Source organism: Chiloscyllium plagiosum, chromosome 13 (genome assembly GCF_004010195.1).
Source record: "Chiloscyllium plagiosum isolate BGI_BamShark_2017 chromosome 13, ASM401019v2, whole genome shotgun sequence".
Lineage (NCBI taxonomy): Eukaryota > Metazoa > Chordata > Chondrichthyes > Orectolobiformes > Hemiscylliidae > Chiloscyllium > Chiloscyllium plagiosum.
In genome coordinates, this window is record NC_057722.1 from 39,294,608 (window position 1) to 39,366,106 (window position 71,499).

Here is a 71,499-nt window from a genome sequence, read left to right on the forward strand (position 1 = left end):
ATCCGCAAATTAACTAACCCATCCTTTTACGCCCTCATCCAGGCCATTTATAAAAATTACAAACAGCAGTGGCCCCAAAACAGATCCTTGCAGTACACTACAAGTAACCGAACTCCAGGATGAACATTTCCCATCAACCATCACCCTCTGTCTTCTTATGGCTAGCCAATTTCTGATCCAAACCACTATATCACCCATAATCCCATGTCTCTGTATTTTCTGCAATAGCCTACCATGGGGAACCTTATCAAACACCTTACTGAAATCCATATAAACCACATCAAGCGCTTTGCCCTCATCAACCTGTGTGGTCACCTTCTCAAAGAACTCAATAATGTCTGTGAGGCACATCCTACCCTTCACAAAACCATGTTGACTGCCCCTAATCAAATTACTCCCTTCCAGATGATTGTAAATCCTATCTCTTACAATCATTTCCAACACTTTATCCACAATTGAAGTTAAAAACCACACAACACCAGGTTATAGTCCAACAGGTTTAATTGGAAGCACACTAGCTTTCGGAGTTCGGAGCGATGCTCCTTCATCAGGTGATAGTCACCCAACGCTCCGAAAGCTAGTGTGCTTCCAATTAAACCTGTTGGACTATAACCTGGTGTTGTGTGATTTTTAACTTTGTGCACACCAGTCCAACACCGGCATCTCCAAATCATGTCCACAATTGAAGTAAGGCTCACTGGTCTATAATTATCAGGGTTGTCTCTAATCTCTTTCATGAACAAGGAGACATTTGCTATCTTCTGGTCTTCTGGCACTATTCCTGTAGACAATAACAACATAAAGATCAAAGCCAAAGGCTCTGCAATCTCTCCCTAGCTTCCCAGAGAATCCTAGGATAAATACCATCTGGCCCAGGAGACTTATCTATTTTCATATTTTCCAGAATTGCTAACACCTCCTCCTTATGAATCTTAATCCTGTCTCATCTAACAGTGTGTATTTCAGTATTCTTCTCAACAGCATTGTATTTTTCCAGTGTGAATACTGAAGGAAAAAATATTCATTTAGCACCTCTCCTATCTCCTTGGACTCCACGCATAGCTTCCCACAACTGTCCTTGACTGGCCCTAATCTTATTCTAGTCATTCTTTTATTCCTGATATACAATTAGAAAAGTTTAGGGATTACGTTGATCCTACCTGCCAAAGACTTCTCATGTCTCCTCTTAGCTCTTTCTTTAGGCTCTTCTTAGCTCTCTCTTTAGGTCCTTCCTGGCTAGCTTGTAACTCTCACACACCCTAACTGAGCCTTCATGTCTCATCTTTACATAAGCCTCCTTCTTCCTCTTAATAAGAGATTCAACTTCTTTAGTAAACTACAGTTCCCTTGCTCAACTACTTCCTCCCTGCTTGACTGATACATACGTATCAAGGACATACAGTCGCTGTTCCTTGAACAAGCTTCACATTTCAATTGTGTTCATCCCCTGCAGTTTCCTTCCCCCATCCTATACATTCTAAAACTTGCCTAATCGCATCATAATTGCCTTCCTCCCCCAACTATAAGTCTTGCCCTGCGGTATGGACCTATCCCTTTCCATCGCTAAAGTTAAAATCTTGATTCTTCTGCTAGGAGGAACTGAACTCCTGATACTGCTGAACTGAAGTCAAACCGAAACGAATGGCCTCTGCTTTTTCTCTGTATGTCATGGAACTCAGCAATATAAACATTCCCATCAATTCCACCACCAAAATCCTGCTAGGCCATTCGTTAGATACATTATTCTTTGGAAATGATATATTTAGGTCACTGTTTCAAAGTTACATTCTCTGAACTGAAACCAAATCCTTCAGTCTCTAAGTTAAAAGCTGAAATTATAATCGTATATATTATATACATTTATCTCAATGCTTCACTGGAGGTTGCCCATTATTATCTATGTTTGCCTAATTTCTTGGTTAAGACTGTGCTCAACATTACTACCACCAATTAAAGGCAATTACCATCAATGTTTGCTGCTCCTTGCTATTTCTTAATTCCATACATCTTGATTTTTTGACCTAAGATACCTTCTGACTAATGAGCTCATCTCATTCCTTATTATGAGTGCTACCTAATTTATTTTTCTTTTTGCCTATCCCTCCTAAATGCTGCATATCCTTGGATATCCAGCTTTCAATCTTGGCCACCCTCTATCTAATTCTCTATAATAGCACTTAAATGAAATCCATTTATCTCAATATGTGCAAATCAACCTTTTTGTGAATGCTATGTGCATTCAAATAAAGAGCACTTAATTCAACTCTTATAACATCATTCTCTATTCTGATTCTATTTGCTGCTTGCCTATACTTTGTCTGTCTTTTGTGCTTGCTTTCTAGTTTTCTACTTTTGCCATTTTCACTTTGCTTGATTCAGGGCTCCCTCTTGTATTCCCATCCTCCTGACAATCTGGTTTAAATGCACCCCCCTGGCAAATGTTCCAACAGGGATTTTAGTTTCAACCTTTTTAAAATGGCAGGTGAAAGTGAGGACTGCAGATGCTGGAGATTAGAGTGGTGCTGGAAACGCACTGCAGGTCAGGCAGCATCCAAAGAGCAGGAAAATCGACGTTTCGGGCATGAGCCCTTCATCAGGAATAAGGTTGGGCGCCTCCAGGATGGAAAGGTAAATGGGAAGAGGTGGGGCTGGGGAGAAGGTAGCTAAGAGTGCAGTAGGTGGATGGAGGTAGGGGTAAAGTGATAGGTCGGAGAGGAAGGTGGAGCAGGTAGGTGGAAGGGAGGATTGGCAGGTGGGACAGGTCATGAGGACAGTGCTGAGCTGGAAGGTAGGAACTGGGGTAAGGTGGGGGAGAGGGGAAATGAGGAAACTGGTGAAGTCCACATTGATACCCTGGAGTTGAAATGTTCCGAGGCAGAAGATGAGGTGTTCTACCTCCAAGTGTCGGGTGGTGAGGGAATGGCGATGGAGGAGGCCCAGGACCTGCATGTCCTTGGTAGAGTGGGGGGGGAGTTGAAATGTTGAGCCACAGGGCGGTGGGGTTGATTGGTGCAGGTGTCCCGGAGATGTTCCCTAAAGTGCTCTGCGAGAAGGTGTCCAGTCTCCCCTGTATAAAGGAGACTATATTGGGAGCAACAGATCCAATAAATGACATTTGTGGAAGTGCAGGTGAAACTTTGATGGATGTGGAAGGCTCCTTTGGGGCCTTGGATGGAGGTGAGGGAGGAAGTGTGAGTGCAGGATTTGCAATTCCTGCGGTGGCAGGGGAAGGTGCCAGGAGGGGAGGGTGGGTTGTTGGGGTTTGTGGATCTGACCAGATAGTCATAGAGGGAATGGTCTTTGCGGAAAGCGGAAAGGGGTAGGGAGGGAAATATATCCCTGGTGGTGGGGTCCGTTTGGAGGTGACGGAAATGTCAGCGGATGATGCGGTTTATTCGGAGGTTGGTGTGGTGGAAGGTGAGGACCAGGGGAGTTCTGTCCTAGTTGAGGTTGGAGGGGTGGGGTTTGAGGGCGGAGGTGCGGGATGTGGATGAGATGCATTAGAGGGCATCTTCAACCACGTTGTTATCTCTGGTTTGTTGCCCATACCACATGTTAATGAAGCGAGGAACAGGGAGAGAATGGAGCTGAGTACATGGCTGCAGGGATGGTGCAGGAGAGAGAATTTTGGATTTTCGATAATTGCAGCTCCTTCTGGAAAGGTGGGACCTCTACAAACAGAATGGTCTTCACCTGAACCAGAGGAGTACCAATATCCTGGCATGGGGGGGGGACAATATTTGCTGATGCTCTGCGGCGGTGGGGGGGTGGGGGATATGGTTTAAACTAATGCTTCAGGGGGATGGGAACCAGAATTGTAGTTCCAGTGTACAGGAGGTTGAGAGTAGTGAGGTCAGGGATAGGTTTACAAAGTTGCAAGAGGACACCGCCAATCAGAATTTCGGTTTGAAATGTATGTATTTCAATGCCAGGAGCATCGGAATAAGATGGGTGAACTTGCAGCATGGGTTGGTGCCTGGCATTTCAATGTTGTGGCCATTTCAGAGGCATGGCTAGAGGAGGGACAGGAATGGTTGTTGCAGATTCGGGATTTTAGATATTTCAGAGAGAACAGAGATGATGATAAAAGGTGGAGGTGGGGGTGATGGCGTTTATTATCACAGCAGCTGAGAGAATGTTTGAGGACTCATCCACTGAGATAATTTGGGCTGAGGTTAAAAACAGGTAAGAAGAGGTCACCCGATTGGGGGTTTTCTATAGGCCTCCGAATTGTTCCAGGAATGTAGAGGAAAGGATAGCAAAGATGATTCTCAATAGCAGTGAGAGTAACAGGGTAGTTGTTATGGGGGACTTTAACTTCCTGAATATTGACTGGGAATACTATAGTTCAAGTAGTTTAGATGGGTCAGTTTTTGTTCAACGTGTGCAGGAGGATATGTAGACACAGTATGTAGACAGGCCAACAAGGGGAGATGCCATATTGGATTTGATACTGGGTGTTAGATTGGAGGTAGGTGAACACTTTGGCCATAGTGACCATAATTCAGTTATGTTTACGTTAGCAATGGGCAGGAATAGGTATACACCGCAGAGAATAGTGAGAATAGTGTTAGTGAGAATACGGAGATACAGGCTATAAGATTAGATGGGATTAAGGTTGACAAAGAGGTTTTAGCAATTTTGGAAGATCTGAAAATAGATAAGACTCCTGGACCAGATGGGATTTATCCTCAAATTCTCTGGGAAGCCAGGGAGGAAATTGCAGTACATTTGGCTTTGATCTTTATGTCATCATTGTCGACAGAGTAGTGCAGAAGACAGGAGGATAGCAAATGTTGTTCCCTTGTTTAAGAAGGGGTGTCGGGATAATCCTCGTAATTATAGGCCAGTGAGCCTTACTTTGGTTGTGGGTAAGATGTTGCAAAAGTTTATAAGAGATAGGATTTATAATCATCTGGAAAGGTATAATTTGATTAGGGGTAGTCAACACGGTTTTGTGAAGGGTCCACCCAGATCATCTACTGCATCCGCTGCAGCCGGTGTGGCCTCCTCTATATTGGGGAGACAGGCCGCCTACTTGCGGAGCGATGTCCGTGTTGATTCGGTCGCCTGAGATAGAAACAGAAAGGTCTAGGAAGGGGAGGGAGGAGTCCGAGACTGTTGACCTCTCCGCCTCCATCCTACTCCGACCTATCACCCTCACCTTGACCTCTTTCCACCTATCACATTTCCAACGCCCCTCCTCCAAGTCCCTCCTCCCTACCTTTTATCTTCTCCTGCTGAACACTCTCTGCTCATTCCTGAAGAAGGGCCTGTGCCCGAAACGTCAAATCTCCTGTTCCCTGGATGCTGCCTGACCTGCTGTGCTGTTCCAGCAATAAAGTTTCAACTTTGATCTCCAGCATCTGCAGACCTCACTTTCTCCTCGAAGGGTAGGTTGCGCCTCACTCACCTTATTGAGTTCTTCAAGAGGGCGACAAAACAGGTAGATGAAGGTAAAGCAGTTGATGTGGTGTATATGGACTTCAGTAAGGCGTTTGATGAAGTTCCACACAGTAGGCTATTGCACAAAATACAGAGTTTCAAGATTGAAGATGATTTAGCAGATTTTGGATCAGAAATTGGCTGTCTGAAAGAAGACAGAGGGTGGTGGTTGATGGGAAATGCTCATCCTGGAGCTCAGTTACCAGTTGTGTGCCACAAACTGCTGTTTGTCAGTTTTATGAATGATCTAGTTGTGGGCATAGAAGGCTGGGTTAGTAAATTTGCGGATGACACGAAGGTAGGCAGAGTTATGGATAGGGCCGAAGGATGTTGTGGGTCACACAGGGACATAGATAAGATGCAGAGCTGGGCTGAGAAGTGGCAAATGGAGTTCAATGTGGAAAACTGTGAGGTAGTTCACTTCGGAAGAAATAACAGGAATGCAGACTACTGGGCTAATGGTAAAATTCTTGGAAGTGTAGATGATCAGAGAGATCTCGTTGTCCTGGTGCATAAATCCCTGAAAGTTACCACCCAGATTGATAGGGTTGTTAAGAAGGCATATGGTGTGTTGGCATTTATTGGTAGGGGAATTGCATTTTGGAGCCATAAGGTCATGCTTCAGCTGTACAAGACACTGGTAAGGCTGCACCTGAGTATTGCGTGCAGCTCTGGTCACTATTATAGGAAAGATATGAAAGCTTTGGAAAGGGTTCAGAGGAGATTTACCTGGATGTTGCCTGGTATGGAAGGAAGGTCTTACGAGGAAAGGCTGAGGGAACTGAGGCTGTTTTCATTGGAGAGAAGGTTGACAGGTGACTTAATCGAGACATATAAGGCAATCAGAGGGTTAGATAGGGTGGACAGTGAGAACCTTTTTCCTCAGATGGTAAAGGCTAATATGAGGGGACACAGCTTTAAATTGAGGGCTGATAGATTTAGACATACAGTCGAGTTGGTTTCTTCACTCAGAGAGTAGTAGGGGCATGGAACAGCCTGCCTGCAACAGTAGTAGACTCGCCGATGTTAAGGGCATTTAAATGGGTATTGGACATACATTAGGATAATAATGGAACAGCGTAGGCATCAGAATATTTTCACAGGTCGGCTCAACATCAATGGCCGAAGGGCCTGTACTGCGCTATTATGTTCTATGTTCCTATAAATTGAACCTTTAAAAATAATCTTAAAAAATTCAACTTTTACACAAATGTATATGGTATTAATAAACATTACAAGCATTGGTAAATTGAGCTAATGCTAAATACGCTTTACTAGCTGTAATTAATTAGGTTTCTCTTTACTGATGCAAAGAAAAAATTACATGATTGGTGTTTTACAAGGTAAATGAGCTAGATATTTACCAAATAATTACCTAACCAGTTCCTTGAGATCTCACTCTTATTTTTCTCTGATCACAGTTGGTTCCATGGCGAGACAGCTGTTTGAAGTACAGTTGGGTCACTCACCTCTTTTTTTAAACGCTGAGTGAGTTTTCTGACTCTTCTCAAATAGCTTAGATATTGAGCAAATCTCATTGTGGTGTTTTTAGTAAACAAAGACAATAGCATAAAATTGTTTGGCGGGAAATTAATGAACAGGATTCACTGCTCTTCTCTTTGTCGAATGGTGCCATGGGAGTCTTCCCTGAGAGGGAAGATGGGGTCTTAAGTTTCATCCAAATGACACCACTCCCTCAGTGCTGCATTATATTCTCATGTCTCTGGAGTTGCACTTAAACCCACAATGTTTTAACTCAAAGGAAAAAGTGCTATTACTCTACCATGGTTAACACTAGCAACATAATTTAAATATCAAATTCAAGATCTCATTGCCCCTTTAAATATAATACTAGAAATATGGTGGATGCACAAAGTATGGAAATAATAACAGTTAAAAACAGCTACTATCAACTGAAAGGTCTCCACTATTTTGAGCTATCTCATAGCTTCGACCACAACTTTTTGTAAGTTCTCCCTGTTTTAAAATAATGCATTATTCAACAACAGACACACAAAGATCTGGAAAACAGAAGAAAAATACTTAAAATTTAACCTAACTGCTTTTCTCCCAGAAATACCAGAAAATGGCATAACTTCCATTTCATCTGTTTCCATAAAGAATATGTTACAAAAGTAAAAATGTGTTTGAGTTTCCTTAACACTAAGCACAGACCATTTTGTCCTTTATGAATAATTATTCGCTGCGAAACACAATCAATTTCTATGGTTCATCAACTGCTTCTTTCTGGTTGGTATACTGTAGTTTGTATATTTTATTTGCCGAAAAAATAGGTTAATTTTATTGTTGAGTAATCAAAACATATTTTCTGGTCAAAATTTTTGTCAGCATTTTTGTTGACATGTTCCAAGGATTGTCAGGGGAATTTAACAGAATACTGAGTTAACAAAACAAATAGTTTATAAAAGCCATTTTGGCAGCAGTAACTCCAAAGAAGAATGCATCTATTCAGCAGAGAATCTGTGCTAATTTATTATTCATGTGAGACAATGTCGTCATCGAAGACCTTACTTGGCAAGAATATTCTTTGTCTGCTGTTGCTGCTCATGACAACTATCCTGGAATGTAACCAAGAGCTCACAGTGTACAGCTGTCGAGTAACTTCCTGACTGTGTGCAGGATACAGACTCTCCCATTGTTTGCTAAATTTAATGACTAAGTTTTTACATTTCAGATTGGACTTTTGTCTTACAGTTGCAGTATCATTTGGAAACACTAAACACAAAACTAAGCAAAGGGAAGGATATAAAAGATTGTTTTACATGTCGTTTATTGAAATGGTTTTCTTTGCAACAGAGCATAATAACATCATAAAATGGCCTGATATATCCTTTGGAGAATAACAAGAAACATTGGGATGTTTTAAACATCAAATTAAATCAATTTGCAGTAATATTACTTCAACCGAAATGAGTATCATTGCGGAAAATGCATACTGAAGTATACCAGAATAATTATGAAAGTAGCTGGAAGACATAGATTTTGAGGAAGCTTCTAAATGTGGAAGGAGATAGAACAAGGAAAATAGTTTAGGGAAGGAGTTCCAAGGATAATGCAGTAATGGCGGAAGACTTGGCCACTGATGATGGAGATGGGAGGAGAAGAATCTCAAGAGTTGAGTATCTCAAAGGAAAGTAGGACTTGGTAAAAATTAAGGTGGGGAAATTCCATGGCGAGACCTTCATTAAAATAAATTTAAAGCACTGGGATTCAAGGGAAGCAATGGAGATGGCCAGTGTAAGATACTGAACAGACAAAATCAAATGAAAGCATGTAAACACCAGTGATTTTGACAAATTCTGCAAGAGAACTCCAGGCTTGGGCTGACAAGTGGCAAGTAACATGTGAACCCACAAATGCCAATATGAGATAATCTAACCACTGCCTCTTGACATTCAATCATGTCACTGAATTCTCACCATCAACATCCTTGGCGTTACCATAGATCTAAAACTTAGCTCGAATTGCCACATAAAACCCAGTGGCTACAAGAGCAAGTCAGAGGTGAGCAATACTGCAACTGGTAACTCACCTCCTGGTCCCCAGAGTCTGCCATCTACAAGATACAAGTCAGGAGTATGATGGAATAGTCCTCATTTGCCTGGATGGTTGAAGCTCCAACAACACTCATAACACTTGACACCACCCAGGACAAAGCAGCCCACTTGATTGGCACTTCATCCACAAACATACACTCCCTCCATGACTGTTTCTCAGCAGCTGTTTCTCTCCCTTTGCAAGCCTGACAAAATGAAACAGGACAACAAAAGAACTCTCTCTTATCCTGAGTGCAAGAACCTCATCAACATTGAAAGGAATCAGACTAACAGGATCTCAACCAATCTGCAAAACTAAGAATCTTGATATTGTCTGTTCAATTACCAATGTCCATACTGCTACTGCAACTGCAGCAATGTTCGACTATCCAATCTTCATGAAAAATTCAGAGACTGATCTGTGTATGATTGTTGAGTACACGGTGGCGAAGTGGCTGGTGAGCCCAGAGTGAAACCCTGCCAGCAGCATTGATGAGGCAGCTACAGAGGGGGAGTATGGGACCTGGGTTTGGCTGCTACATCAATGGAGGCAACATTGGTGAGGTAAGCCCAGTGGCTAAAGTTGGCACCGGGGGAACAGCGACTTCGATGTTGGTGGGGTCTGATGATGGCAGAAGGATTATGGACTCTCTTTAGTTTTTTTTATTAATTCTTAAACTATTCAAAATGAAGCTAGATTATGGTCACAGTGGAAACTTTGCACTGTATTGTTTTCCTGTAAAATACATGCGACAATAAAATTATTCATTCATTCAAATAAAACCATTCATTAATTTCATATTTTAGGACTTGGTCCCTATTTCAAACCTATACGTATGTGTGTTGTGTTACTAATTCTTCTCACATTTAGTCATTAATGAATTGACCTTTTATTCAGTCAAAAACACTGGTTAAATTGTCTCCTTTTAAAACATAATTTAATTTGATCTGGGAGAAAGATATCCACATGGATCCATTTTTAAATTAACCTTGTGACCAATAAAGGTGTTGGGTGAATATAAAAAGCAGAGCCTGTTCATCCCTCCTCTTCGGGCATTTCAATGAGATGGGGTATCCCATCTGGAACTACAACAAATTAAGGAACCTCTCCCAAGGTCTGGATATACAAAGATAAACAGGTCTTCCAACTGAAATAGGAGTGAAGTCATCAAATTCAAACCAGACTAGTTGATCCTGATTGGTATAGGCTTTGCCATGTGGAATACTGCAGGAGATGTCTGTTCCTCACACTTTAAAAAATATTTTTAATGGATCTGCTCGGATATAACCTGTTAGGATACATCTCTGGAGCAGATAGGACTGGAACCTGAGGTTGGGACACCTGTATTGTCCTACAAGTGCCCCTCCTAAGTTTTACTGTAAGGTGCAATTTATGGCCACACTCTTTGAATTTACAAAGGGCAGGACAACTCTGAACTCTACCAATTCAGAGTTCACTCATCAACCAATCAACAGCCTCTTCACATGCATTGCAAATTGTTGTTCCCATTCGTGATTTGGTCTTCTTGTAACCCTGACATGATGAGTGCAAGATGAAAATGTCCAATGGCACGCTTTTTTTGTAGTGATACTCAAGTTCTATACTACCAAGTGGCTAACTATTTGAGCATTCTTTACACAATTTCTCATATCATTAAAACATGAATTAAATTGAAGTGCAACAATGATACTTGGGGTTGTTCTGTTTACAAAAGAGAAGATTATGAGTCAATAGAGAGAAACTGTTCCTAATGATGTAAAGGTCAAGAAATCCAGGAACCCAAATTAAAATAATTGCTTCTAATTCATTTGTTACTGTGAAGAGAAACATGTTTTTTACAGTGAATAAATAAGATCTGGAGTACAGGGCCTGTTAGTATGCTTGATTCACATTCAGTCATGACTTTCAGAAGTGAATTATATAATTACCTGAAGACAAAACATTGGAGGCATTTAGGGGAAAGAGTGAGATATTGACATCCTTAAGTTGTTCAATCACAGAGCTGGCACAAATATAATGGGCCAAAATATTGTAATTATTCTGAGTCCGTGAATTCTTTGTAAGCAGTAGCAATTAAAATGTAAACCTGAAAATACGTAGAGTCATAGAGATGTACAGCATGGAAACAAACCCTTCGGTCCAACTCTTCCATGCCGACCAGATATCCCAACTCAATCTAGTCCCACCTGCCAACACCTGGCTCATATCCCTCCAAACCCTTCCTATTCATATACCCATCCAGATGTCTTTTAAATGTTGCAATTGTACTACCCTCCACCACTTCCTCTGGCAGCTCATTCCATACACGTACCACCCTCTGCGTGAAAAAATTGCCCCTCAGGTCTCTTTTATATCTTTCCCCCTCTCAGCTTAAACCTATGCCCTCTAGTTCTGGACTCCCCCACCCCAGGGAAAAGACTTTGTCTATTTATCCTATCCATTCTCCTCATGATTTAATAAACCTCTATAAGGTCACCCCTCAGCCTCTAACGCTCCAGGGAAAACAGCCCTAGCTTATTCAACCTGGCCCTATAGCTCAAATCCATAATTTGGATTATTTAAAACCAAACTATTGTAGATGCTGGATATCTGAAATAAAAGTAGAAAGTGCTGGAAAACTCAGCAGTCTGTCAGTATATGTGTAGAATGAAACAGAATTAACATTTAAGTCCAATATTGCTTTTCTTCATTCTGACTCATTCCAAAGTGTCACATTGTGTTTGATATATTAACTGTTTCTCCACAGATGCTGCGGGACCTGCTGAGTTTTGCCAGTGTTTTCTGTTTCTATTTAGTTTAGATCAATTTTCAGTTAATAGTATAAAAAAAACAAGACTCTGCCAGTGTAATATTTTGAAGATGGGTTGTCGTTCTGAAACAATCCGCAATAATATTCATGATTCGGAGATGCCGGTGTTGGACTGGGGTGTACAAAGTTAAAAATCACACAACACCAGGTTATAGTCCAACAGGTTTAATTGGAAGCACACTAGCTTTCAGAGTGACGCTCCTTCATCACCTGAAGCTAGTGTGCTTCCAATTAAACCTGTTGGACTATAACCTGGTGTTGTGTGATTTTTAATGCAATAATATTGGTTTAGTTATAAATGATATTGTTGTCTAACACTGCCATCCAATGGTGATCCCATGAATTGCAATTGTTCCTGTGAAGTTCGATTCGGAGATGCCGGTATTGGACTGGGCTGTACAAAGTTAAAAATCACACAACACCAACCCCCTGATGAAGGAGCAGTGCTCCGAAAGCTAGTGCTTCCAAATAAACCTGTTGGACTATAATCTGGCGTTGCATTATTTTTAACTTTGTAAAGTTTGAGTTGGTTTGCTGTTCAACTTTTCACACTTGTATAAAAGGTAAAGTCAAAAGAAATGGAAACAATTCTGATGTAGAATATTTTCTGTGTTTAACATTTCTAGTGCAATAATTTGCAGGAGCAGCTCACTGGATTTCAAAGCTAGTTTAATTATAAACTGATTTATTTTGACTGCATAAGAAATCCTAAGCCAAGCATCTGAGTTTGAAAAAGTTACCATCACTGACTGTGCAATAATTGCAAGCAATTTCAGCATTGTCAGGTCCTAGCAAATCAACTTACATTTTTGCATACAGATTATCTACTTGTAAAGAATGAGTTCTATTTTTCCTACTCATTTAGTAATATCATGATTAGAAATTAAACTTCTTGAGGAAATGGCATTCAGTTGCTCATAAAAATCATAATACATGCACTTATTTAGGGCTGGGATTGATGCAGAACAAAAATAAAAATTATAACTTTTTCAGAAATCATTAGATGACAATGACACCACAGAATCGTACCAACACGTGAAAATCAGAGTTGTTTGTGTACCACTTTACAAACATACCATAAAGAAACAAAAAGCACCTGTCTATTAGTACCTGACATGTTTAGTCAACTCTAAAATAAACCTTTTTCTTCCCTAAACACAGCAACCCTAATTTTAACTCTGGCCCCTGACAGGTGGGAGCTGAAGTGAACACCACATTATCCTGAGCTCACCAGCACTAGGGCCTAGCAATTTTAACTCCCAGGCATCATTTGCATTCCTCAATCAGCTATCTGTATAAAAACTTAAAGAAACAGCAGATTAGTGGTCTCAGATGAAATGATGGGCAGCAGGAATGGCTTATATTTTGGGAAAGTGCAGACAGGGATACATATGGAGATCTTGCGTTAGTTGTGGGAAGATCAGGCAGGATAGGTCTTTCAATTCACACTTCCTGTGACCCAACCTCTTTATCCTGCTGGGTTTATCAATTAGGAATCCGCACAACTTGCTCACTCAAGCTATCTGATAAAGTAAGTCAAGCCGCAAGGACATACTGTAATCCGAATCATTCTACATTCTTAAAGCAGATCAGCGCTAGTTTGCAGCAAGAGTCCTCCCCCTTATTATCAGAGTAACATTTTAAGGTGGAAGATTGCAGAAATCGAAAAGAATATCAGTGAATAATGTTCTGCCAGGTGGTCAAACGTAAGAGTAGCCCTAGCTTTCCAACATTACTGAACCATTACCAAATTATATTTTTGCATGGATTTGTATTGTTGAACTATTTACCATTCATTCTTAGTGTACATTGTTCTAAAATTGTGGATTTCTTCTCATTCATTCCCTTGTATTGCAATCTAATAGTTAATACCTTCTTTCAGAGTGCTTTGTTGGAAGGCACACATAAGGAAGCAGATCCCAAAGCCATCCCAGCCAGAACAGGGATTGAACTGAATGCTATCAGTACCAATGTGATTCACATGGCCACTCAGCCAACTCAGCTGATTGGCACACCAGTTTTTTGCTGTGGCAACGTGTACTTTTACTTGTACATTGTAGCCTGGAATATGGATGGTGATAGTGGAGGTTCCAATTTTCTTGTTTCTATCACAAGCCTGATCAGAAAACTCTTCCCTCTCTTGCCAACTGCTATTTGCACATGTTGGAAAAATTGTAAGTTGCTACTCATCCTGTTTGGCTGCATTATGAATGTTTTCTTTACTGTCAAGTCCAAGCTGGGATTTGAACCCAGACCTTTTAGTTCGGAGTCAGGTATACTGTCATGTGATCTTCAACACTTAATAGAAGAGACTAAAAATGCATCCCCTTTTCTTTGTGGTGTTGCAATAGTAATCTGATTGGACCAATTCCTTTGGAAGTGGGCAACACCTGACCTTAGTCTACCACCTCATTATTAAGATTTTAACATGGGGCCAAATTGCTTTTTTTCTGTACTCAACAGGGAGTGAATGGCATTGTGCTGAGAATAGTCAGCCTACTCTTCTTAAAGCCAGTTGCTACTGCTTAAAGAAAAGTTGTATTGAAGAATATTGCAGGATTTTTCAAAATGGGAACCGAGACTGTGTGGATTGACATGAGAGAAGAATTCATGGTTCCAGTAGAGGCTAGGAGGCTTTCTCAGCCCAGCCTCAGGTGGAAGAGGAGGTAGGTAGGTCTGAGAAATCAACTCAAAGCCTTAATAAATTTAATTACCTCATGGAGGATGACAGGTTCAGTGAATACATCTTTACCAGACAACTATCAACAATACCATGAACTTGTCATGCTGTTCAATGCCCTACACTCTCACCATTTATCCAGCAGCATTCTATGGCATTCAGAGCTCAGGCCTAACATCCAGAAGCTCCACCTCAACCACACATACCATCAGACTCTCACTCATTCCTCAGTGCGTCCACATACCAACAGCTATTCAGCGCATTACTCGAATGTAACACTGCAAAATCACTGACATTCCTTCACTCCTCTTGCAGAACAAGACGCTGTATAATAGAAGTGAGTGGAGTGCAACTGACAAGATACAAGGACACAGCATCTTCTAAGTCCTACTTTATGCTCCATCTCAACTCAAGCTACTCTGTTAAGCTACAGCAGTTTCAGGGAGGAACAGAAAACAATAACATTTGCAGTAATCAGTTTAGATACTGCATAAACCTAAGCTGCTATTATCAGGTTGGTTCAGCACATGTGCATCCAGGTAAGAGTGGGCTGCAAGTGAAGTCGGGGAAAAGGATTATGAATTCAACAAAGAATGAAATTGTAGATGAGTTTGACTGCAAAGGACTCTTCAATGGGAGTACATACAGGAGACCATCAATGTGTTTGCACACTGTGATACTGGGTAAATTATCTGATCTGCTAGGTAAAGACCAGTCACTGTCAAGAACAGAGGAATTGGCTCCAAGATGGGAGGGCATGTACAGAGCTTGCCCTCTCCACAGCTTTTGCTTCATCTCTGTATGCTGACATACAGGTACTGACATTACTCCCCTCGTACCTTTTCTAATCACCGAGTGGATAAGCCAACTAATCCTTTGTTTTCACTGTGAAGATTCAGCAGTACTTGCAAATCCAAGAACTGACCATAACAGCTCCAATATATTCTAGAGTACATCCACAGTGCCAAATACAAAAGTTTGCATAAATTATTTTATCTCCACGATATATGCTTGGTCCTTTTCCTAAAAAAAAAGGTAGCATGTGATTCATCATGCAGCTGAGTGCTTGCTTCTTGCAGAACTGTGAAAGTTTAGCTGTATTACTCTGGGACACACAGAGCCATTAGTCACTTCCAGCAAAGCATGCACCAGAAACTATGAAAGAGGACTATCTTGATGTCACACAAGCTAATCAGCTGATGAAAGACCAGGATACCCAATTTGGATCATTTAGACAATTTCAGTATAATGAATTTAATGTTTCTGAGACTTAAGGTTCCAAGTTATGAGCTCATGAATCTAAACTTATCTTGAAAAACATTGATAGATGATATGGTTAAGGTCTTTTAAATGACAAGAGCAGTAGATGACCTTATTATCTGTCTTGGATGAGTACAGAACTGGAAGATAAAAGATGAACATAAAATTGTGCCAAGTTTATCAGAGTTCTTCTTTTTCTCAAGTTTTAGGTGAAACAAAGTAAGTTGAAGCAGTGCCAATGATTCCCTTAAAAATAATTTGAATACAGGTTGGATATAGATTTAAAACTGTAGGCTGGAGTGAAGAAGTTTCGATTGAATTGACCATATACTCCATCAAATGAGATTGTTCCTGTGTAGACAGGGTTAAGGAAAGTATGTATTGTCTGTAGTAGTTCTTTACACAGACAGTGGTGGATGCGTAGAATGCACTGCCAGCAGTGGTAGTAGAGTCAGATACATTAGGGACATTTAAGCGACTCTTGGATAGGCACATGGAAAATCATACAGTGAAGGGTATGTAGGTTAGTCTGATCTTGGAGTAGGATAAAAGGTCGGTACAACATCGAGGACAGAAGGGCCTGTACTGTGCTGTACTATTCTATGTCCTAATATAATTAGGCTGAATACATAAATGCATGAATGCCTAAAGATTCTGGACTTACACATATTTTCTTAGAGAAGGATACGCTTATGCAGTAATTTGAGGAAAAATAGTGAATGACCACTTAGGTTTAAGTTTTGCTTTAGTTACACAGATTGTTTTGGCATTCATACATTAGGACAAAATAGAACCACAAATAAATGCTACTAAAAGAACAAGAAATTATTTTATTCCATAAATGTAAGTTTTATAGAAGAATAATGTAAAATTGTCAAATAAAAGAAATTCAAAGGTACTTTCAGCAATCCATCCTTTCAAAAGAAAAATACTGTAAATGCTGGAAATTGAAAATTAAAACAGGAAATGCTGTCAACATTCTGAAGATCAGTTGTATGTGTAGAGAAAGACTAACAGTATTTATTTCAGATCAATGACCTTGTATCAGAACTGGAAAAACAGGTTTTAGCTAAGAAAGTAAAAGCACAAAGGGAGAGTAGGGGAATGACATCTCTAAAACATGAAAGGCAAGAGATTAAATGATAATAGGGATGATGATGCAAGGCAAAAGAAAAATGATAACGGAACAAGAAACAAAAGATGGGTCAGAATGAGATGTGAATGGCAAACAGAATTATTTTGTCATCCAAAAGGAAACAAAATAGGGCAGAAGTAGTACTTCTAAGGAGAGGCTGGACTTTTTCCTTGTGGCTTGAGAGGCTGGGGAATGACCAGATAGAGGTTTATAAAATTCTGAGGGGGGTAGATTGGGTGAATAGCCAAGGTCTTTTCCCCAGAGTTGGGGAATCCAAAACTAGAGGGCATAGATTTAAGGTGAGAGGGAAAGATTTAAAAGGGACCTGAGGGGCAACTCAGGTTGGCGTATATATAGAATGAGCTTACCAGAGAAAGTGGTGGAGGAGGGTACAATTACAGCATTTAAAAGACTTTGTACAGGTACATTGATAGAAAAGGTTTAGACAGATATGGGCCAAATGCAGGCAAATGGGACTCAGTTCAGTCAGAAAATCTGGTCAGCATTGATGAGTTGGGCCAAAGGGCCTGTTTCTGTACTGTATGAGTCAACGTAATTGTTGACTTCAATGTTAAAACCAGAACACCGTAAAATGCCTTAATTGTAAGTGTATTTGCTGTTCCTCAAGCTTACATTGAATTCACTCAAACAGTAAGGAGCAACAGTCAGTGTATGGTGGAGCAGAGAATTAAAATGGCAGGTGACAAGAAGCTTGTGAACAAATGTGTTCTGCAATGCAGTCATGCAATCTGCATTGTGAACAGTGGAGGCATGGGCCGTGGAGAGGATGGAACAGGAAGAGATGTTTTCTGCACATGCACGGACACGAGTCATTACAAAAAGTCTGTTGGAGATGATTTAGGAATTGTTCAATATTTTAAATCTTTAAATATTTCTAATTTTGATGAAAGGTTTCATCTACAGTTGTTGTTTGGTCTTCTATTTCCTGCATTTTCTGTTTTATTTTATTCTTCTAAATTAAATTTCTTATTTCTGTGATGTATGTGGTAATAAACTAAGAAAAAATATTTTTGTGAAATATATATATCTTATAAATCAAACTGTCATCAAAATGTCACTGTATAAATTTATTTTTAGGTCCTTTCTGTGTGGCATTTTGTAACTGTTCTTTTAGATTAGATTAGATTACTTACAGTGTGGAAACAGGCCCTTCGGCCCAACAAGTCCACACCGACCCGCCGAAGCGTATACCACCCAGACCCATACTCCTACATTTACCCCTTCACCTAACACTACGGGCAATTTTAGCATGACCAATTCACCTAACCTGCACATTTTTGGATTGTGGGAGGAAACCGGAGCACCCGGAGGAAACCCACGCAGACACGGGGAAAATGTGCAAACTCCACACAGAGAGTCGCCTGAGAATGGAATTGAACCCGGGTCTCTGGCGCTGTGAGGCTGCAGTGCTAACCACTGTGCCACCGTGCCGCCCACAAATTATTAGTGAGGCAGAATATTAAAAATAAGACCAGAAGTGAATCCATGTTTGAAATGGAAATGTTAGCCTGCGGACTGTATCCACAGTCAACCCACAGTCCAAATAAATACACTATTGCAGTGGACACAGATTGATTTATAAATGTAATTTCTTTTTCGTATCAATATCATTATGTAAGCCTCAAAGGCACAATTTGACTGTCTTTTAAAACTTAAGGCATTAAAACAGATTAATTTTAATGTAGAGAAAAAGATGACAATGATTGGAAAATTTAGTAAAATTTAACCAGTGAAAAAAAAATGCCGTGGGATGGAGACTTAAATCTTTTAACCTTTTTTTTGTAAAAAAAAATACAGCGACAATAAATGACAAAAAAGTGAACTATAATTTGAGAAAGAACATTCATGCATAAATGTTGGTTCTATTAAAAGGTGGACATTGTTTTTTTCTTGAAGCCTTGGTAACTGGTGAAAGGGGCGAGAAGGTCAGAATACAAAAAAGTTGCTTTTAATTAATGAAAATATTCATTTTTCATCAATAAAATGTAAACTTTGCAGCATATCTCACACAATTGACATTTTCACTCATTATTATTTTATCTTAGCTTTACTAGGTTTATTTTCCATAATGTAATTCACAAACTTACCTTTCCCAAACTCTGGCACAAACTCAATCAGTCATCTATCTTAGGTTTGGAAAGAATTTTATCCACTAATTGCTGATATTAAACTGACTGGCTCACTAAAGGATAGCATATATACCTTTTCCTTAATTTTGGCCTTCACTATTTATTTTTAAAGTTAGCCTTCAGTGGACTTTGTCAGATTTGGTATAGTGAAATCAGTCTTAAAAGAAACATGTTATTATTAGGATCCTTTTAAATAAGACTAGGTAGTTTCAAGGTTCACAAGAATAACCACAATATTCCTTAATTTTTCTGATGGTGACTGTTTAGTAGTGCATGCATGCTAATAATGCAGCTGGTGGCTAAATTACTGAGTCCAATTGTGAAAAAACTCAATTATATACATTTTATATGCTAATATAATAACATAAATTCTGGAATGCTTCAACTTTGTTAATTTATCAACATCATATCATCAAGCTTATCAACCCTTCAAAGTTTGCATCACTCCACAATAGTGTCATTAACACATTTCAAACAAAATTTTCAACAATGAATTAAAGAAAACAGAACAACAGGTATTAACGTATTATTGCACTTTTCACATCTACCTTTTCCATAGGAAAACCAATGGTGAAACTCTCTATACAAAGATCATTCAACAATACATGAATGATTCAGTGTTGAATTTATTTGTATACCACCTTTTGAATCAATTGCAGAGGATCATTATAAGCTGCAAATCAAAAGGAAATCAAATATTAAAGAGACTGCTTAAAATTACATTAAAATTCCAAGAAAGCTGAACATTTTGTTAGAAAATATTCCATGAGCAAAACAAATGTTACATCACTTAAATGCTACCAAACCATCTGTAGAAGCAGCATGTGACCAGTTTCACAGACATCCCTTTAAGGGATAAATCGTAGCAACAGATGGAGGTTTTCTAGACACAAATTAGCATTAAACATTAAATTAAAATGTTAAGAGAATACAAAGTACATTTTGACAATTAACAACAAACCTCTGTACAATTAAAAAATGGATTCAATGATTCTTTTTCTTAATGATCAAGTCTTTACATTTTCTACACAGAAATTGTGAATGTGTCATCAACAATTATAACCATCTCATAAAGTTTCAAGATGCACTTATTTCCAAGGCTTCATGCATAGCCAAGATTTTCCATCTCATTGCGGTATCGTTGCTCTGACACCTTGCTCTTATGCAGTTTGCTTTCAAGATGAAGCCGAAATTCTTGTTCCTCACTTGCACCAATATTACACATTGAACAGTAGAACTGTCCACTTGGTGTCACACACATTGCTAGGTCACGTGGAATCCGCTGACGGGAGCGTGGATTAGAGTAAGGACCTACATAATGATAGGATAACATAAATTGATCTTCAATAATTTGGAGAAACATGTGACAAAGTGCCTCCAACAACTTATGTTCTAGAATTAAAGAGTTTAAGATTTTTTAATTTGTTCTATTTCTATTAACAGTTGTGAAAAAACTAGCTAATTGTTACATAACCCCTTTTATAAGTTTTTTTATGGAAGTATGATGCAGTTATCAAAACTGAACACAATATGTGTTCACGTTGGGCCTTTGTGACATATCTGCTATTATGCTCAAATTTGAATCTATGTCGCTGCAAAAATTCATATTATTTACCATTTTTTATATCTTTTTTTTAAAATACATAAAATTTTAAAGTTAGCTTTGATAGATATATAATTTATCGCCAGTCTTCCAAATTATATTCACAAACAAAAACTGCTGAAAAGCAAACTTAACATTTTGGGTCCAGTGACCCATCTTTAAAACTGGAATTGCATTGACAATTCATGAAATCCATTGTTGTGTCTTTTGCTTCTATTGCTTCCCCACTTTAATGTCATTAACAAATTTAACAAGTTTGCAGGTCCAGATCTTGAAACAGATTTAGGTGGTATGAAGCCCACTAGCATAATAAAGTTTCTATTTGCATCAAATAACAGCATATTTTGAATCATTGCAGATCTTCAAGTGAGAAGTTCCAATCCTTTCAAACAATTATGCATCTTTTCCATGAGATACCTTGCAATATATCAAAATATCTCATCACAAACTTGTAATGAAGGTCAAATTCCAAGCCTCGTGCTAATAGTAAACAACTAGAAATTATATTTACTTGCATGAGACTTCCTTATTTAATAAAAAGACCACTATCTTTAAATAATGTCCTAATCCTGTCAAACTGGCATCAATGGTATAGATCTGTCAACATTACAGAAGTTATTCCAATGTAGCAATTTTGACACAAACTGACTGGTTTCAGTATAAATTATGGCTTGACACGTGGAATAAAAAGCCACTCCATGACATGGATTGAAGTAAGTACAACGACAAATCGAAGGGACAAAATTCATAAGACCCAATGATAGGAAAAATATTTTTTGAAGGAGAAAAATAAATAAGCTTGTAAAGAAGCAATAAAAGGTACATATAGAACATAGAACATTACAGCACAGTACAGGCCCTTCGGCCCTCGATGTTGCGCTGACCTGTGAAACAAATCTGAAGCCCATCTAACTTATATTATTCATTTTTGTCCATATGCCTATCCAATGACCATTTAAATGCCCTTAAAGTTGGCGAGTCTATTACTGTTGCAAGCAGTGCGTTCCACGCCCATACTACTCTCTGACTAAAGAAACTACCTCTAACATCTGTCCTATATCTATCACCCCTCAATTTAAAGCTATGTCCCCTTGTGCTAGCCATCGCCATTTGAGGAAAAAGGTATGCTAATAACAGTTAAATGCAGAGGGGCCTCATATGGAACATAAACATAGGCATAAACAGTTAGTCCAAATGGTCTGCTCAATTTGTATAATCAAGCAATTCTAATTATAATCCGATGTTAGGTAACTTTATCAGGAGTGTAATATAAATTCCTCTCCTTCCTAAGAATTGGCAGAATTTAATACATTTCTTCTCTGAAAGAGGGTAGTGAACCTGAAATTCCAGAGTGATGTCACGGCTGGGTTGTTATGTATATTCAAGGCTGAGACAGATTTTTAATCAGCAAGGGAATCAAGGGTTGTAGAGAAAAAGCAGGAAAGTGGATTTGAGAATTATCAGATTAGTCATGACCTACTTCTGTTCCTACATCTTATGACTTCATAATCAGCATGTATTGAAGACTAGCCTTAATCATAAAATTCTACAGTGTGGAAGCAGGCCATTCAGCCCACACTGAGCCTCCAAACAGCATTTCACTCAGACCCACCCCCCTACCCTATTCCTGTAGCCATGCATTTCCCATGGCCAATCCACTTAACCTAACCATCATTGGACTGTGGGAAGAAACCAGAGTACCCAGAGGGGACCCACACAGACACAGGGAAAACGTGCAAGCTCCATGCAGACAGTCCCCCAAGCGTAGAGTCAAACCCAGATCTCTGGCACTGTGAGGTAGCAGTGCTAACCATTGAGCCACCGTGCCACTACAATGATAGGAAGATATAAAGGTAATATTCAATGACACATGCTGAGTTGGCTAATTTTACCTCAGATAGCAGTAAGTTACTAGAATTTATTTATCAGACCTCATTTTTGAACTGAAGAGGGAATGTAGAAAAAAACCTCAATTCCTTCTCGACAGTTAAGAATTGACTTTTTCTTTTAAAAATTACTTGACTGTAGGTGAGAACAGGATTGGACTCCCCATTCCTATTATCAGAGACCTACAGACATCTTTTGTCCAGGATCGCATGAAAAATATCTACTCATGTGAAGTCCTAGAGTATTGGAAATCAATGTAGCAATCATTAAGTGAGCAAGAGAAAAGGTAAGTTAATTGGGCATGGAAAATAGGGGGATTCAAAAGAAGTGTGTTTTACAAATGTAATTTTATTGTTCCCTAATTTCTTTAGAAAATGGAAAGTTTCACAATCAATTTTTTCTCTCTCAATTCTTGGTCTATACCCAAATTGGTGATAGGAACTTTGCATAAAATGGAATTCAAGCAGTAATTTATTGTTCACAATTGCAATTAATATTAAAAGAAACCAAAATTTTCATGATGCTGCCTTCAAAAGTATCAAATTAAAATCTATAGCTTTGTCAACTGAATTATGCAAGTATTAGGTATCTGCCACATCCTTATGGTAGCACTTTCATCTCAAAATCAGAATGTAAAGGATTTAAGTCATACTCCAGGGATTTGAGTACATAATCTAGGCTAACACTTCAGTGCAGCTTTAAGGGGATACTGTGAGAAGTGCTATCTTTCAGATGAAACATTAAACCTAATTCCTATCTACCTTCTCAAGTGGATGCAAAAGATATTTGAACAAAAAGGGAGTTCTTGGATTGTACTGAACATGACTAAAATTATTTATCTTGTTGCTGTATGTTTCTATATTGCAAATATTTAACATGTTTGGAAATAGAAAGTAGTAGATACCTAGTGTATTTTGAACTCCATGTAGATTGCGACGATTTGGCACAATTTTAAATTCATTCCCTTCTTTCCTTGGTCTTCTCTTTGTGAGCTCTGTTGCCTCTCTGCAAAATTAAGATAATTGTTAGTCAAATATTTAACAAGTGCACAATTTGTTTAAATAGTTCATAGCAATCCTCTTTTTATTTTATTCTGATTAGAATATTTAGCAAGTGCAAAGCTTTGACCTTTGTTCTGTTATTAACAAGAACAGTTTACAATGTGCGTAATTGACAGCACAATTTTCAATTAAATATTCCTTCAAATGAATTTGCAAATAAAAGTGCTCAATACAAGTGGTATCTCACCAGAATTTAATACGGATAAACTGGAAGAATGCTAAATTTGAGAGTTTCTGCATACCATTTATGATTACAGAAAATACATAATGGCATGCATGCTCTGAATAGCACCACTTTAAAATAAGCCTAGTAATCCATTCCAACCAGAACCAAGTTGATGACAGGAAGAATCATCACCAACATACATATCTTCAGGCTTTTTCACCAAACACAAGCCTGACAGAAAGATTGTTGTTATGTTTTACTGTCTTCTTTATCCCAAGCAATTATCTTAGTACAAATTGGAAGATTCCGGGTTTGTGAGTGTATATTTACAGGCCTTTGACCACAGATAAATTGTGATCCTGTTCTTATCCATATTCTGCAGAGCGTGATTAAAACTGGGTCTCTTGACTAATTCTCCCCACACTGGACAGTGTCCAGCTTGAGATCACTTAAAGAAAATTACGATCAAACCTTATGATTGAGGTAACCAGTGAATAAGATCTCTAAGTGATCAGAAGGATTACTGTATTTTTCTGATAAATGTTCTGGGCTTTAAAATGATGCAGTAGGTTACAAATACATGTTTGTCCAAAAACCTTCTCTTCATCATTTTAGCTGAGGTGTTAACCTATGTTAAGCTGGTGTTACTACTCCAGGTACTAAAGCAAAAGAATCTAGATTAACACTCCAGTGAAAAGCTACACTGTTAAATGTGCCATCTTTCAGATATTAATTTAAATCGAAGTCCCCTATACCTTTTCAGTGGATGATTTGGAGATGCCGGTGTTGGACTGGGGTGTACAAAGTTAAAAATCACACAACACCAGGTTATAGTCCAACCGGTTTAATTGGAAGCTAGTGCTTCCAATTAAACCTGTTGGACTATAACCTGGTGTTGTGTGATTTTTAACTTTTCAGTGGATGTAACATATTCCTTGTCACTATTTTGAAAACTAGCAAAAGAATTAGTATTGATATCCTAGACCATATTATCCCTCAAAAAACACTATGGAAACAAAATATCTGACCATTATCATCTTGTTGTTTATGGAAGCTTGCTGAGCACAAATTAACCGCAGATTCTCCTACTTTACAACATTCAGGAGCACTTCATTGACTGCAAAGCCCATTGGAACAGCCTAGGTTTTAAAAATACAAATAATTTCAAATATTTCTTTCTTGCTTAGATATGAGAGGTTAAGAGGAGATTATTTTAAAATAAATCAAAGCTAAGTGGCTAATTTAACACCATAAAATGTAATTGAATAAAGTACTGGCAGGTGAATCATTTCCTATCAGATTATTCCAGCCGTATTACATTCTACATTTAAAAACAATTTCTCATTGGGTTGATCACATTGATAAATCTTTGGTCAAATTTGCATTTATGTTGTTCTGATTATCTCACAATTAGCAAGATCATTTGTTTTTCGGGAATGCTGATTAAAGGTGAATTGCTGGGCAAGTAATTTGGAGCATTGGCTTCAGGCCTTTTTTATGGTCAGGTGAATAGAAGGAAACTCGGTTTCATGTTCTATCTGAAAGATGATGCTTCCAAAAGATGCAACATTCCTTTTTTGCTGTGATGAAGTGTTGTTTATGTGTTCAGATCCTCAAAAGGGGCTTCAACCCACAAATGTTTGACTCAAGAGTTAGAATGCTATCATTAAGCCAAGCTGAGACCATAAATTTTATTTAAGCTGTTGGGTAATTCATAAAATGATAAGGTATTTAATCACATGGTCACAAAGTTTTTTCTGCTAGAACATGTATAAAAGTACAACCTCAAAAAAAGATAACAAATAACTTCTTTCAATGTGCAGCAGAGAATTTATCAAGCAGTTAATCAGCAAAATTTACATTCTATTGCAATACCTTTGTCTCATTTCCCATCATCAGTCATGTGTGCTTGTTGTTCAGGTTAAAATGTACTCAAACTACTTTCCTATATTCAAGAAGTCCAAAATATGGGCAATTCACCATTGACATGTCTGGTGTGATTTCAGCTTATTAATTCTGTATCAATTTGTAACATAATTGTTCTTAATTGCCATTTTCAAAAGAATAAAGGATTGATTTCATGTATTCATCAATGCAGAAATGGCAGTTCAATGTTGGAGACTACGAAGCACACTAAAGCCCATGGGGAGGAGAGCATCTCTAGGAAGCTGACTTATTGCAGTTGCACACAGAATAACACAGCTATGTCCATTGATTACCAATCAGAGTAATTGACATTTTGAAGACATCATTTTACACTTTAGACAATTGCAAAGTTTTCATTTGCTACTTGAATTTACTACAAATCATGAAAAAGAAATCATCATTTTCTAACAAGATGATCAATGAGTTTAACTTAAATGCTACTATTGGAATAGTTTTTGAAATGTAAGCCTTCATAAGAATTAATATGGATACTTCACTCATAATATATGATAATCATTGTCAGTTTTAGCAAGCAAACTAACCAAATACCCTTTTTATTGTTTTATATCTTCAAGATGCTGAAAATAGATATAAAGTAAGATTAGTTACCTTTGATATGGTCCTCCTTATTCTTCAAATGTAGTTTATCCACCATGTACCTTAGGATATGCCTTTTTTTTCTGGGAGAGGGTAAAAATCAATAGACCAGTGCCCCTTGGAGGGGTTTTACGCTTATTGAAATCATAAAGCCGACTAATTTTCCTCAGTACTCTAAAACAAAACGGTATGCCTACAGACCAATCCTCAATACTGTAAGATTGAACTGAAGGCATCACTGCTCAGAGAGGAAAACGAAAACAGTATTAAACAATAAATATACTTGAGATCGAGTTAGAAGTAGTATCGGAGGTATGTTGAAAGGTATGTTGAAAATAAAATACATTTCAAGAATGAGGAAGATTATTCAGGAGGTGTGGTCTTAATTTCTTCCTTACTCGTTTTTCCTTCACAGACCTTAGATCCTCAGCCTAACCACTTACAGCTGCTTGATCAGTGATCTCCCCTCCATGATAATGTCAGCAATGGGGCTGTTTGCTGTTGTTCCTACTTTTTTTTTCAACTCCTTTCACAATGGCTCTGTAAATGAAGCAACCCATGTCAACTACAGTATGATCCTGGATATATCCAGGCTTGACCTGACAAATGCAGGTAATATATATCACATAAATACTGGAAATGACCACCTTCAAAAAACAAATGTCAGCCATTAACCACGGCATACAGTAGCAACTACTCAATTGCCAAATTTCTACATAATCAATATCTTGAGGATTACCATTACTCAAAAAAGCTAAATGGATTGATCAGATCAATTCAGTGGTAACAAGAGAAGGGCAGAAGTGGGTATACTGCTTTGAATGATTAATTTCATGATGCATCTAAACCTCGTAACTACCTCAAATGAGGATTGGGATAGAATGTCCACAATTTGCCTGGATGATTGAAGTAACAGCAACAGGAAATAAACTCAACGATTCAGAAGAAAACAGCCTATTTGATCAACTCCTCTGCCATTGATATTCATCACTGGATCACAGTGGTTGCGGTATGTTCTACCATAACTCACAAAGCTTACTTCAACAGCATTTCCTAACCCTGAAAACTTTACCATCAAACAAATTCCCCTCCAAAGCACACAGTATCTTGACTTGTGCATATATCAATGTAACAGCTGAGGGAAAAAGAGCAAGGATAGGTCATTTAGAGTCACAGAGATGTACAGCATGGAAAGAGACACTTTGGTCCAAACCATCCATGCTGACCAGATATCCCAACCCAATCTAGTCCCACCTGCCATCACACGGTCCATATCCCTCCAAATCCTTTCTATTCATATATCAATCGAGATGCCTTTTAAATGTTGCAATCGTACTAACCTCAAATACTTCCTCTGGCAGCTCATTCCACAGATGTACCACTTTCTGCATGAAAACGTTGCCCCTCAGATCTCATTTATATCTTTCCCCTCTTACCGTAAATCCTTGTAAATCTTTTCTGAACCCTTTCAACTTTCACAACATCCTTCCGATAGGAAGACCAGAATTACACACAATATTCCAAAAGTGACTGAACCAATGGCTTGTACAGCCTCAACATGACCTCCTAACTCCTGTAGTTGAAAAATGTTGTGCTGGAAAAACACAGCAGGCCAGGCAGCATCCGAGGAGCAGGAGAATCGATGTTTCGGGCACAAGCCCTTCTTCAGGAATGAGGAAGAAGGGCTTGGAGAAGGGCTTGTGTCCGAAACGTCGATTCTCCTGCTCCTCAGATGCTGCCTGGCCTGCTGTGTTTTTCCAGCACCACATTTTTCAACTCTGGTACTCTAGCATCTGTAGCCCTCACTTTCTCCTAACTCCTGTACTCAATACTCTGACCAATAAAGGAAAGCACACCAAATGCCTTTTTCACTATCCTATCTACCTGTGACTCCACTTTCAAGGAGCTATGAGGGATGTTACCATTATGTGTATAAGTCCTACTAAGCTCTGCTTTCCCAAAATGCAGCATCTCACATTTATCTAAATTAAACTCCATTTGCCGCTACTCAGCCCATTGGCCCATCTGATCAAGATCCCGTTGTAATCTGAGGTAACCTTCTTCGCTGTCAACTACACCTCCAATTTTGATGTCATCTGCAAACTTACTAACTTTACGTCTTATGCTCACATCCAAATCATTTATATAAATGACAAAAAGTAATGGGCTCAGCACCAATCCTTGTGGCTCTCCACTGGTCACAGGCCTCCACTCTGAAAAACAACCCTCCACCACCACCCTCTGTCTTCTACCTTTGAGCCAGTTCTGAATCCAAATGGCTAGTTCTACCTGTATTCCATGAGATCTAACTTTGCTAACCAGTGTCCCATGGGGAGCCTTGTCGGACACCTTACTGAAGTCCACATAAATCACAACCAACGCTCTGCCCTCATCAATTCTCTTTGTTACTTCTTCAAAAAACTCAATCAAGTTTGTGAGACATAATTTCCCATGCACTAAGCCATGTTGACTACCCTTAATTAGTCCTTGCCTTTCCAAATACATGTACATCCTGTCCCTCAGGATTCTCTCCAAGAACCTGCCCACCACCAACATCAGACTCACTGGTCTATAGTTCCCTGGCTTGTTCTTACCACCCTTTGTAAACAGTTGCACCACGTTAGTCAACCTCCAGTCTTCTGGCACCTCATCTGTGATGATCAACAATACAAATATCTTAGCAAGGGGCCCAGCAAAGAGTTCCCTATCATCCCATGGAGTTCTAGGGTACACCTGATCAGGTCCTGGGGATTTATCTACTTTTATGCGTTTCAAGACATCAAGAACTTCCTCCTCTGTAATATGGACATTTTTCAAGATATCACCACCTGTTTCACTACATGCTATATCTTCCATGTCCTTTTCCACAGCAAACACTGATGCAAAATACTAAATACTTGTTTAGTATCTCGTCCATTTCCCGCAGTTCCACACAAAGGCTGCCTCACTGATCTTTGAGGGGCTGGAAATGTGTTGCTGGAAAAGCGCAGCAGGTCAGGCAGCATCTAAGGAGCAGGAGAATCGACGTTTCAGGCATGAGCCCTTCTTCAGGAATCTCCAGCATCTGCAGTCCTCACTTTCTCCTCTGATCTTTGAGGGGCCCTATTCTCTCCCTAGTTACCCTTTTGTCCTTAATGTATTTGTAAAAATCCTTTGGATTCTCAACTCTATTTGTCAAAGCTATCTCATGTCCCATTTTTGCCCTCCTGATTTCTCTCTTAAGTATACTCCTACTTCCTTTATACTCTTCTAAGGATTCATTTGATATATCTTGTCTATACTTGACATATGCTTCCTTCTTTTTCTTAACCAAAACCTCAATTTCTTTAGTCATCCAGCATTCCCTATACCTACCAGCCTTTCCTTTCACCCTAACAGGAGTACACTGTCTCTGGACTCTCGTTATCTCATTTCTGAAGGCTTCCCATTTTCCAGTCGTCCCTTTACCTGTGAACATCTGCCCCCAATCAGCTTTTGAAAGTTCTTGCCTCATACTGGCAAAATTAGCCTTCCTCCAATTTAGAACTTCAACTTTTAGGTCTGATCTATCCTTTTCCATCACTATTTTAAAACTAATAGAATTATGGTCACTGGCCCCAAAGTGCTCCTCCACTGACACCTCAGTCACCTGCCCTGCCTTATTTCCCAAGAGTAAGTCAAGTTTTGCACCTTCTCTAGTAGGTACATCCACATATTGAATCAGAAAGTTTTCTTGTAAATGCTTAACAAATTCTTCTCCATCTAAACCCTTAACACTATGGTAGTTCCCAGTCTATGTCATGAAAGTCAAAACCACTCTATTATGCTTACAGATGACCGAGATGTCCTTAAAAATCTGTTTCTCAACTTTTCTCTTAGTATGAGGGGTATAATATAATCTCAATAAGGTGATCATCCCTTTCTTATTTCTCAGTTCCACCCAAATAACTTCCCTGGATGTATTTTCACGAATATCCTCCCTCAGTACAGCTGTAATGCTATCCCTTATCAAAAATGCCACTCCTCCTCCTCTCTTGCCTCCCTTTCTGTCCTTTCAGTAACATTTGTATCCTGGAACATTAAATTGCCAGCCCTGTCCATCCCTGAGCCACATTTCTGTAATTGCTATGATATCCCAGTCTCATGTTCCTAACCATGCCCTGAGTTCATCCACCTTCCCTGTTATGCCTCTTGCATTGAAATAAATGCAGTTTAATTTATCAGTCCTAACTTGTTCTCTGCTTTGTCCCTGCCTATCCTGACAGTTTGACTCACTTCTTTTCTCAAATGTACCAGTCTCAGATTGATCTCTTTCCTCACTATCTCCCTGGGTCCCACTACTTCTCTCAAGGATCTCCTTTTTAACTTCCTGCCTAACTCTCTATATTCTCCCTTCAGAATCTCATTTTTCCCTTCCTATGTCATTGGTTCCAAAGTGTACAATGACCTCCTGCTGGCCCCTCTACCCTTTGAGAACATTCTGCACCCTCTCTGAGACATCCTTGATCCTGGCATCAAGGAGGCAACATACCGATTCTGATTTTTCACTGATGGCCACAGTAACATCTGTCTGTGTCTCGGACGAGAGAGTCACCAACACAATTGATCTCTTAGAAGCCGACGTACCGCTCGTTGCATTACAGCCAGTCTCAATACCAGAAACTTGACAGTTCGTGCTACATTCCATCAACCCCTACATTTTCCAAAACAGCATACTTTATTGAAATGGGGATATAACAGAAGACTACTGCACTACCTGCCTATCTCTGTTACCTTTCCTGGAGTTAACCCATCTATGTGCTGCATCTGCAACTTTTTTCCTTTCATATAACTGCCATCCATCACACCCCCTTGCTTTTGTAAATTTCTCATTGCCTCTAACTGTCTCTTCAACTGATCCATTCGATCTGATAAGATTCACAACCAACAGCATTTATTGCAGATATAATCCTCAGTAACACGTAAATTCTCCCTAAAATCCCACATCTGACAAGAAGAGTATATCACTCTACAAAGACCATTTTTGCTTCTTTAGTCTACAGACCCAGAAAATAGCACTGTCTTATTCCTCTATAAAACACTGCTCCGGGCTAAGTTAATACTTATGGTTTATGTTTTTAAGTTTAGTCAAGAGACATATCTCAATAAAACATATAATCAAGAAAGAACCAGCTCTACTCACTACTGCAGACTTTCTGTAGGCCACACTTAAAAATATTCACATATCTGTTTCTGTGCTGTGACCGCTCCCAAACAGGTTCCTTCAAGATTAGTTTGAATTTCATTGTTCTTGTTAATTTTCCCAGATGCACTCCGATGTCCAGCGATACATGAATTCAAACAGCAAAGGCAGTAACTTCGCAGGTTCACTGCTCTGTCAGTTAGCAGTGTGGGTTTCTTTTTTGTTCTCTCTCCTGCACTGGTCTCACCTTGTGCTGCCTTTGTCTGTTCCTTTCGCTTTTAAAAGTGCTGTTATTTTGACTATTTTTTCTCCAAAGTTCCAAACAATGCAATAGCATATAAAACAGTAACTGCTGCTCCTGGAATTTGAGGAAATCATCTCCAACACCTAAAATACCTCAAAAACGGCACAGCCTGTTACAGCCAGAAATATTTACCGTCCTCCATCTTGGATTACCTAGAATTAGCCCTAAAATCTGCTCAGTCATCCAATATGATCATGATTCGTCATCTACCTCAACTCCACCATCCCACAGTATCCCCACAACCCTTAATACCCAACTATCTATTAATCTGTTTCTTGAATATATTCAATGACTGAGGACCACAGCTCTGGGGTCGGGGGTTCTCAACCTTTTGATTAGGAGAAATCTCTTCACTCACAGTCCTAAATGGTCAAAATCTTATTCTAAGACTCTCATCCATAGTTCTATACTCTCTAAACAGGGAAACATCCATCCAAAATCTGTTCTGTTAAATCCCTTAAGAATTATACACGTTCCAATTAGGTTGCGTTTCATTTTCCTTGGTTTGAGGAAATGTAGGTTTACTCAACTCAATCTCTCCTCATAGAACATTTCTCTCAATTTAGCAATATCCCTTCACTGTTGTTGGGTCAAAAATCTTGATTTGCCTTAATTACCACTCTCATAAGAACATGCGGTAAAAAAATTGCCATTCTCAAAAGGCAATATACATCGCCTTGCCAGTATTGCCTCTATGCCAATAACAAAAATGACCTTAGCAATTAGCGACAAAGTTACTTTGATTTAAGGTTACAGTTTCTGAATCAACTTACAACAGAGAGGCTTTGGATAAAAGTTCACGGAGTAATAAAGGTGTTCACTTTAATCAAATGTCTTCCCTCAAAAACAATCTAAAACATCTATATTGATGTTAAGCCATTAAGATATATGTGTTGAACTGACCTTTTCTCACAAAGATAAATATTCTATGGTCCTTAGCTTTATGAAGTGGTAATCTCAAGTTTTATTGCTACAAAACCTAAATGACCTTCACTTAACAATTAATCCTATAAAATGTAAAAGCAGTAAATTTACACAGAATATGTGCCTTCAATCATCTGTGATATTATCAGTTTTGAGGCTTGAGTGAAATAAATATTGCAAATATATTTTGTTAGAATATCATAATATATGACTGCAAGATCTCACACCATTAAACAACTATCATTTGGTGGTGAATGTTTTGAACTTATTTTCTACATTAAAAATTATTTGACAAGCATCGATTTGAAAGTTTGTTTTCTCAACAACAAAATTATCTGTATCAGATCGTGGAAAATGACGAGATTAACTGACATTCTGAGACAGTGTGCTGAGCTTATGATAAATTAGATAGAAAAAGGACTTGGTTTTGCCTGCTAACTATCTAAAGATCTAACAGGAATTATTTATGAGAAGCAAACAGTTCACGTGATGCAAGATTATGTTATGTCCTCCAATGAGTTCACAATATTTGCTGCCTGTAAAGATACATAAATTTATCACAGCAAAGCTCAAAGAACAAACACCACAATTTACCATCTGGCCTGACTTGCAATTTGTTTCTTAAATCTTATATACAAGAAGCTGCTCCTCAACTCTGAAGTAAACAATGGTTCAAAGCCATTCATAAAACATTTTTTTGCAAATACCATGGGAATAATTACTGTGGTGAAGGTTCTGATTAAATCAGGAAACGATGAAGCAGAAGCTGGCCTTTCACTAACAGGTAAGTTTTCTTTTGCATACAATACTCCTGCATCTCTTCATATTGTTTTCCAAAGGGGTGTTTGTCAGAAAGGAAATTGATGAAAACTTATAGGTGATGGTTAATTACAATACCTTTGAAATTGAGGTGTACAGGTAGAAAAAGGCTTGTCTTCGGAGTTAAATTGCATTAAACTGGCAAAGTTTCACCCATCTATTAAATGCAATTTCCAATATTTAGTTTAACTGATTTTAGTGGAACTAACTATGGGCTGGATACATGACACGTGCCCCATTTGATACCACTCAACACAAATCTGTAATCCATGTCATGATATTGCAAGAATATTAGACATCAATAGCATTTGCGTCTACATAGGAGGTATCAAAAAGCAATTTACACTTAGCTCTTCTCATTGTTAGTAAATTAGAAGATTACAGTGAATGACAAGGATGTCAAAACCTCTGAGCAAATCAGATTAAGCAGAATGAGTACTGCAAAAGTAGATATATTAGAGTAGTAGCTGAAACCAATATGAAATTTTTGAGGCCAACTTTCATCAATAAAGCATTTTTTATGACAGATGAAGAAGATTGCTGTATTCACCAGACAGCACAACATAACTAATTCTAATTCGGAGATGCCGGTGTTGGACTGGGGTGTACAAAGTTAAAAATCACACAACACCAGGTTATAGTCCAACAGGTTTAATTGGAAGCCTGTTGGACTATAACCTGGTGTTGTGTGATTTTTAACTAACTAATTCTAGCTAGTTATGATCTGGGAGTTTTGAGCCTCAATCAGGACTTCAATTTAAAGATTTCTCAAAGTTGACACACTAACACCTGATGGATACTGTGACAGCACCGCCCTGACCTGGGACCTCTAACACTGAGAAGCATGAAATCAAGGATCCCTTCCAGTTCACAAATCACTTACTTTAAATTATACTGCTGTTCCTTCATCTCAATGTTGGAATTACCTAAAGATCATCACTATGATGCATAAGAACTTCAGAGGTTCAAGGGAAAGGCCTCATCAAGGCAATAGGTGTGGTCAGCAAATACAGTCTTGCCTGTGTTGTTTATATATCATTTTTTTTTAAAATCCATACATGTAAGGTTGATTACTACTGTTCAAAGATATGTTTAAGTCATGATCATGAATTGTGGTCATCACAGTTCCCAAATCAGATTGAGTTCTTGGGTTAGATTACTTACAGTGTGGAAACAGGCCCTTTGGCCCAACAAGTCCACACCGACCCGCCGAAGCACAACCCACCCAGACCCATTCCTCTACATTTACCCCTTCACCTAACAGTACGGGCAATTTAGCATGGCCAATTCACCTAACCTGCACATTTTTGGACTGAGGGAGGAAACCGGAGCACCCGTAGGAAACCCACGCAGACACGGGGAGAATGTGCAAACTCCACACAGTCAGTCACCTGAGGTGGGAATTGAACCCTGGTCTCTGGTGCTGTGAGGCAGCAGTGCTAACCACTGTGCCACCGTGCCAGAGGTTCTACCTCTATAAGAAATCAAGTAAAAAAAAAGCTTAGAAATTACTGAATGCAATCGTGTGGCAGATAATCTGTATTGACTGTAACGAAGTCAGCCAGGTGGGCCTCATAGAATATGATTTCCCTGATTGGGGCTGTTATTCTGGTCCATTCAAGGAACCCTGTCTGACAGATAAGAACAAAAGTGTCAGACATCCTGTTCTCTCTGAGGGAGCTTGATGTCAAGGACTCTCTACATATAAAACCTGCGCCCACACCTCCCCCCTCACCTCAGTCTAAGGCTTCAAAGAATCCTTACACATCCAACAGAAATTTATCTGTACTCCACAATGTCACCTACTGTATCCATTGCACCCAATGTGGTCTTCTTTACATTCGGCAGACAACTTGCAGATCGTTTCAAAAAAACATCTCTGTGACACCCGCATTAACCAACCCCACCGCCCCGTGGCTGAACACTTCAACTCCCCCTCCCACTCTGCCAAGGACATGCAAGTCCTGGGCCTCCTCCATTGACAAACCCAAACCACCTGATGCCTGGTGGAAGAATGCCTCATCTTCTGCCTTGGGACCCTCCAACCACACGACATCAGTGTGGATTTCACCATTTTCCTCATTTCCCCTTCACCCACATTATCCCAGTCCCAAGCCTCCAACCTGGCACTGCCCTGTTGACCAGTCCATCGCCTTTCCCATCTAACCACTTCACCCTCCTCTTCGTCCTATCACCTTCTCCACGACCTTCATCTACCTATTGCATTCTCAGCTACCTTCCCTCCAGCCCACCCCCCCTCCCATTTATCTCTCAGCCCCCCAGCCCACAAGCCTCATTCCTGATGAAGGGTTATGCCCAAAACATCGATTCTCCTGGTCCTCGGATGTTGCCTGACCTGCTGTGCTTTTCCAGCACCACACTCTTGACGTTGACCTCCAGCATCTGCAGTCCTCACTTTCTCCACGTATAAATACAAGGTGACTTGGTGACAGGATACAGGCCTTTGTGAAGTTATTTCATAGTGCAAAACTACATTGTACAAAATGTTCCTTGGCTTTTCCTGATATAAAGGTTCAGTTGTACCTACAGACTGGGTGGTCTGGGTTCAAGTCCCATCTACTCCAGATGTGGAGCATCTCTGAACAGGCTGACTGGAAAAATACGTTAAAGACAAAAATGAATTTAGTGGACAAGCTGAAGAAAGATGTGACAATTGGAAACAAATACTGGCTTTGTTTACAGTCATATTCATTTCTCCAAAACAAATATCCTTTAAATGGGTCAGCACCACAATTAAGTTCAATGTCTTCTATGAAAGAAAGAACTCTCTCAGCAATTAATTACCTATGCTTATTTCCAGAATTAGATTGCAGAGATCTCGATTCCTAATGAAAAGTGTTCAAACTCTTTTCTGTAATCTGGGAGAAAATTTGACTACTGCATATAAAATTTGAACCCTAGCATATTTCTCATGTGAAAAATTCTATTGAAGGTTTCTGGGATAAGACGTGAACCATAGTTCCAAAGGTTGGAAATACCTAATGTCAAAACAGACTAGTTTACAAAAGCTGTTCCTACTGACAGCGTAAAAATGCTCCAATGTTGCTGCCAAAATGAGAGAGAAATTGCTGTGGATTAGCATTATCTGTAATGTGCAACTGGGGAGTGGGGTTAGGGTGATCAAAATACCAAAAAATTCAAAATTCCCAAGAGGGCACTGTTCCAATGATTGACTGCCAGCTGGATGATAGGCCTGTCCTAAGGTATGTAGAGGATGAACGCATGAGGAAGAATCACCTTTGTCTGTAGACAGTAAAAGAAACAACTGATATTTAGATGCCTATCATTAAAACAAAAATTATTTAGGTTTTCTATGTTTAGAGGTGAATTATCTATTTACTTGTTTCAAAAAAGATGATGCAACAAAAAGTAGATATCATATAAAAAACACATTAAATATCCTGTTAAAGAATTTTCAACTATCAGAATACATACAAAAATGAATTGGATTTCTGAGCCTCTGCTAGCCGCAGTCTCTTGGCATGGTTCTTTCCTTGATAATGTGCCTGTGCCACAGCTGGGGAGCTAAAAGAAGCATCGCAGAGTTTGCAGTAATCATTTGCTGTGGCCAGTATCACACGACCTGCCGTCTTGGAGGATCCTGACTGAATGGAAAATAACATATATCGATAAGGATAATAATGAGGATAACACAATGAGTCTACAAAGGGATATAAACAAGCTGAATTGGTGGACAAAAACTTGGCAGATGCAATAAGCATGTTGGCAAGAAGAATAGAAGAACGGAGTATTATTTAAATGGGGAAAAACTGCAGAGGGCTTTGGGAGTCACATGAATCATGAAAAGCTAGCATTCAAGTTCAATGGGTAATAGGAAAGACATATGGATTATTGATCTTTGTTTAAAAGGGAATATGTATAAAAAGTGCTTTACAAAGAATTTGCAAACTACATCTGAAACACTGAATAGTTTCGGTCCCCTTATCTAAAGGAAAGGTATACTGGCATTGAAGGCAGTCTAGAGGCTCACTCGGTTGATTCCGGGTATGGAGGGATTTTCTTATGAGGATTGTGTAGATTGGTCTTGTACGTAGTGGTGTATAGACGAATGAGAGATGACCTTATTGAAACATACAGGATTCTTAGGTAGCTTGGCAGAATAGATATTGAGAGGCTGTTTTCCCTTGTGAGAGTGTTTTGGACCAAATGGCATATGCTCTGGTTAACAGATTGCCTATTTCAAACAGAGATGAGGAGGAACTTTTCTGTCCGACTGTAGTGAATCTGTGGGAATTCTTTACTGCAGCAGACTATCAAGACTGGATTGTTAATAAGTATACTATTGTAGTTTTAGCTACTCAAACTAGATTTTGGTCGAAACAGCCCATTATAATGGCCATACTGTGGTTCAAGTAGTGCAACCACATTATAGCTGGTCTGTGTTAATTAATAAGAAAACCTCCAAAGATAGCTATTAAAATGAAGTTTTAAGTAAAGATTTATCTCTTTTGAGAGCTATGAGATATCTGCGCTAAAAGGAGGGGGAACCTAGACACTCATTGTATGTTGAAGCACATAATAATGGATTTACACTGAGGTTTATCTGCAGTGTGGATAACGATTAATACAAGACAAACGTGAAAGCTGCTTTATTTTTGTTGCTGAATCACACTATTCAGAATCTTTTTTGTACATGTTAGATAATTTAACACCTACTGCTGCAGTGGGTCTCTGGAGGTTTGGAACAACCTAAGGTGAATGAAAGATGCCATATGTAAGGGCAAGTTCCTTGTTTTCGAAGGTGTAGCAAATGTTGGAAATTGGCTACATGATCATAGTATGAATGCATAGTTTAAATTCAATTACAGTGGTGATAAGTGACTTATACAGTTTGGCAGGGGAGAAATGACAGCTATATTTTCAGCAATTTCTCTAAATCTGGATGTTCTCTACTAATAGCATATATTTACATTACCTGGGATGCTGGTGGGTGAAGTTGTATGCCTGGTTGATCTACAAAATGAGTCAGTTTGGGAGTAGCCACACACTGATGCCCAGCGTAATAATTACGAAGTTTCTTTGAGTGGTTTTTGCCCTAAGATAAACAAATATTCACAAATTATTTGGGTCGGAGGAACATAAACACTCCACACAAGGTAATATACTGATATGATATGCACAAAAATATCTTCACCTGTGAATAGCAAAATACTTCACTCAAGAAATAACCAGTGTGTTGTTTCTGTCATCTTTGCCTTTCTTGCCTGTAGATCATTGACCTAAAACAATTTTACAGACCCTTTCCCCCATTTTAATATCCTCCTAGTGCTTATCTCCATTAGCTCCAAAATGAATCTGACAAGACAAGTAAAAGAGGCTATGAAGACATCTTTTACTCATTAATACAAAAGCATTTGTCAAGTCATAGAGTCATAGAGATGTATAGCACAGAAACACACCCTTCGGTCCAACTCGACCATGCCGATCAGTTATCCTAATATAATCTAGTCCCATTTGCCAGCACTTGACACATATCCCTAATCCTTACTATTCATATACCCATCCAAGTGCCTTTTAAATGCTATAATTGTACCAGTCTCCATCACATCCTCTAGCAGCTCATTCTAAACACGCACCACCCTCTGTGTGAAAACATTGCCTCTTTGATCCCTTTTATATACTTGCCCTCTCACCCTGAACCTATGCACTCTGGTTCTGGACTCACTCACTCCAGGAAAAAGACCTTGTCTGTTTATCCTATCCTTGCCCCTCATGATTTTATTAACATCTATAAGGTCACCCTTCAGCCTCTGACACTCCAGGGAAAACAGCCCCAGCCTATTCAGCCTCTCCCTATAGCACAAATCCTCCAACCCTGGCAACATCCTTGTAAATCTTTTCTGAATGTTTTCAAGTTTCACAACATCCTTCCGATAGGAAGGAGACTAGAATTGTACCAATGTCCTTTATAGCTGCAACATTACCTCACAACTTCTATACTCAATGCTCTGACCAAAAAAGGAAAGCATACTAAATGCCTTCTTGACTATCCTCTACTTTCAAGGAACTATGAACCTGCACTCCAAGGTCTCTTTGTTCAGCAACACTCCCTAGGATCTTACCATTAAGTGAATAAGTCCTGCTCTGATTTGCTTTTCCAAAATGCAGCATCTTGTATTTATCAACATTAAACTCCATCTGCCACTCCCCAGTCCATTGGCCCATCTGATCAAGATCCCATTGTAATTTGAGATAGCTTTCTTCGCTGTCCACTACACCTCCAAAGTTGATAATCAATATAACTGCTAAGCTGAGACAAAAGGCTAATCATATATTTCTCTGTCTACATATTACCTTATCTGCTGAATATTTTCAGCATTTTCTGTTTTTGCTATTAACATGAAATATAGTTTCCTGCTTGCAGCACAGGCTGACCATGGGCTCCTGGACTTAATCTGGCTACAACTAATCACAATCATTGACGAAATACCATTGATGTGCGAAATCTCATCGATAATCCATTCACGACTAACTGAGAGGTAAGGTTAGGGTAACATGAATAAAAATGGAAAGGAACTGCTAACATCAAGAATCTTTAAAAACCATTTTTAAACTGGGAATGCAATCTTGGTCACAATGAGAAACCATTTTGACCTCCCCTAGAGACAGTCATGGGATACAACTGATCGGGAACCCTTCGTTGTCCAGTACTTTCCAGGAACGGAGAAACTACACATTGTTCCTCTAAGCCTGCAACACATTATCGATGATGATGAGCATCTCACCAAGATCTTCACTATGCCTCCACTTCTCACCTTTAAAAAACTGCCAAACCTTAAACAGGTCATTGTTTGCTGCAAACTGCCCAGGCTTCAAGCCAACATCAACCACACAACACCACATAACCCTGTCATGGCAACCACTGCAAGATGTATTTGAGTGTCAGCATGGATACCACCATTACACTTGGGGACAACATCCACCATGTATGTGGCAGGTGCTCATGAGACTCGGCCAATGTTGTCTATCTCATATGCTGCAGGCAAGGATGCCCTGAGGCATGGCACGTTAGTGTGACCAAGCAGACGCTATGACTACGGTTGAATGGACACTGCACAACAAGCAACAGACAGGGATGTTCCCTCCCAGTCGGGGAACACTTCAGCAGTCAGGGACATTCGGCCTTGGATCTTCGGGTGACCGTCCTCCAAGACAGACTTCGGGATACGCAACAACGCAGAGTGGTCAAGCAGAGGCTGATAGCCAAGTTCGGTACCCATGAGGATGGCCTCAGCTGGGACATTGGGTTTATTTCACATGACAGATGATCTCACTACACCAGACACTCTCTCTCACGCACACACACACGCACATATATACATACACTCTCACATACTTACACAGACCGTCTCTCACACACACACATACACCCCCACACTCACATCTTCTCACAGGCTTATACTCCATCAAATTCGCACACACATTTTAACAAGCATGTACACACACAAACACACACACACACACACTCACATGCACACGCTCATTCTCTCTTATGCATGCACACACACATATAAGTCTATGGGATGAATTTGCATTTGAAGAATTATATTTGCAGATACATTCTATTTTGCTCAAAAAGCGCACAATCTGTAGGCAGACAAACCATGTAATATTTTATAAATTCCACCTCGGAAACAGAACCAGTCTGGTTCAAGATTGGGATACAGACAGTCTCTAACCTCTCACCTTTAATGCATTATCTGATCTGAGATGTCACCATTTTTTATAAAATCTTACATTATCTCAAGAATGTGACTTAAAAGAAATTCTAGGATTTACATATTAATGAACCTAAACCTGCAACCCATTCTAAAAGATGGGAGACTGAACAGTAATCTAGGTTTATAGAACGTAGAACATCAAACAATACAGCGCATGTTCAACATATCATTTCAGTTGCATGATACTGTAATCTTCTGCTATGAATTCTGTGTCTTATGGTCCACAGCTAGCCGACGAAGGTGCAGTGCTCCGAAATCTAGTGCTTCCAAATAAACCTCTTGGACTATAACCTGGTGTTGTGTGATTTTTAACTTTGCCCATCCCAATCCAACACCAGCTCCTCCACATCATATCTTGGTATTGTTCAAGTTGCTATTCAACAGAATGTATGCTACTTGGCCTCCTTTATATTAATTCAGACAGAAGCCATCAGGATTTGAATTCTATAGTTCTTTCAATTGACTTGTTTAGGAAGCCTGCCACTTTTTAAAAATACAAACAGGAACCTTCTGCTATGCTAAAGTTATGCTTACAATGAAAATTATTTGCTTTATTTTTACAGTAGCATTTCAAGTAACTATGCACTTTTGTCACAATCAAAATAATACAAGTTTTCAGCCATAAAGGGATTTCAGATTGTGAAATGTAGTTCTTATAACACTGAACCTACATTTTCAATCAATAGTAATCTGAATTGTGCAACTGCAAAGGACTTTTATTTTTATTATACCAAAAGTTTAAATGTTCACATGCTTATATAAAAAAATTGCATTTTCACATTTATAACAGAACTCCATATTCGAGGTTTTCAAGCTATAACCACAGCCTACTGCCAATAATAGCATTTTAGCTACTTGGCTACGAATTCAAAGAAACTCTTATGCTGGGGCTAACTCTACTTTTTCATGTCCCTGATTAGGTAAAGATTTGCTATTTAACAATAAGCTAATCATTAACTAAGGGAATTCCAAAGGCAGAGTCAAGTTCAAGTACAGTTTTCAGCTGTAGTACAGGAAAGAGAGGAAGGCATGATAATGGATTGAAGGCCTGTGATCAGTAATGTTCCACAGGAATTGGTGCTGGGTCCATTTTGATGGTCATTTATATAAATGATTTTGATGAGAATATAGAAGGCATGGTTAGTAAGTTTGCAGATTGTCAGTCTCCTGATTGGTGGCATTGTGGAATGTGAAGAAGGTTACCTAAGATTATAAAGAGATCTTGATCAATTGAATGAATGGGCTGAAGAGTGACAGATGGAGTTTTAATTTGGATAAATTGCATTTTGGTGAAACAAACAACGGTAGGACTTCTACAATTAAAAGTAGGGCAGTGTTGTAGAACTAATAATTATTTAAAGTTTGCATCATATATAGATAGAATGGTTAAGAAGGCGTTTAGCACACTTGCTTTCATCGCTCAGACCTCTGAGCATACGAGTTGGGATGTTATGTTTGGGTTGTATGGGACGTTGATGAGGCCATTTCTGGAGAACTGTGTCCCGTTCTGGTTGCCATTTATAGGAAGGATATTATCAAGCTGGAGAGGGTTCAGAGGAGATTTACTAGGATGCTGCCAGGAATGGAGTGCTTGAATTATGGGGCGAGACTAGACAGGCTGAGACCTTTCTCAACAGAGCATAGGAGGTTCAGGAGTGACTTTATAGAAGTTTATCAAGTCATAAGGGATATAGCTAAAGTGAATGGCAAGTGTCTTTTCCCTAGGGTGGGGAATTTCAAGACCAGGGAGCATATTTTTAAGGTGAGAGGAGAAAGATTTTAAAAAGACAAGGGGCAATTTTTGTTTTTACACAGAAAGTGATTCATGTGTGAAATGAACTTTCAAAGGAAGTGGTGGATACAATGTTTAAAAGACATTTAGAAAAGCATGATTATTAAATGTTTGGAGGTATATGGGCCAAGCGCAGACAGGGGGGACTAGTTTAGATTTGGATTACAGTCAACATGGACTGGTTGGACTGAAGGGTCTGTTTCCATGCTGTATGACTGTTTGATTCTATGATAAGAAAGACAGCAGATAGGGTGGGGTAGAGATATACAAGGAGAAAGGGAAAGCTATTTTAATAATCCCCTTTTTCATATTCATTCATGGGATCTAGGCTTCACCAGCAAAGCTAGCATTTACTGCTCACTCCTAATTGCTGTTGGACCACTTCAGTCCAAATAATATGGGTACAGTGACAGTGCTGTTAGGAAGAAAGTTCCAAGTTTTGACACAGTGACGCTGAAGGAAAGACAACATATTTCCACGTTACGGTGGTATGTGAGCTTGCTTTTCTATGTAATGGTAGGTAGTGTTATCAAAGCAGTCTTGACAAATTGTACTAGTGCATTCTATAGATTGAACAAAATGCTACCCCAGTGCACTGATGGTGAAAGGAATAAATGTTTAGAGTAAGGGATGAAATTCCAATCATACAAGCTACTTTATTATGGATACTGCTCACCTTCTTAGTTTCAGAAGTGCTGCTGGAAGCACACTCATTCAAGAAAGGGGATTATTCCAACACACTTCTGACTTGTTGATAGCAGACTTTTGGAATTTAGGTGGTGAATTATTTGCCACAGAATTCACAGACCTGATCTGATAACCAGACATTTCTAATGGCTTGTTCAGTTAAGTTTCTGGCCACAACAAGATCTTGATGGTGGGGATATCAGGCATGGTAAAACTGATGAATATCAAAGGAATGTGTTAAGATTCTCTTGTCAGAGATAGTCATATTTTAAAATTCCTTCTCTCATTTCATACTATTATCTCTACTCTTCAATGCCTTAAATCTCCTTAGACAATGCTCTATTTTTCTCCTCTTCTCTATCTTCTACTCCATTTCACCCCAGGGACTGACCCTTCATTCTTCTCTCACTTTCATTTCTCCCCTTTTTCTCTCTCCTCCTATGAATCCTTTCTCCCCTCATTCCTCCACAATCAATTGTCTAATGATCTCTCCCTGCCTTTTTCTAAGATCCTTGCGTATTCTCTTTGTCCCACAGTCTTCTCTACTTCTTACCCAACATGGCAGAACAATATCGCATAAGGAAGTCTATCAAAGGTTACCCAGCCAGCAAGGTTGTAGAGTAGAGTTAAAGTGAAGTGAAATTTTACAGTTATGAAAGGGCCAAAATCAACTGATCAGTATGCTAGAAAAGGGAAACAGAAGGTGATTTAGACCTTCTTCTTTTGCTCTTGTTTTTCCCATTAAGTGGGGCCAGGACTCACATTAGCTTTTCTCCATGTCCCCCAAGTTTTAAGTTTAGTGATTGTAATGAAGTCAGCTAGGTGGACCTCATAGAATATGATTTCCCTGATTGGGGCTGTCAGATAAATAGTGTAGAGGGAGCTTTACTCTGTATCTAACCCCATCCTGTCCTTGTCCTGAGCATGTTTGATGGAGACAGGTATAAACAGAAGTGCCAGAGGTTCTGTTCATTTCAGAGCTGGCTCTGAGGGAGTTGGAGCAGTGTCAAGGTCGCTCCGCATGTAAATAAAGGGTGACTTGGTGACAAGATACTGGCCTCTGTTTCATCAAGCATCTTGAAGCCCTTCTCCTCCAGAACCTTTCAGATCGCGAGCATCCACCTTCTTGTTCTTATCTTTCCAGTAGGGTTCACTGAATATCTTTCTTAGAATGTGATTTTCCGTTTTTTGTTAAATAAGCCCATATTATCTCAGTCTCCTCTCCTGATCCTTCCTGAACACTTCTGTAACCTGGATTTTCTGCCGGTTGCTGCAAATCTAGGCCTTCTCAAGGCATAACAAATTCATCTTAACATCCTCATCTCTGCCATGACTAATCATCCTTCCACTTTCTTCAAGGGCCAGGCTTTGTACCTACAAAACAGTACAGATATACACAGCACTGAAAGACCTGCCTCATTCACCAGGGTGGTAGATTCTCAAATGCAGAGGAGATAGATGTCAGCCTCCACTAACTCCATTCAACAGCTATCCAGTAAGTGACTTCCCCTCTAGCAACTAGCTTGTTGGATAAATCAGAATCAAGAACCTAAAGGGAGGATGGTACACACAAAAATAAATTCAACTGTCTATAGCTCAAAATATTCATTAAACAATTTCATCTAGATTTTTTGAGGTAGGTGATTTCCAACAAACTGTATGAAATTGCTACTTATTATTTTGAGCTCTGGCTAACTGGAGTGTTGCTTTATTCAATGGATGTGATCTATATGAGCAAAACTGTGTATCTCTGTAATCAATCAAAATGAAACATTATCATTGCACAATGCAGAGTTTGAATCTGAAAGTATCAGCAAGAACACTGAATTAAATGCCCAATCAAAAGGAAGGGGAAAGAAAGATAGGAAATCAGAAGGGATGTGAATCCACATTTGTAAAAGTTCATTTTCAGAGTTTCCTTAGCATAAGTAATTACCATGTTATTAATTGGAATTACACTGGAATTCACACAAGCCCAAACTGTTTCTGTAGATTTTAGTTGCTACTCACTGTTCATCTATGTTCCCCAATTTTGTGCCCTATCACATACTTTAATGCTGAGCTTCACTGCTGGATATTGGTGGAGCTTTGGAGAAGCATTCTGGTTGCTACGGTTAACTGCATATATGTAGTTGTCAGGAGTTGCAGTCCAATTTACACATAAAACAATGGTTGAATTACATCTGCTCCAATATTTCCACCTTCTCGTCTCACTTCACCTGATGACAACATGTAGAGTCAGCATCATAGAGCATGGAAACATACTCTTCAGTTTGACTCTTGCATGCCAATCAGATATTCTAAATTAGTCTGGTCTCATTTGCCAGGATTTGGCCCATATCCCTTCCTATTCAAGTACCCATCCAGATCCCTTTTAAATGTTGCAATTGTGCCAGATTCCACCACATCTTCTGGCAGCTCATTCCATACATGCACCATCCTCTGTGTGTAAAGGTTGCCCCTTAGGTTCCTTTCAAATCTTTCCCTCTCGCCTTAAACTTATGCCACGCAGTTTTGGACTCCTCTACCCTAGGAAAAAAGACCTTGGCTATTCATCCTTTCCATGCCCCTCATGATTTTATAAACTTCAATAAGATAACCCTTCAGCCTCTGATGCTCCAGTGAAAATAGCCCCAGCTTATTCAGCCTCTCTCCATAGCTCAAACTGTCCAAATACAGCAACATCCTTCTAATTTTCTTTTGCACCTTTTAAAATTTAACCACATCCTTTTTGTGGCAGGGAGACCTGAATTGAATGCAGTATTCCAAAAGTGGCCTAACCAATGTCCTGGACAGCCTCAACATGACATCCCAACTGTTACAGTCAATGCACTGACCAATAAAGGCAACCATAACAGACACCTTTTACACTCCACCTTCAAGGAACTATGAACCCGCACTCCAAGGTCTCTTTGTCTTGCAACACTCCCCCCGGATACTACCATTCAGTGCATCAGTCCTGCCCTCATTTGCCTTACCAAAATGCAACACCTCACATTTATCTAAATTAAACTCCATCTACCACCCCTTGGCCCATCTGATCATGATTTTCGCTTCCCCGGTCCCCAACGCCTTATTTTCACCATGGACATCCAGTCCCTGTACACCTCCATCCCCCATCACGAAGGACTCAAAGCCCTCCGCTTCTTTCTTTCCCGCCATACCGACCAGTACCCTTCCACTGACACCCTCCTTCGACTGACTGAACTGGTCCTCACCCTGAACAACTTCTCCTTCCAATCCTCCCACTTCCTCCAAACGAAAGGAGTAGCCATGGGCACCCGCATGGGCCCCAGCTATGCCTGCCTTAGCCATGGGCACCCGCATGGGCCCCAGCTATGCCAGGAGTAGCCATGGGCACCCGCATGGGCCCCAGCTATGCCAGGAGTAGCCATGGGCACCCGCATGGGCCCCAGCTATGCCAGGAGTAGCCATGGGCACCCGCATGGGCCCCAGCTATGCCCAACTTCTCTTTCCAATCCTCCCACTTCCTCCAAACGAAAGAAGTAGCCATGGGCACCCGCATGGGCCCCAGCTATGCCTGCCTCTTCGTAGGATATGTGGAACAATCCACACCCTGAACAACTTCTCTTTCCAATCCTCCCACTTCCTCCAAACGAAAGGAGTAGCCATGGGCACCCGCATGGGCCCCAGCTATGCCTGCCTCTTCGTAGGATATGTGGAACAATCCACACCCTGAACAACTTCTCTTTCCAATACTCCCTCCAAACGAAAGGAGTAGCCATGGGCACACGCATGGGCCCCAGCTATGCCTGCCTCTTCGTAAGATATGTGGATCAGTCCATCTTTCGCAACTACACTGGCCCCACCCCCCACCATTTCCTCCGCTACATCGATGACTGTACCGGCGCCGCCTCGTGCTCCCACGAGGAGGTTGAACAGTTCATCCACTTCACCAAAACCTTCCACCCCGACCTCAAATTCACCTGGACAGTCTCAGATTCCTCCCTCCCCTTCCTCGACCTCTCTATTTCTATCTCAGGCGACCGAATCAACACAGACATCTACTACAAACCGACCGACTCCCACAGCTACCTGGACGACACCTCCTCCCATCCTGCCCCCTGTAAAAACGCCATCCCATGCTCCCAATTCCTTCGACTCCACCGCATCTGCTCCCAGGAGGACCAGTTCCAAAAACGCACATCCCAAATGGCTTGCTGGAAAAGCGCAGCAGGTCAGGCAGCATCCAGGGAACAGGAGAATCGACGTTTCGGGCATGAGCCCTTCTTCAGGAATGGGGAAAGTTTGTCCAGGCTAAGATAAAAGGTAGGGAGGAGGGACTTGGGAGAGGGGCCCTATCACATTTCCGACGCCCCTCTCCCAAGTCCCTCCTCCCTACCTTTTATCTTAGCCTGCTGGACAAACTTTCCCCATTCCTGAAGAAGGGCTTATGCCCGAAACGTCGATTCTCCTGTTCCCTGGATGCTGCCTGACCTGCTGCGCTTTTCCAGCAACACATTTCCATCTGATCAAGGCCCTGTTGTATTCCAAGATAACCTTCTTCACTGTCCACCACATCACCTATTTTGATGACATCTGCAAATCTAATTTTCACATCCAAATCATTTACATAAATGACAAAAAGCAGTGGATCCAACACCAACCCTTGTGGCAAACTGCCGGTCACAGGCCTCCAATCCAAAAATCAACCATCCACCCTCTGTCTCCTACCTTAAAGCCAATTTTGTATGCAAATGGCTAGCTCTCCTTTGATTCCTTATGATCTAAATTTGCTAACCAGTTTCCCATGCAGAACCTTGTCAAACCCCTTGCAGAAGTTCAAATAGACATTGTCCACTGCTCTGCCTTCATTGATCATCTTTGTCTCTTCTTCAAAAACCTCAATCAAGTTAGTGACACATGATTTCCCATGCATAAAGCCATGTTGACTATCCATAATCAGTCCTTGCCTTTCTAAATATATGTAATCTTGTCCCTCAGAATCCTCTCCAAAAATCTTCCCACCATTGACATTCGGCTCACAGGTATATAGCTCCCTGGCTTTTCCTTACCACCTTTCTTGAATGATAGCATCATATAGCCACTATCCAGTCTTCCAGTCCTTCAACCATGGAAATCGATGATACAAATATCTCAGCAAAGGGCCCAGAAATCACTTGTCTAGCTTCCCACAAAGTTCCAGGATACACCTGATTAGGTCTTGAGGATTTATCGATCTTTATGTGTTTTAAGACCTCCAGCACGTCTTCTTTTGTAAAATGGACACTTTTCAAGATATCACTATTGATTTCTTGATTTTAATTCTGTGCACAACCTGAAAGGTTAATTTGTTTATACATAAATTCACTTCTAACAGTTAACACATAAGCTATTAACATAACTGGAAAGAAATTCAATACAAGGTAAATGCTACCCGTACATTTGAAAAAACTATTGCAAACCACGGCTTGGTATTTGATGTGCCTACTTGATATCAAGCAAGATATCATTCACAATAACATACAAAAAACTGTGGATGCTGAAGATCTGAAACAAAAACACAAATTGCTAGATAAACCCTTCTGATGAAGAGTTACCAGACAGGAATGCTAACTGTTTTCTTCACACAGATGCTGCCAAACCTGCTGAGTTTCTCCGGCAATTTCGGTTTTTACTTCATTCACAGTGCCTTAACTTATATGTGATATCTTTAGAATTAATATTAATAAAAAATGCAAATCAATCTTGCCAGAAACAATTCTTAATCTCAAAGCACAAAAGGAAGCCTTTACATATCAAGAAATGCAGCTAGGCAAAAGCAATGCATTTCAACATACTGGACAGATGGTATTCACAGTTCCAGATTAGGATTTAAATCTGGATTTTCTAATTAATTTTATTTTAATATTGGTATTCACTCATTTATTTTAAACAAATAATGCCAGTTAGAAATTTATGCTTAGAGTTCTATTCTTTTCCATACACGTTTATCTCTATATATATCTCTATATTGTAATTAAAGATAATGCATACGTATACACACAATTTCTTGCTGGCCAACTCACCTGATAATGTGCCTGTGCTTGCTGTGTTGAATTCAGGGATACATTGCACAATTTACAAAGTAATGGCCTACAGAGGTCTGCTAAAATAGGATCTTGGGGTGCATCAAAGGAAGGTACTTTCTCTTGTGACAAAATAACAAGCTCTGATTGAGATGGTTTACACATCTGTGCGGGTAACAACTGTGAGGATCGTGACATCACTGCAGATGAGGTAGACTGAAGATTCTGGGGTTGCTTTAAGAGTAGAGGTTCAATAGCAAGAGGTTGCAAAGTCTGGGGCAGAGTTGTGTGGCGATATGGCTGTTGGCACATTGTTGATCCAGAACGTTGATCCAGAAGCAGACTTTATCTTTGTTTCTGGGGCTAAACAAAAAAGCAAAATTAAATATTTATAATATACTGTTGTTTGCCTGCACTTCCTGTCTGTTAAAAAATTATCTCCACGGAAAGTCAATTGCTTCTCTCTCAGCAGAAATACTGCATAACCTATGTGCTTCCAGCATTTTCTGTTCTGATTATAGATTTCCAGCATCTATAATTTTGATCTTGTACTTGGTGTTTGCATTACTCGACTTTATGTTTGTCAACTGTACTCGTTATAAATTACAAGTACATTGGCATTGATACTGTTAAATACCCGATCACACTGACTGCCAGGATTTTCTAGGCTGTTTATCAGCTGAGATACCAACCTGACTCACGAAGTTTTAATCTGAGATCTAATAATTATTAGACAGCGTATTAGTGGCTGGCAATCAATGCAACAAGGAATCATAGATTATAATTTACACATAGGAATTTATAACAAATAAAGTTGACAAAAAAATGCAACCATTAACTGGCATGGCCATGAAGTGTAACACCAAAATACTATATCTTTTATTTTTCACATTTTCTTTCTTATATTTAAAGTCTAAACTGCAGTTATCTCTTCGGCCCAGTTTATTTAGAAACCACAAGTTCTCCTGCTACAACTCACTGTGATCACCCCATTTTCATCAGTGAGAAACCAGTTTTCATTCCCAATACATAAATTTTCAAGATGGTCTATTAAAATAGTCAAGTTCAATCAACCTGGTAAGATCCAGTATTTTGGAGGTCTCATGTTATCCAGTCTTCCCTATGATGCAATAGGTACTCCCAAATATTTTATAGCAATCTTTTTGTCAAATATATCGGAGCGATGCACTGCAAATCCCAACTCCCACCCTCACAAACTCTGCAATAACTTCCTCTCCAAATCCATCATCCTTCTTTCCATGCCCCCACCTCATCCTCATACCCCTACTGTTTTTGTGACCCAGCTTCTTACTGAACAGGACTTCCACTTTTGAAGAAATTTACATTAAAGCAAGGAACATTTTCTCCTAGTAACCCCCGCTACTGATTATTCTTCTTATGATAATAAATAATTTTTATTCATCTCTTTGGATGTGCTATAGCACTCTCCCAGGCATGTGGGACTGAAATCTGGACTTTCTGCCCTGAGGTAGGCATATCACACTGCTCGAAAGACCCTTCTTCCACAATTATATGCTCCCTATAAGGAGCAGAATTTCCATAATTGTTGAAATGACACTCCATTACACTTGCATGAACAATGATGCCATGCAATTGCCATTCCAGTCACAGGGAAGTACTTACCTAAGCTTATTTGTACAACTCTTTTTAATATCCACCCCCTCTCCAACCAAATTATGCAACTTTGGCCTCCCACCTCATGGAGAATGGATAGGGTAAAAGCTGGGGGAAGATGGAAAATGAATGTGGAGAGGAGGAGCATGAGATGGGAAAGGAAATTTCATGCAAATTACTGTGGGACACAAGAGAACAGAGATAAATTGAGCTTCACAAAGACGGATGTGCTTCCTTATGTTGTTTCAGTGTTCCTGATGCTATTCATTTGTAATGCAGTTCAGAAATTACAGTACTTCAATGAGTACATGTCCAGATGACTCTGAGCAAACAGAGAGCTCAAGATATCTTTGCGGTTTTAATATTCCTAAATAGGAAAGTGAATAGTATCCCCCAGACCTTATGTTTTTTTTTAGATTACCTACAGTGTGGAAACAGGCTCTTCGGCCCAACAAGTACACACCGACCATCCGAAGAGCAACTTATGCAGAGCTCTGTTCCATTTCCTTAAATCAGGAGTATTTCCATCCTTGGTGAACTCCCAGGAAGTTTCCCACCAACACGTGGCACATTATTGGCATATAGATTCAGTGTAAAAACTTCCAAAAATGTCACACCTTGTTGATTGGCATGTAACTGAAATTTTAATGGCATACTTCATAATTACTGTGCAATAGCCTTACCAGTCCTGAAACGTTCATTTTAAATTTGAGGAATTTTCAAATTTTATCATGATTAGAAGTTTTACATATTTACAAACTTTTATTCTGCTTTTAATTTTTGGTTTGATGGTTATGAATATTTCAATATGCTTGATTGTTTACCTGTTCACTGACATCCCTGCTGCTGTGTGCTGGATCTATAGTGCCATGAAGAATCTAGGAATTTCCATCATATATTTCAGAAGATATTCAGGCAGAGATTTCAAGGCCACCAGAAGTTACTAGTGACAAAATCTTAACCTACACATTCAAAAGCCTTTTCAGCAATTAGCAGCAACACCAATGAGTACATTCTTGCTGTTGTGATGATACAAGACAGTGAAAACTGCAGCAAGTGTGTTCTTCTTATTGTAATGGTGCATAGCAATGTTGTTTTTCTCACTGATAAGTATTCTAAAATGGGAAGCAGTGATGATTGAACCTGGACTGAAAGCCATAATTTGAGAGAATAACATGGGCCTACAGGATGCATAAATATCCTTTCGCTGTATTAGAATAACTAAATTTCAAATTTCAAGGATCCTGATAGTGTGTGTATATAAAACATATAGAGAGGAAAAGCTTTCTTAGTTTATGAATTAGCTACACAAGTCAAGATGGAGAACAAATGACCTTTGGTTTTGACAAACTATGGCCCAAGAGTACATTTTAGACATTTAGAACTCCAGGTCTCAGCACCAGTCTTAAGACTTCCATGGGTACATGCTCAGGGTGTTACACTGGCAGGAACCTGCTGAGGCTTGGGGAAAGAGCACACACATTATCACCCCCCCCCGCCCCCCTCACAGAGGACATAACATTCAAAATAGTGCTATATGAAATGCAGAGATCTTTGTGCTTTATATATATAGTCAATAAAGATATACTGTTCTTTTTCAAAATGTCTGAACTCGTTTTCTGCTAATTGGGTAAGTTACCCCATTAACAGTTTTTAAATGTTTGGCCATATTATAACCTGAAGAGTCCATATTTTCTAATATTTTGTAGGCTAGAACTCTTTATGTCTTGCCTCTGTAAGGTAGATAAGCAGGAGGCTGGAAGAACACAGCAAGCCAGGCAGCATCAAGTGGTGGAGAAGTCAACATTTTGGGTGTAACCCTTCTTCAGGACACTGAAGTGTTGCCTCTGTGAGCACATGTTGAGCAAACCTAATTGTTGTGAACAAGATTTAGTCCCTTTTCACCACTCATTAGCTATAGTTCTTTGGAACTCCTTAGAAAGTTAATCTGCAGATTATGGCTAAAGCTCAACTGCCCTTCCTTCGATCCAATTCAGATTCTGAGCTAAATATTCAAGCTTCATGAAATGGTTGATACAGTGTCAGGTTCTTTAACTCAAATAGATTTGTTGCAATTTTTCATTACCATTCCCAACTTATGATTTCTTTTTCCATGTAGTCAGGGCTCTGCCTATGTAACAATAAAATATTATAACACTTTTGTACACTTCTATATCACCTCTGGAGGTGATAATCTTGAAGTTTGAAGACTTCTTGGGTGGTTGTGTTGCCATGGTAGCATGTTGAAATTTATTGTACAGTTTTCACATTGGAGGTAATATCACCAAGTAATTTGTGATATGATTCACCTTCAGGAAGAGGCGCTTTTGTTTTATCTGGTTTCTGTCCATATTGCTGTTGCCAGCTTGTGATCAGGTATCAGGTATCCTCCCACCACTGTGGTTTTTAATGCCTTTCTTTTTCAGACAATGACAGCACTCTTAGAGTGTCAAACAACTTCAAGGTTTTAAGCTTGGCAGATTATAGCATTCATTATTCAATGCTTGAGCAATAGACTTTTTTTTATTACATTAACAGTTTTGTGCATTCATTGAAGCTCAGGAAAATGTGAACAAAAATTGATATCTAGTTGCCTACTCACTTTTAATTTGGTCCCAATAAACATTTTAGATTGGAAGTTGTTAACTTTCTCAATGCCTTAATTTCGATTGAGAGTCAGCATCCTGTGGATTGTTCAATGTAGATTCAAATCAGTTGCCAAAGTGTAAGATAGATTTCAGGGTGTTTTAGGTAAAGAAGGCTGAATTTATTTTTCTTTGTGTTTTTAGGGCTGAAAGTAAAGATATTTCTATGATGTCCTTCATTGTCATGATTATTTATTTCAACAGCTACCTCCTTGTATTTGTTCAGCAAGAAGATTAGCTGTGTTCTTAATCAGGTAGATTTTTGGTTCCCTCTCCTTGCTAGTTTGCAGTACATGAAGACAGTTCTTCTTACGACAGTTTGCAATGTTGGTGCTTAAGATTTCTGCAAGTGCCACATTAGAGAGGTATGGGTGCTTTGGTTTTTTTGTAAGTACCATATTAAAAAAAGTCTCATATGCTGGACAGCAGCTCTGTAGCATACAGTACATTCTGTTCCAATAAGGATACAGTATACCTCATTGAGGTGGTGGCAGGATGGGCTTCCAATGGCATCTCCTCTGAATCTCTGATGCAATGCCCAAATGTCTTAGTTGCCAACCTATTGCATGCACTGCTATGCATCCAGGAATTGCCATTAACCATGTCATGGGAATAGCTGAGTCCACACATTCAATGGTTTTGTTACCTATTGTATCTTGAAGTTGGAACTGTTGGTACATAAAGGAGGAAAGTTTATTTGCTGTTGGAGGAGGGAAATCAATAGAACACCTGGAGTCAGGCCAATATATGGAAATCAGCAAGCTTGGTCATGATGAGGAAGAGAGAAAGCAACTCTCCAACATACCTCCTGCTACAGGCAAATGGGAGAGGTTGCAAAGCATATCTGACAATGTGGCTCTGAGCCAGCATGGTGAGTGAAAGTCCAGCTTTTTTGGTTGTATTCTTTAATTCCACTGCAGTTGATTAGTTTTCTACAAAACTTTGTCACTAAAATCCATATGACATCATTCAAATATGCACAGAGAATTACTGGAGCATTCTGAAGTAATAGAGTTTTCTTTTCAGCGAAAGGTGAAATATATACATATGAAACATGAAGGACTGCAACTTATCTGAATGTACCTGATATTCTACTTTCCGGATGTGCAGCCTTCAACAGTGTTTTATCCTCCAGTATCCATATAGTATTATCTGTTAAAGAAAAAGTAAATGATTTCCATTATTACTGGAACAACAATTCCAATAGTTACAATAAGGTGTACAGAACTGTGAAACAGAATTATTTTACATCCAAAAATAAAACCAGATAAGGCAAAAATTGAACTAGTTCACAGTGTTTTTCAAAAAAGAGTATCTGCATCTGCTGCTAGACCTGACTCAGCAGTGGTTCTATTCCATCAGTCTAATATATGGTTGATTTTGAGTACTCTGCAAAATACCTCAACTACCTTCTCACAACAAACAGACATAGAGGTAAAAGAAACATTGCCATTTCTGGTATCAAAGTCCCTCTGACTCACCTTTTTCTGCTTCTCCCATTTTGCTTGCTGCAATATTTGTAATTATTGTTACTTTTCTTTGGATTTGATGGGTGATTTTACAGCTGGATGCTATAAGACCATAAGAATAAGGAGCAGAAATTAGGCCATTCAGCCCATCGAGACTGCTCCGCCATTCAATCGTGGCTGATAAATTTCTCAACCCCATCCTCCCACTTTCTCTCCGTAATCCCTTAATCCCCTTATTACTCAAGAACCTACTTTCCTGCATCTTTTCCTACCCATTTATTTGGGTTAGGGACCAACACTATTATACACTTTTGCCTGCACCAGTGGTTGAGTTACAAAGTTTATCAGGTTATTCTGTCTGTTTGATCATTATCAATTACATTATGGCAAGTGTTGCTCAGGACCACACCACAATTTCCAATGTGCTCTCCTCTTCTTCCAGATCCCCAATAAGCCAAATTGAATTATTTGTTAAGTTAGTTCAGTTTACATGCTTCTTTAAAAAGGGTGTTTCTGATTTAGTCATTGTTGCCAGCTTAATTAATTGCTATCTAATTTTATTTAATAGTATTATTTTTCTTTTAAAAAATAAATTAAATCCTCCACTTTCAATGGAAAATATAGATATATCCACATTGCATGTTGTGTTGCAGTTCACTCACAGTCCAAGGTGCTGCAGCAACAAGCACTTTTACAAGTATGTTGTAGCTTGGACCTATGAATACTATGAAAGAGGCTCCAAAGGTCTTTCCATATGTATTTGACCATGAATTTCCTTTGTTCTTACCATCTGTCATTGATGTGTGTTGAAAGAATTTGTAGATTGTTTAGTTATGAATGCACCTTCCTTGGCCATCAAGTTCTTAGGTGGGATTTAAAACCTGAAGGTCTGACTCAGATGCACCAAAAATCTCCCCTCCTCCTCACTTACTACCTGACAAAAAGTCCAGCCAGCTCTGTAACTATTTATTTAGTTACTGGCCTGGCATCCTTATTCATGTGTCTCCTGCTCCAACATTATTTACTTACCTCTGTGGCTGAAGGGTTCAGCTCTGTAATTTTTTTCATTCTGCCAATAGTAGCTTTGTTTTTTTATTTCTCTAACAAATTTTGATATTACTTCACTTAATATTTGTTTACTCTGCCAACCCAAGGATAGCTGTTGGTCTGTAGTTATTATTTAACTAACTTCATCATTCTAAAACAATATATTTCAAGTCGGCTCAAAAAAAGCACTTGTACCAGTCTTTTCAATGACGCCCACTTCAGGAAATGTCACAATTATTTCCTCTCATTACCCTCTGACAAACTGAGCAATGCGAAAGGATATCAGCTGGGATACTGTATATACGTAGCTAATTTTTTAACTTAATTTAGGAACAAGACATTGCCTGGGAATGAGTGAGAAAAGAATCAATAATTTTAAGTGGTCTTCGGTATTTCCCGGATGATTTTTAAAAGAAAAATGACATATTATAAAAGCAATAGAAACAGATGACGATTGATGTATTTTCCTAACCCGAGAGCAATTGGAAGCAGTCTTGTTTTTATTAGAATTCTGTCTTTGGAAATAAGTAAAACGGTGGGAAAGGGATTCAGATTCAATGTACAGGGAACTAACGTTGGCTTCCATAGAGCTCAAAAAGAAAAAAAGGCAATCTCATCTTTCGAGCAACAGTGCCTTCAATGTCAACATCTCTTGTTTCGATGCATCAAAAATCCAATGTAACCAAGTAGTTATCAAAGTTAACGAGAGCGCTTTGAATATCAGGATATTACTTATTCAACGAAAATAAACGCTGCATTTTATGGTAATTTCTAAGGAGTCCTTAGATATACCCATTAACCTTGTCTGCTGCAAATCCTGATGCACAAATATTTCTGCAGCTGGCAATTTCTGCAGTTATTTTTGCTTATAGCTTTGACTGCCTTACATTCATCGCCATTTTCCCCGTGCACCGTGTCCTCTGAGAAATTATTTACAGCTTCCAACAAACAGATCGGATGGCCGGCAATTACGGGGAACGCAGGGTGAGACCCCATCCTCCACACTCACACCAGATCTCTTACCGTGAAGGGAAAGGGGCAGAGTATGATGGATGAAGGAGCGGCGGTAGCCTCTGGGAGCCGGGCACTGGCGGATTGATCAGACGGGGATAGCGCTGCCGCTTCCACCTGGCATCGTGCGGGCGGCCAGGAGGATGCTGGGAAGAGCACGCGGGCACCTTCCACATTCCATTCCTTTCAAAGCGATTGTCCGGGCTCGAGGCGTCCGAGCGAGCCCGAGGCTCCGGCTAACGGTGGCGCCGGGCGGCAGCGAAAAGCAGGCGATTAGGCGCTGCCTCCTGCCACAGAGGGAGGGAACATGGTTACTATGGTGAAGCCTCAGTGATTCGTTAACGGCGCTAGGAGGTTGTGATTGACCGGGAGAACCTGCATGGCAATGGGGCTAAGGGCGTGCATAATGTTAGCGATGTTTGTAGCTGAAGTTGGTTGACAGAATAAAGGAAGAGGCACAGCCTCCGCATACCTGAGACAATAACTTTTTGAAGTATTTAATGTTACGTCGGTATCCTTCAAGGAGGGGATGTAGATGAGTAGCATTTATTACATTTAACAGCTATTGGTCTCGAGCCCATAACTGATCTCGATCTCACATCATGTTTATTAATGGCGTCAGTGTCGCCATTAATAAACAACTTGTGTTTGAGACCCCCTTGATACCAGGTAGCAACTTTGTTTCTTTGCCGGTGATGGACGGAATGTTTAAGGTGGCAGATAGGCTACCCATCAAACACCCCATTTGATGTTAAGCTTCTTGAGTGTTGCTGCAGGTGCACACATCCAGGAAAGTAGACAAAATGTTATCAGACTATCGCCTTGTGCTTTGTAGATGGTGTTCAGGCTTTGGGGAGCAAAATCATTGCACAATTATCAGCAGATCAGCCCCTGATTTGCTTTTGCTCTTGGAGCCACGTAATCATATAGATGCTTCAGTTTTTGGTCAATGGTAATCTCCAGAATGTTGATGATGGATTCAGTGATGGTAATATTGTTCACATTGTATTATAAATGTTAAGGTAAATGTTTAGATTTTGACCTGTTGGGGATCGTCATTGGTTTACACATATCTTACTTGCCACTCATTAGCCCAAGCCTAATTGTTTTTAAAAACGTCTTTCTGCGTGTGGGGACGAACTGCTTCATTATCCTATGAATTATGAGTGGTGTTGAAACTGCAATTATCGGCAAACATCCACACTGCAGATCTCAGATAAAATTGAGTATAGTTCTATGTTAACAATGCTTTTATGAATTCACTCAGCTGTACATGTATTTTACAACTGGCATTGATTTTGGTATCCTTATGAAGTATCCTCGTGTAGCTGACGTATGTTAGGGGTGGAGATACATGTAATAGATTTTAGGTTGAATTTAGTCTTTCATTTCCCATACAATACAGTGCCACCAGCAAGATGCTATTCAATGGTAAGGGGAATGAGGCTAAGTTAGAAAACATTGTTTTTTTTGCTGCTGTCTGGGTTCGGTTGATTACTAATATATAATCCATTTGTCAAACTTTCCACCTTTGTATAGGGCTGTTATTGGAATTGTTGAAAGCTCCAACAAATAATACATCTTAACAGTCCTCGATCTCAATTCTTTGACTCAGAAATTAAAAAACCGTTTGTGTGAGTTTGTATATCAGCACCATTGCATCTTTTTCCAGAGATTCCACTACTTGCCCAATTCAATGGAGGCCCACTCTTACCTATACAGTTATGACCAGAGCATCTCTTTTGCAATGGTTTTCAATATGTACTGTCACTTTGGAGGTCTGCTGAAGATTCATCCTTGGTCACTCCTCTTCCTTATTTAGATATCACCCTATGACAAATTATAGGGTTGGTTTCCATATATTCCTTGATGAGCTTCACTTGTTTTGACTTTCTCAATATCTCTGTCAATAAAGTTGTTCAGCATTCAGTATTGGATGAGCCTTAAGTTCCTAAAGCTAAATGTGGGGAAGATAGAACCCAATGACCTCAGCTCTAAACACAAGCTCAACTCCTTTTCCCTCCCACTATCTCAGGCTGTACTGGACTTCACAACTTCTGTGTCCTGTTTTGCTCAAAGTTCAATTTCTATTCTCATGTTCTCTGTTACTTTGCCCGCCTATCTTAATTCAGCCCATCTCCAATTAAACCTTCATGTGTACTTTCACCATGTCTCCAAATTCAATTACTCCAATAATTTATGTGCTGTTCTGCTACCTTCCACCCAACATAAGCTCCAGCAGCCTTGATAATTATCCAAAACTCTTTGTCCCTTATTCTGTGCTATGTGGCACTTCTCCAGCACCTTTATCTTCATTCTCACTAGTCTGTGCTGACTTCCAATCCTCCACTGCTCATGTTTAAAATTCTTGTTTATTTGCTCAAATATTTCAATGCAATCTGTAATATGCTCCAATCTCACATCCCCTCTCCCAATTCCCATGAACTCTATTCCTCTGACCCTTCAGAAATGAGATAATGAGAATCCACAGACAGTATATTCCTGTTAGGATGAAAGGAAAGGCTGATAGATATAGGGAATGCTGGATGACCAAAGAAATTGAGGGTTTGGTTAAGATAAACAGGGAAGCATATGTCAGGTAAAGACAGGGTGGATCATGTGAATCCTCAGAAGAGTATAAAGGCAGTAGGAGTATACTTAAGAGGGAAATCAGGAGAGTGAGAAGGGGACATGAGATAGCTTTGGCAAATAGAGTTAAGGAGAATCCAAAGGGTTTTTACAAATACATTAAGGACAAAAGGATAACGAGGGAGAGAATAGGACCCCTGAAAGCTAAGCAAGACGACCTTTGTGTGGAGCAGCAGGAGATGGGGGAGATACTAAATGAGTATTTTGCATCAGTGTTTACTGTGGAAAAGGACATGGAAGATACATGATGTAGTGAAATAGATGGTGACATCTTGTAAAATGACCATATTACAGAGAAGAAGTGTTGGATGTCTTGAAAGTCATGAAAGTGGATGAATCCCCAGGACCCTGATCAGGTGTACCCGAGAACTCTGTGGGAAGCTAGAGAAGTGATTGCTGGGCCCTTTGCTGAGACATTTGGTATCATCGATAGTCAAGGTGAGATGCTGGAAGACTGGAGGTTGGCTAATGTGGTGCCACTATTTTAAAAGGTGGTAAGGACAAGCCAGGGAACCATAGACCGGTGAGCCTGAAGTCAATGGTGGGCAAGTTGATGGAGGGAATCCTGAGGGACAGGATGTATATGTACTTGGAAAGGCAAGGACTGATTAGGGATAGTCAACATGGCTTTGTGCATGAGAAATCATGTCTCACAAATTTGATTGTGTTTTTTGAAGAAGTAACAAAGAGGATTGATGAGGACAGAGCAGGAGACATGATCTAGAGGGATTTCAGTAAGGCATTCAACAAGGTTCCCCATGGGATCCTGGTTAGGAAGATTAGGTCTCATGGAATACAGGGAGAACTAGCCATTTGAATACAGAACTGGCTCAAAGGTACAAGACAGAGGGTGGTGGTGGAGATTGTTTTCAGACTGTGACCAGTGGAGTGCCACAAGGATCAGTGTTGGGTCCATTACTTTTCGTCATTTATATAAATGATTTGAAAGTGAGCATAACAGATATAGTTAGTAAATTTGCACAGCGAAGAAGATTACCTCAAATTACAACAAGATCTTGATCAGATGGGCCAATGGGCTGAGGAGTAGCACATGGAGCTTAATTTAGATAAATGTGAGGTGCTGCATTTTGGGAAAGCAAATCTTAGCAGGATTAATACATTTAAAGGTAAGATCCTTGGGAGTGATGCTGAACAAAGAGACCTTGGAGTGCAAGTTCATAACTCCTTAAAAGTAGAATCACAGGTAGCTAGAGAAGTGATTGCTGGGCCCTTTGCTGAGACATTTGGTATCATCGATAGTCAAGGTGAGATGCTGGAAGACTGGAGATTGGCTAATGTGGTGCCACTATTTTAAAAGGTGGTAAGGACAAGCCAGGGAACCATAGACTGGTGAGCCTGAAGTCAATGGTGGGCAAGTTGATGGAGGGATAGCGAAGCAGGTGTTTGGTATGCTTTCCTTTACTGATCAGAGTATTGAGTACAGGAGTTGGGAGGTCATGTTGCAGCTGTAGAGGACATTGGTTAGGCCACTGTTGGAAAATTGCATGAGATTCTGGTCTTCCTATCGGAAGGATGTTGTGAAATTTGAAAGGTTTCAAAAAAGATGTATAGGGATGTTCATTGGAGGATTTTAGCTATAAGGAGAGGTTGGGGCTGTTTTTCCCTGGAATGTCGGTGACTGAGGAGTAAATCATAGAAGTTTATAAAATCATGAGGGGCATAGATAGGATAAATAGACAAAGTCTTTCCCTGGGTCGGGGAGTCCAAAACTAGAAGGCATAGATTTAGGGTAAGAGCGGAAAGATATAAAAGAAACCTAAGGGGCAACCTTTTCACACAGAAGGTCGTGTGTGTATGGAATGAACTGCCAGAGGAAGTGGTGGAGACTAGTACGATAGCAACATTTAAAAGGCATCTGAATGGGTATATGAATGGGAAGAGTTTGGAGGGATATGGGCTGGGTGCTGGCAGGTGGGACTAGATTGGGTTGGGATATCTGGTTGGCATGGACGAGTTGGGCCACTGGGTCTATTTCCATGCTGTACATTTCTATGACTCTACGTTTTTCTCTTCCCCAATCAGCTAGTCCTAAATTTCATCTGACTTCACATTTTTGTTGTTGCTTTATGCTGTTCCTTAAAATTTACCTCTGTAACCTAGCTTTTGTATTTTTTTTTCATTTGTGGGATGTGAGTGTCATTGGCTGGCCAGTATTTATTCCCCATCCGTGGTTGCCCATGAGAAGGTGGTGGTGAGCTACCTTTTTGAACCGCTGCAGTCCACCTGCTGTGGGTTGACCACAATGCTATTAGAGAATGGCTACCAGGATTTTAATCTGACAACAGTGAAGGAACAGCAATATATATCCAAGTCAGGATGGTGAGTGGCTTGGTGGGGAACTTGAAGGTGGTATTGTTCGCATGTATCTGCTGTCGTTTTCCTTTTCAAATGCAAGTGATCATGGGTTTGGAAGGTGCTGTCTGAGGATCTTTGGTGAATTTCTGCAGTGCATCTTGTAAATTGCTGCTGCTTGAGCACTGGTATTGGAGGGAGTGGATGCTTGCAGATGTAGTGCCAATCAACAGGCTGCTTTGTCCTGGATGGTGTTAAGCTTCTTAAGTGTCGTTGGAGTTGCCCTCATCCAGGTAAGTGGTCAGTATTTCATCATGTTCCTGACTTGTGTCTTATAGATGGTGTACAGGCTTTGTGAAATCAGCATATGGGTAACTTGCCTCAGTATTCCTAGCCTCTGACCTGCCTTTGTAGCCACTGTGTTTACATGGTGAGTCTAGTGGGGAATTCAGTGATGGTAACACCATGTCAAGGGGTGGTGGTTAGATTGTCTCTTATTGGTGATGGTCATAGCCAGACATTTGTGTAGTGTGAATGTTACTTGTCAGCTCAAGCCTGGAAATTATCCAGATTTAGTTACATTTCATCAAGGACTGCTTCAGTATCTGATGAACTGCAAATGGTGTGGAATATTGTGCAATCATTAGTAAACATCCCAACTTCTGACCTTATGATGGAGGGAAGGTTATTGATGAAACAGCTGGAAATGGTTGGGCCTATGACACTATCCTGAGGAACTCCTGCAGAGATGTTCTGGACCTGAAATGACTGACGTCCAATAACCATGCTATCTTCCTCTGTGCCGAAGAATTTGCCTGATACCCATTGATTCGAGTTTTGCTATGGCTCCTTGATGCCACACTTAGTCGAATGCAGCCTTGATATCAAGGGCTGTCACTTTCACCTGCCCTTTGGAAATCAGCTGTTTTGTTTGAACCAAGGCTATAATGAGGCCAGGAGCTGAGTAGCCCTGTGGAACCCAAACTGGTCATCAATGAGCAGGCTATTATTGAGTAGGTGCTGCTGGATAGCACTATTGATGACACCTTCCATTATTTTGATGATCGAGAGTAGACTGACGGGGTGGTAATTGGCTAGGTTGGATTCATCCTGCTTTTTATGAACAGGACATAACCGGGCAATTTTCCATATTGTCAGGTAGATGCCAGTGCTGTAACTGTACTGGAAGAGCTTGGCTAGGGGAGCATCAAGTTCTGGAGCAAAAGCCTTCAATACTATTGCCGGAATGTTAACAGGGACAACTGGAGTAGGCTGAGATGGATTATCCACTTGGCACTTCTGGCTGAAGGTTATTGCAAAAGCTTTAGCCTTATTTTTTACACTGATGTGCTGGGCTCTTCCATCATTGAGGATTGGAATATTTGTGGAGCTTCCTCCTCCAGTGAGTTAAGTATGCAACACCATTCACAAATGAATGTGGAAGGACTGCAGACCTTAGATCTCATCCATCAGTTGTGGCATCGCTTGGCTCTGTCTATCACTTGTTGCCTATGCTATTTGGCATGGAAGTAGTTCTGTTTGGTGGCTTCACCACGTTGATACCTCATTTTCAGGTATGCCTGGTTCTGCTCCTGGCATCATATCCTCCACTAGAGTACAGATTGTGCGGGAGTACAATTCCACTACTGTTGATGGCCCCCAGCACCCCATGGATGCCCAGTCTTAAGATGCTAGATCTGTTTGAAGTCTGTCCCATTTAGTACGGTGATAGTGCCACAAAACACAACAGAGATTATTCTCAATAAGGTGGAACTTTGTCTCCATAAGGGCTGCGCAGTGATCACTCTTACTGGTACTGTCAGCTGGCAGATTGGTAAGGATGAGGTCAAGTATTTTTTTCCCTTATGTTGGTACCCTCATCACCTGTTGCAGACCCAGTCTAGCAGCAATTTAGGACATGACCAGCTCAATCAGTAGTACTGCTGCAGAGGCACTCTTGGTGATGGACATTGAAATCCCCCACCCAGAGTACATTTTGTGTCCTTGCCATCCTCTGTGCTTCCTCAAAGTGTTGTTCAACATGGAGGTGTACTGATTCATCGGCCGAGGGACAAAAATACATGGTAATCAGCAGAAAGTTTCCTTGCTCGTGTTTAACCTGAAGCTGAGGTCCAGAGCCAATGTTGAGGATTCCTAGGGCAACTCCCTCTCACTTATATCACTGTGCTGCTACCTCTACTGGGTCTGACCTGCTGTTGGGACAGGACATATCCAGTGATGGTGATGGTAATGTCTGTGACATTGTTCTGTAAGGTATGATTCCGTGAGTATGACTATGTCAGGTTGTTGCTTGACTAGTCTGTGAGACAGCTCTCCCAATTTTGGCACTAGCTCCCAGATATTAGTAAGGAGGACTTTGCAGGATCGACAGGACTGTTTCTGCTGTTATCTTTTCTGGTGCCAAGGTGCCAAGTTGTGGAAAGCGAGCCTGCATCTGAGCATGACACTCTGAGAGGACTCCCTGAGGACAACCAACTAAGTCTTCAAAGCCAACAGGGTCAACTACACAGCTGGATCCCTCCACCTCAGCTATGGATATTGGGACTACACTTAGACATAGTGGGAGAGGAAGGAAGATAGTAAACTTGCTAAGTGCATATAAGTGGTTCCGGTTGAAAAATAGATCCTTATCTCTCACAAGCATCTAATTTTTTGATTGCAGTTAACTTTAGATGTCGGGGATCCTTGTACGTGATTCTGAATACTGCAGCTAAAGTGTTGCACTTTAATGTCAACAACACCATGGCTACAAGCACCGTGCAAGGACTATCGTAGGGCTTACTATCCACACATCCACATTATCACATCCGCACTTGCACCCACTCTGAGTGAAATGTCAGAATTAGTGATGATTCAGCATATTTCTGTAGGCAATGTTGCATTTTAGCTAGTGAACTTCAAACACAATAACTGACAACAGGTGTGGAATCCAGCCAACAAATTATGTGCCAACGCTGGCTTTTTCTTTGTTTGGAGGAAAGATGTCATTGGACTTCAGAAATTACGTGAAATTGTGAAAGTAATGTTAAGAGAAATGGTCGCAAGGAGACTTGAGCTGTGGAGGGCACCAAGGAAGAATTGCATGCACCAGAAAGTGGGCTGAAAGTGGTAGTCATGAGGGGACTCGGGCCATAGCCGATGGCTGAAGAGAGGAGCAATCACCTGGGAGCTTACCAAAGTTATCATGGAGACCGGCCGCATGGGAACTGGGGCTGTGGGCATCTTTAGGGAAGTACAGTATGCTAACATAGTCAGTGAGGAAGTGTACACCACAGAGAGCATTCACTGAGGGGACACGGCCAGGAACAGTTACTAGACTCGAGTAGTGGGAAAAAATTCTGCTGGTGGGAAAACAACATGATGGGCCAATTTGGAGTGATGGGACCATTTGATGAAGAGACAGGATGTTAGACTCTGTACACTGAACATTTTGATGCCTATGTAATGTGGCTGAAGACGTAATGGTACCAGTTTTCTTGAGTACTATTGGAAGCAAAACCTTTATGATTCTAAGGAGTCTGTTACAACTAGCGAATCCCATGGAGAAGACATGCCAAGAACTATGTCAAGATTAGAGTGGTGCTGGAAAAGCATAGCAGATCAGATAGCGTCTGAGGAGCAGGAAAATTGATGTTTTGGGTAGGAGCCCTTCATCAGGAATCCAGGAGCCCATCACCCACGTTGTGGCTGCCTTAAAGAGGTTAGAGGAATATTGCAAATTTGGAGGGTTCCTCCACCCATATGGGGTGATTTGATTTGTGGCCTCCAACATGGAGCCATCCAATAGAAGCTACTAACAAGGAGAGACCTGGATTTCAATGCAGCGTTCGAAATTGCTACCTCAATGGAACTGGTGCCAGCAAATTAGTACAGTTGAGTGACGATACCTAGGTGCATAAAATAGCGGAAACAAAACGGAGTGCAGTACAAAGTGTAGAATGCTGCCAATGTGGCAGGAGTGGCCACCAAGGAGTCAATGTGTTGGCTTTGAGAAGCCCAATGCCAGAGGTGTACCAAATGGGCAATTTTGCCCTAAATTACCAAGTATAACACAAGCAAGAGAAGGGGTGCTTAAAGGCAACAAATCAGAGGACATGGCGTAAGATACATGCCGCCAGCCAGCAAGTAGACAGAGAGTCAGCTTGTTCTGTGGGAGGAGCAGAAGGCCCAGAGGCAGCTGAGTTTTGGTCAAACATCCTATCAATATGGGATGAAGCTGATTGTTTCTGGGTCCTTCCCAATTAGAGGATAAGACAGTAAAGATAGAAGTGGGTACAAGTGCAGTGGTGTCTCTGATTCCCGAATCAATATGTAGGGAAAAATTAAAGGCACTGCCATTGAAGCCTACCAAGATTACACTATGGACATATTAGGAACAAGTGGTGCCACTGAAGGGCTTTGTACAAGTAAAAGTACAGCTAAGGGACCAGTGAACCAAACTGCCTCTATATGTAGTGAAGGGCAACTACCCTGCATTGTTTAAATGCTTCTGATGATGGACTTAGTCCTGAGAAGAAGACTTGTCATAGAAACTGCCCAGAATTACACTTTTACCTGTAGGAGGTGGGAGTTATTCATACCAGACGGGTGTTTAATGTGGGGAATGAGAGTTGTTAACCCTCCTCCGTTAAGATCTGAAGTGCTGGAACAAGTGCACCAAGGGTACCTTGGTATAGTGCAAATTAAAGAAATAGTGAGGAGTTACTTTTGGTCACCGAATATGGACTCCCAGATTGAGGACAAAGTGGGATCATGCAAATCCTGTGCATTAGTAAGGAAGGCGCCGCCATTGTTGTCCCTTCACAAGTGAAATCAAGAAGGTCAGAAGATCAGAAGAGTGGGAACCTCAGTCAAGGGTATTCCAAAGCAGAGAGACTGTTAGCCTGGAGTTATACTTTGCTTACAATTAGGTGTGGAATGTGACAGCTCAGAAGTATCGTTTTCCAGTTTCAGGAATGAAAAGTGATGTAGAAAGAGTAAAGCAGGTGAGACTTCAGTGTGTCTTTGCATTACTTTGCATATCTAACACATTGGGCCCAAATGATGCAAAGTATATAGCGGTCATGATTGCTTAGTGCCTTAATTTGTAATGTTTATGGTTGCCAAAAGAACAGCCTTCCAAAAGACTCCAACTTGATGACAAACGAGTGGCATTACAAACTCATTTCATGCATGTTTAATACAATTGTCCCTAGCAACATGTCAGACATAAATGATTGTATTCTGCCCATGAAGAAAAGTACAATAACTGACTCTACCCACTCTGCATGCAGTGGCATCCATTTTGTCCCCTTACCACATAGTTGTGTCACAAAGCTAGTCCCTTTTTTTCTAAAAGCTGTTCCTCGGCTCAAGGATACTCTGTTCCTGATTTTTTTCACAGGAGTTATAAACTGGGCTGGGCTCCAATCAGTCTGGTTTGGTACAAAGATGAAAAGGATTTTGAGAGGCCTTTTGTTTATATGTGAACAGATGAGACTTCAGGCCAGGATGGTCATGTTTTAGAAATGACTTGTATAAGGAAAGGGGAGTGGTCAGCTCTCTGGCTAGCTGAGCTGGGCAGTTTTAGTTCCGTGTGACATGGTGAGAAATTCAACAGGAAGCTCTCTCTTTCTGCCTTTCTAATTTCAACCTGTAAGCATGTGTTCCATTTATATTGGTTTTTAAAGGGAGTGTGATTATTGGCATTGTTGTGTGTATTCAGAACAGCATAGTTAAGTCTAGTTGGATAGGTTGAGTTCTGTAGGGGGTTCTTCTGTTCTTTGTGTTTCATTGTGTAATTTTGTGAATAATTTTTTGTCTGTTTTAAAATCTATTAGTTAACCTAGTTAACTTAATCTGGGTAATTTTCACTGTACACTTACCAAAACAAATTGCAAAGTTATGGTCTGAGCTGCCTGCTTAAGAATGTTTTGAGTGGTCTGGCTTAGTCCATAACAGTGTTTGAAGTCAAGGTGGCAAGGTTTCAATTTTGTGTCCTTATGAATGAGTTGAAGACTCTACCTGAGACTAATGATCTTCCCCATTCTTCATAGAGTTTGTACAGCATACAAAGAAGTCCTTGAACCTATTGTGTCAGCAAATATCAATCTACTCTAATCCCATTTGCCCTGCAGTTTTTCACATTTTCAAGTGAATTCTTCCCTTTTAGATAGTGATTTCTAGATATCAACAACTCTGTGGATTGATTTTTTTTCTCTTTAATCTCCACCCCTTAAATATCTTGTTCCCTGTTTACTGACACCTTTAATAAAAGGAAATATTTACATCTACCCTGTCTATCCCCTCCAGACGTTTGTATACCTCGATCAGATCACCCCTCAGCTTTTGCTGCTCTGAGGAAAACAACCCAGCCTATTTAGTCTTGCTTCATAGCTGAATTTCCCCAGCCAAGGTAACATCCTGGTGAATCTATTTTGCATCCTCTCTAGTGCAATCATATCCTTCCTATAGTGTAGTGACCCAGAACTGCACACAATACTTTAGCTGTTCTCTTTCATGTCTCCTTTTGATTTACTTTTTCTGCATCTCCAATCACCTTTCAGCTTCCTTCTGTTTATGTTTTTTTTTATATATTGCTGTTGATATTTCCCATTTATCTCCTGAGCCAGCGGTTTTGAGAATGGTTGGCCATACATCTTTTCATATTAAGGCGAGGGTGATTGTGGATTTTGCTACTAATGCCTGCAGCTCTTCTGTCCTGTGCTATGCTCCATGAGATTTCATCTTTCTATTTGTATGCAAGAAGACTATGACTATTAAGCAAGTGGAGCAATGATGAAGGTAAGCTGGCTGAAAGCCCAGAAGAAGCAAGCATCAACATGTGGAACCAGGTAATTGCTGTGACTTTGATGTCAAGAATTGTTGCTGTCTAGTTTCTCAGGAGAAGGAGAGGAGAATTGGGACCTGTATACAAATAAAGTGAGATTAGCTATACATGAGATTCAAATGTATGAATTAATAAGGTAGTCCTAACTCATTAGTGAAATTTGAAACTTACCATTGAAACCTTAAGGAAAGAATCAGACATTTTTTCTTGACATTGCAACTCTATTCTCACCATATTTTCCCATTACTCATGCCATTCAAGATGTGGCAAATTCCTGCCCATGGTTTATCGCATGCAACAACTAGTTATATATTGCATTGATAGAAATTGTTATAGAAACTTTGAGAAGGACCAGATGTTAGGTCTCACTTCTTCAAGATCCTAAGCTTCCTGCTTAGGGGTTTGTTTATATTACATTATCATAATGGGTAGTGCTTATGGCAGTATTGACCCTTCAGACCCATATCCAACATTTGTGTTAATGGTTCATTACATAAAATGTGCCCACAGAACCAGGTTTCTATTTATATATCTCAGGGAGGTGGATGATGTAGAAGACCTATGACATCTGAGGGGTGCAATCTGTGGTTTTTACCCCTAGATCTTTTCAACATTTGAAAAGCAGCTACTTCTTGATCACCTGCAGAATTGTGCAGTTGACCCACTTCATCCAAATTTTCCTGACTCTGCCTAAATTGGGATGAGGCAAATGAAATAATGATCAGAACTCACTGTATAATTCTAATCTTGCCATCTAATTTTTGACTCTGCAGTTTACAGGCTCAGAGGTAGCACAATATTATTGTAATCTAATTTTTTTATATGAACCCTTCAATTTAATCAATTAAGTACTTTCATTGTGCAAAAGTGATTGAGGGATCTACTACTTACTATGTTTCAATTTTTAAGAACCACAAATGTTTGATGGCTTTCCATGATACCTCTTTGACTACATTTTTAGTTATTGAATACTCTTTAACTTGGTATCCATTTATTTAATTATATTACTACTTCTCTAACATATTGCTTCTTGAAAGATTTTCCTGCATTTAAATTTCAATTACTTTGAGAAAATGCTGCTCCTAATACAGCTGTTTAATTTATTTCAATTCTGAAATATAATAAAGGCCACCTTGTCTTTTACAAAACTCCCATAACTCGTGAGAGGAATTGTGGGGACTCAGAAACTGCCAACCCTCATCTGCTCAAGTGATAACTTTGGCCACCCCTTAAGATTTGTCTTGTCATTGGTCCTCAATGACCTTCACTTAATTCCTCTGAAAACATCTTTTCTGCCTTCCCTCCACTTTTACCTAGACTCCTTCCACTTAATTCTCCATTTGATCCTTCATACTTGCCCATTGGTATTTGCTTACTTTCTCCCTGTCCACCCCCTAACAAACTATAAAACAAAGTTCCTGTCTGTGCTACATTTCATTTCAAATATCATTGAAAAATTCTTCTTTGAGGTTTGTCTGACTGATAAAATCTGTTTAAAAATTTTACTTATAGCACTAGTGCAAAATGTCCAGATTATAGAGAGGAAGTGCTGGATGTCTTGAAACGGTTAAAAGTGGATAAATCCCCAGGACCTGATCAGGTGTACCCGAGAACTCTGTGGGAAGCTAGAGAAGTGATTGCTGGGCCTCTTGCTGAGATATTTGTATCATCGATAGACACAGGTGAGGTGCTGGAAGACTGGAGGTTGGCAAACGTGGTGCCACTGTTTAAGAAGGGCGGTAAAGACAAGCCAGGCAACTATAGACTGGTGAGCCTGATGTCGGTGGTGGGCAAGTTGTTGGAGGGAATCCTGAGGGACAGCATGTACATGTATTTGGAAAGGCAGGGACTGATTCGAGATAATCAACTTGGCTTTGTGCGTGGGAAATCATGTCTCACAAACTTGATTGAGTTTTTTGATGAAGTAACAAAGAAGATTGATGAGGGCAGAGCAGTAGATGTGATCTATATGGACTTCAGTAAGGCGTTCGACAAGGTTTCCCATGGGAGACTGATTAGCAAGATTAGATCTCATGGAATACAGGAAGAACTAGCCATTTGGATACAGACTGGCTCAAAGGTAGAGACAGAGGGTGGTGGTGGAGGGTTGTTTTTCAGACTGGA

The 71,499-nt window shown here is 40.0% G+C and overlaps 1 protein-coding gene across 2 annotated transcripts; it reads right to left on the reverse strand.

Annotated features, from left to right (window-relative positions):
• Positions 1-18,274: 18,274 nt before the first annotated feature.
• zmat3 (zinc finger, matrin-type 3) lies at positions 18,275-58,032 on the reverse strand. Of its 2 annotated transcripts, XM_043702231.1 has the most exons (8): positions 57,576-58,032; positions 55,120-55,188; positions 49,757-50,119; positions 38,443-38,562; positions 36,942-37,111; positions 26,290-26,360; positions 23,432-23,532; positions 20,328-20,348 (listed from the first exon to the last, which is right to left on the reverse strand). In XM_043702231.1, exons 3-7 carry the CDS (start codon positions 50,066-50,068, stop codon positions 23,432-23,434), a joined length of 774 nt encoding a protein of 257 aa, XP_043558166.1. In that variant the 5' UTR covers positions 50,069-50,119; positions 55,120-55,188; positions 57,576-58,032; the 3' UTR covers positions 20,328-20,348. The 2 variants fall into 2 exon arrangements, with proteins under 2 accessions (XP_043558165.1, XP_043558166.1); XM_043702230.1 differs by lacking the exon at positions 26,290-26,360 and having other exon boundaries at positions 18,275-20,348; positions 57,576-58,031.
• Between the last annotated feature and the right edge of the window lie 13,467 nt (positions 58,033-71,499).

Coding starts and splice junctions, on each gene's coding strand:
- zmat3 (XM_043702230.1), bottom strand. CDS start 50,068: ATGTGCCAACAGCCATATCGCCACACAACTCTGCCCCAGACTTTGCAA. Junction 38,563..49,756: donor AAGCACAGGCACATTATCAG/GTGAGTTGGCCA, acceptor TGTTTATCTTAG/GGCAAAAACCACTCAAAGAA. Junction 20,349..23,431: donor TGGAGTTCAAAATACACTAG/GTATCTACTACT, acceptor ATCATTATGTAG/GTCCTTACTCTAATCCACGC.